Source organism: Salvia miltiorrhiza, chromosome 8, assembly GCF_028751815.1.
Source record: "Salvia miltiorrhiza cultivar Shanhuang (shh) chromosome 8, IMPLAD_Smil_shh, whole genome shotgun sequence".
NCBI lineage: Eukaryota > Viridiplantae > Streptophyta > Magnoliopsida > Lamiales > Lamiaceae > Salvia > Salvia miltiorrhiza.
This window is the reverse complement of record NC_080394.1, coordinates 11,066,291-11,138,211: the sequence shown is the minus strand read 5'-3', so window position 1 is coordinate 11,138,211 and position 71,921 is coordinate 11,066,291. Positions and strand designations below refer to the sequence as shown.

The window sequence follows — 71,921 nt, the reverse complement described above, 5'->3', positions numbered from 1 at the left end:
ATTGATCCCATCATATTCAATTCATAAGCAATTTTATCCATCTAAAATTTAGATATAGGGTAAGGTTAGAGTGAGATTGCTATTTTTTGTGAGAATTGAAAATAATGAATAAATTAATATATAGTGACAATATATAGTGTTGAATAACAATATTAATTAAAAAAACTAATAAATTTTGGTTTCCTCCATGATTCAAACCCAGGTAAAAATTTTCACCCTCCAGGTAAATATTAGTCACACGATACATTAAATCAACACATAAATATCAACCTAAGATCTCATCATAGATGAAAGGGATCTCATTGAAACCATTATCTATGTATATATTATGTATGTATCTGTTATATTTCACCATAGAAAATCAATTCTACGATATCCAATCTTCCTTGCAAGCATATAACTGTGAGTTAGTACACACACATATATATGAAAATGCAAATAAGTCAATAATTTTTATGAATTGACATTTTGGTATGAGTTCTAGCATTGAAGGAGACGAGATTTTCACCATTTTAATTGGATATGTCTATTTATAAGTTTTATATTATATATATAGTATGTGAAGAGCTTCCGTGAAAACACTTCTTAAAATAAAAATAAAAATATTTTTTAATGTACGAATTTTATGTAGAACGTGTATAAATTCATCCAACAGGGTCACGAATTGTGAAAAATAAATTTTTGCTACTTTTGGGATTCGAACTCAGGACCACGAATTCATCTAATAGGATTACGAATCAACCGTAGATCTTGATGATCTAAGGGCTGAAAATTGTTTATATTTTATATTTTAAGAAGTGTTTTTATATATATATATAGATATATATATAGGGTGTGGTTCTAGAGAGAACTACATTATTTGTAAGAACGAGAGAACCATCAAATCTAATGCATTCACTGTAAAAATTAATGCATTCGCTGTTAAAATTAATGCACTCAAAAAAATAAATAAAAATGCTCCCTTCAGGATTCGAACCCAGGATCTGCGCGCATTCATCCAACAAGATGATACATCCACCATAGATCTTGATAATCGAATGACTGAAAATGGTTCTCCGTTCTTTTTTTATTTATGGTTCTTTCTTGAACCTCTCCATATATATATATATATATATATATATGGAGAGGTTCAAGAAAGAACCATAAATAAAAAAAGAACGGAGAACCATTTTCAGTCATTCGATTATCAAGATCTATGGTGGATGTATCATCTTGTTGGATGAATGCAGATCCTGGGTTCGAATCCTGAAGGGAGCAATTTTTTTTATTTTTTTGAGTGCATTAATTTTAACAACGAATGCATTAATTTTTACAATGAATGCATAAGATTTGATGGTTCTCACGTTCTCACAAATAATGTAGTTCTCTCTAGAACTACACCCTATATATATATATATATATATATATATATATATATATATATATATATATATATATATATATAAAGATCATTTATTTCTGCCAATGACGCCTAATTCAAGTGGCAAAGTTGAAGCACCCAAAGACTCTCATTTTTGAGAGATCTTGGGTTCAATCATGTTTACGTGCGATGTAGTTTTCTCACCTATGTGTGGTGTAGAGGGCTCGTCTGCGTGCGAGTAGCTTATTTGATTATATAATAGATGTTTCTTATAATTCTAAAAAAAAATTGAAATTCATTTCTCTCATCAATATATATATAGATCTTAAAAAATTCTGTTTCTACTCAAAAAGTGATGAATCCAAACTATGAAAACATAGGTTTAAAACAATTTTAATAACCACTACCAAACTCAAACCCTTACATATGTTACACAAATTTAATTTATTGGCATACGACACCTAATTACCTTCCATACCAAACGGCAGCTTGATCTGTTTTTCAGTATGAGCATGCTCACGGTGGTGATATATTATAACATTAGGCTTTACATCGAAATCCCTAACAAAACGATCCATTTTCATATTCGAGTTGGAGCTCGAGCCCTCGTCGATAAGATCTTTGATTGCGTTAGGCATAGTCTCTTCATCCATTACAGCCTTCCACACCTCTCCTGGATCTTTCCTTGCATCACAAACATAGGAAAACTGAAAAAACACATGAAATTTTGTTAACTTATTGAAGAACAATATGAAATTAGAGACGTGGGCTAGAGAGAGAAACATGATTAATTACCAGAAGAAGAGAGAGAAGGAATGAAGCTGAGAAAGCTCTGCTCTTTGCCATCTTCGGACAAGGTGATACTTCTATGCTCACTGCTGTCAACTGTACAACCTCTGACTTCGTATTTATAGATAAACTTAACGCAATAAAAATAAAAATAAAAAATTCGGACAAACGAGATAATCATCATAAGTCAACACTCCACGTTAAGGGATTGTGAAATTATTGATTAAGAATTGACAAAAAATAGGTTAGTGGTAGCTATTGTTTGCATATGCATTACTATTCATTGCGACTGGTGGTATATATATAATATCTATCTTACCTGCCACCTGCAAAACATAATGTTTTGTCAAAACATATCCCAATCTAATTGACTAATAAGTTACTTAAAATCAGAATTTGAACAAAATTTCATCGTTTCACAAGTTTTTGTTAGGTGTGAGTAGGCACACAATTAGAAAATTATGTTTCATCTCATTTTCCCTTCCCAATAATAAATTTTGTAAAATGAAGAACTTACACTATCCATAATTGGAAAAAAAAAATTATAATCTCAACAATAAAAAGTAAATTATGAAGTGAATTGGCCTTCTTTTTCTTTTAATTATTTTGTGACATTTAATTTTATTAGCCGACAGAATTAGAGAAACTAATCGTCGTTATGGGAAGCCAGAATATATATTGCACATGGTCAGCCCTAGCAGTTTACAGTTAGAACTAGCTTAATTGTGTCTTCTTTTTAGAGATCGGTTGTCATTTTTAATAATATGCAACGTATCTAGATGTAAAGTCGTCACCCCAACGCCACCCAAACTTTATGAAATTATAATTAATTGCTATAGCAATCTATACATTTAAAATTGCAACCAACTATTGATACAAAAAAATAATGAGGGTTTTGGGGTTTTGTTTATTAAGTTGGAAAATGATTTGAAAAAGAAGTCAACTTTTGGAAGTGTGTAGAATCACAAATTACTACGGTATCCATATCTTATCGATATATGCTTCTTTGCTTTTGTCGTTTCTTTTCTCATTGAGAAGATTACAAATCTGAATTGCAGAGAACACAAGTCAGAATATTTCAGGTTTTTTTCAAGGCATGCAAATAAAAGATACTTCTTGTAATATACATATACGAGAGTCTTCCACTAAAATTATTAAACATCACTAAATTTTCCCCTTATATATACAAAGTTACTTTGCGACATTCTTCTGTAATTAGACAGTTGATTATTAGATAAAATAAGATCGTATGTACAACTTAAAAATGTATATATCAAGATATAATTTTATAATCAATATATATGATAAAAAGATTTTGCTAGTCATGTATATATAAAGATTCTTCAACGCTAAATAAAACTTTTTTCTCTGTGCATGCAGACAGGGGCGGAGCCAGACTTTCGATTTAGGGGGGTCCAAATTTTTTTGTAAAAAAAAGTAAAAATTAAATTAAAAAATAAAAATTAAATTTAATTAAATTAAAAATAAATGATAATCAATAACACAATTGTAATATTATTTAAATTACAAAAAACACATTTTAACATATTTTCAAGCTCATATTCATGTTGCAATGTATTTTGCAATAAAATTACTAAATATTGAATATTATATATAGTGCAAATACATGATACAGTTTCTTTCTAATTTGGAGAAATTTTCAATTGAAATGGTACGAAAAGATGTCGTTTAGGCCTCACAAAAACGTCGTCGTCTTTACTAATCCACGTATGCTCTAATTCAACACTCTAGCAATTGAAAAATATTGGGGGTGAAATTGCAAAACTTGAAAAAAAATAGTGATTTAATTTGCCACACTCAAAAGACGTTAAAATTACAAATTCTATATAGTCCGTGATTTTATTTTCCAAAATCCCATAAAACTTTGTAAGGCAAACTAACTTTTAATATCAAATTCAAAAAATAAATCTCTAGAATTAAATCCAAGCATGGTATGCATAGATTAATTATGTGTTTACTTATTCTAAACGTCTTAACTCTAAAACTTACATATCAATTACAATATAAAATAACTCAACAAGATAATGATGTAGATAAAATTATATATATTTTTTATTTTTAATATAAAATTACGAAAATACCCTAGTATTTTTTAAAATTCCAGGGGGGCCCAGTGACCCCCCTGCCCCACCCCTAGCTCCGCCCCTGCATGCAGATGGGATCCTCTGTACCCAAATATAGTGTGTACCACCGTGTACCACTCTTAATTTCTTTATTTTATAATTATTTTTTATAAAAATAAAAATTATTATTATATTATGAACTCTAATATTATTAAAAAATTGGAATTTAAAAAATTAATTAAAAATTAATTTGAACCATTAGTTTTTGTATAGTTTGAATATGTACTACATATATTAAAGTGTTAATAGGCAAAAATACCCTTTTTTTATAAACACTTGTAAAAATACCCTTTTTCATAAGTGAAAAAGGGCATTTTTACAAGTGTTTATAAGAAAATGTTTGGAATGAGATCGAAGTTCATAATTGCTGCGCTGGAAAAATTGAGATATTGTGGAGTTGACTAAATGTAAAGCATTATTCTCGAATAATATTGCTCCAAAAATGTGAGGTAGATAAGTACAAAGTACGTGTTATAATGCTCTTTGTACTCTTCTCTAACCACTCAATATTTTATCTTCATACCACCATTGTCAACTCTCTCCAATCCCCACATTAATTCACATGCACTCATCATTGCCTTTTGTTTGCCATAGTTAGGTTATTCTGCACTATAGATTTCAATTAGGAAAGTCCAAATTTTAAAGATTAATAATGTTAGGCATCAGTTGAGTTTGTCGAAATTCAAGATATATATTTGACCAAAATTAGTATATAGACTCATTTTGAATGAGTAATTTACAGTGAAACAAAATAACCTCTTGAATGTGCTTTATCATGCGAAAGAGGAAGAAGCAACATGTTTTGAGTTTATCCTAGGATTTTGTCATATCCAAATATTTGAGGATCCGGATATACATAGGAAAATAGATCATATAGTACCATGCTAGTACTCCCTACGTCCCATTAAAGTTGGCTATATTTCCATTTTGGGTGTCCCATTAAAGTTGGCTACTTTCTAAAAATGGTAAAAATTTAACTTAATTAAGACCATTAATTAAGTTACTAATTAAACCCTAAATCTTGTTTAAAATAAACACACACACCCAATTCACACACAAACACTCCACAGCAGCCGTCTCCTTCCTATCTTCTTCTCCGGCGGGATGTCACCACCATGGCCGTCACCGCTTCTCGCCCCTCCGGCAGCCGCCGCCTCTCGCCCCTCGAAGCAGCGATGGGTCCCCTCGTCGTCCTCCCTCTCTCCCTCTGTTCTCTCTCAGATCTAACCGTCACCGTCGCCCCTTGCTCTCTCAAGCAGCCATGTCGACGCCCTCTTCCCCTAACCCTAGATTTGAAATCGCCGTCTTCTATTCGCCTCGTTTGAATCGAGGCGGAGGGATGATAGTGAAGAAGAGTTTGAATCGCCTGGTTTTGTTGAGTGATTTGGGAGTTTTTGAATTGAATCACACACAAACACACTCGTCTGCACTCTCATGTACTCTCCCAGCAGGGTCGTTTGATTTCAGGTACAAGATCTGGTTTTCTAATGTCACACCCCAATTCTTGAAGGAATAAATATAATCGAGGTGCAACTAATTCATAGAAATAAACAAGGAACAACCTTGTTAAAACCCGAATAATAAGATAACGAGTCGGGCTAAGCCCCTTTGGATCACAAGTTTTGTTTCATGCTTCTGACAACCAACATTCATTGGCATAAATTTAGTAGTGAAGAGTCTAAGCTCGGTCAGGTATATCATTTAAAATTTAACATGAAGATCTTAAGTTGGGAAAACAAAAGACTGATATGAGTAATTGCTACAGCGGAAGTCTAACATAGAAATTTATCTCTAGCCTCAGCTCAGTCCCGTCAGCACCGGCCAGCCAACCTGAAAACATTTGAAAGTATTTTTGGGCTAAGTACTAATGTACTCAGTGGGCAAGCATTTTCATAAACATTTCATATTTTCGTAAAGACAGTTTATCCAATCATAATTTACATAACTTAGAAGGTTTTAAAAGGAAATAACTTCTAAGCATGTTAAAATATTTTCTTTCATTTGTGCGCACATGTCACACTCCCTTTCCGTTACTCGCTGTGATCCCGGACCTTTTAGCCACCGACGGATCCATTTCTCCTTCTTACTTGAACTGAGGGCGTAACCCAGTCAAGTTCCCATTTGGGACCCAATGCTCCGGAACACATCCCGTCGAGCACCCTTATAACGCCTCATACATACATGATTAGTGCCCGAATGGAGATCAACCCACCGAGTCAGCTAATAGGTGTACACAATTCTCAAATAACGTGTTAGGTCAAGAGAGAACCTCGATCGATTCATTGTTGCGAGCCTTAAACAGAGCAGAGTGCACAAAATATTTTATTGGATAAACAGTTTTCATTTCATTAAATAAACAATTTGCATTTCATTGAAAACATTTAGAGCTTAATAACTCAATCATACTTTGTACATTTGGAAAGTAAGCCCACCTGGATAGGCAAAGCCTGAAGATCATACACATAAAAACCTGTCTTGGGAAAGCAGCGCTAATCCCCCTGGTCACAAAGCCTACAAGAAATTCTATTCTTAATAGGTCTCGTGAAGCTAACTTAAAGTCTTAGTGGATGTACTAAACATACTTGATTCATCACGCTGGGTTTCCAAAATTTATTAAATAAATAATTGAAAACTAAATTCTTGAGTTAAGGGCACCAACAATATCCTTATTCGATTTTCATAAATAATTGGAATTATAAATAAAACCAATTAAATCATAAATACGTTTTATTTCATGATGCAAATGCAATGTCATGTCATGCTTAGCATATGATAAGTAATTACTTAAAATATGCACATAATAATAATAATATTATTATGCTAATTATCTTTAAAATAATTAATCAAACTAATTAAGTTTAATTAATAAACATTTGTACAGTCCAAAAATCATTTGAAATTGGCCCAATTGTTTTAATTAAATAAAGGGCCCAGCTGGATTTAAAATAAGAATTTCAGCCCAATTTCGAACAGCCCAAACCCCATGGAGAAAATCCAGCCCAACTCTCCCTTTGGCCAAATCTCCTAGCCCTGATTTCCTTTCTTCCTCCCCCTTCAAACACACGCACACACACAAAACACATGAAATCTGCTCTCTCTCTCTCTCTCTCTTACCGACACCCGAAATTCGCCCCTTCTCCCTCGAAATTCCGCCGCCGCTGAAGCTTGCCGGAGCAACAACGACAGCCGCTGACGACGCTCGGACCTCCCTCCTCAGGTCGACGGCACCAAGGCCGCCGGCCATCACCCCTCTTCTCACTCAAACCCACACAAGCAGACGCACCTTGCGCCGCTCACGGCCCCGGCGAGGAGCGGTGCCTTGAAATACGGCAGCCAAAGCCCCAATCCACGACCACCGCCCTCGAGTTTCAGTTTCTACTCCAGCGGACGACGACGGCAAAGCCGCCGCGACGCCTCTCACCTTGACAACGGCGAAAAGTATCGCCGCCGCCTCCCTTCTGGAACTCCGGCGAACGACAGCTATAAGCCGCGCTGCCCTCACCTCCGGCAACCGCAGCGATGCCACGGCCGCCGCCTTCTTCCCCTGCCTAATTCAGCCACCACCGCCCTCTCTACCACTTCTCACCAAACTCGACACTTACAGCAGCACAACCCACAAAACATAGCTCAAGATTCAAGTTCAATACATGCTTATTTTATATATCATTGCTTGAATTCTCAATGTAAAATCAGTTCATACAATTCATGCTCAATGTATAAATAAGGTAAAGTTCATATCTTTAAGTCTCTTTTTTTCTTTTCTCTGAAAATGCATATCTATATGTGGACACGTTTATGAATGAGTGAGTCGTCTATTGCTTTTGAAATCAAAGTGAGAAAATTAGATAAGAAAGTTTGAGGTGGAACCTTGAGTTTGAATATATGGCTGACAGTTGGGGTTTGATTTTCTGCTGTGTTGCTGAATCTCAGTGGATTGAGAGCTCTTGCATTTTGAGTTGCTTGCTAGCTATAGTTATTAGTGTGTGATGGAAGGAGGACTTTGGCTGATGAGATAAAGAGTGAACCTTCTACTTCTTGTGAGAATGGGGTGAGTGAAATTGTGGGAGAGGTGGTGAATAATGCAATGTTGCTGCAAGCTCAATTTATAGGCAAACTTAGCCGTAATAGTTGAAGACAATGGCAGTAATAGTTGAAAACAATGCATCAACTTTTGACAATGAGATTATTTGCCGTAAATGCATGGAAATTGGCAAGAGCTGTGAATAGTAGCCTATGTGCTAGCCCATTTGACCAACAGCAAGAATAGATTTGCTGTCGTGTAGTTCAGTTTGGAGGGGAGTTGGTGGCTGCCAATTGCCAAGTGTGGCTAAAAGTTGAAAAAACTAAATGTAGGAGCATGGCTCTTGATGGGAGTCTAAGTGAGGTGAGTGATGATTTGACAATTAAAACTGTCTCATAAAAGAATTGTATCTGTAAAAATCTTTCAGGATAAAATTGTCGAAACTGTAATAATTCTTCAGGATTTGCTAATTAAAAGCTCGTGAAAATACTTGAATGTTAAATTAAATAAATATGCAATGCATATAAATTTAATAACTAAATTTACCAAAGCTTTTGTAAATTATTTTTGTTGGAATTAAAATAAATTCTTTTTCTCAATCCGGCGTGAATCTTCTTAAATCTAAGTTAAAAAATACTCTAAATATAGCTACGAGGAAACGGGGTGTTACATTTCTCCCTCCTTATAAAAATTCCGTCCTCGGAATTGCATATTTGGTATTCTAGTTTGGGATACTAGACTTTCATTATCAGTGCGGCTACATAGCTTGATGCTTATCACATTTTCTAATCGTGAAAATGCTACGTCTCATGTCTCGAGAACTGTTGACAAACGAACTCATTCTAATCATACTATGCTTATCGTAATCAAAGAAGATCTTATTGGGACAACTATATAGTACGAGTTTATACATTGGGATGACTAAATTGACAATCACCGAGATCATAGTCATGTGGGCTGGCCAGACCCAGCACGGCGAGTCACTCAGTCAAATGGGAGCTTCGCTCCCAATCATGTCAACTTCTTATTTCTTATAAAGCTCTAAGTCAACTTCTAACTTAAAGCACTTACTTCTAAGTACTTCAATCATAATCATTGGTACCATATAGGTCCATTCTATGTCGTTCTAGCGGTGCTATCACGACTAACATTCTTAAGACATTCTTGGGTGGTTCTCAAACAGTTTGTAAAAGAATTCATCATTCTAATCATATAGGCAGTGAACCTAAAATGATAACATAAAGCTTTCTCATCATTCATTCATACATACATACATACATATATTTGCTTTCTTTGAAATTTTGAGTCATATAGATATTAAATGTCCCCTTCATGAAAAACTTTGCTTATGCCGGAAAGATTCAAGGAATCTAACTCGACCATACATACATACATACATTGATTCGTTGAGGGCTCGGGTTGTCCCAAACACGAAATACATTCATTAAGTCGTTATGGGTTCGGGTAGTCCCAAACACGACAAAAAGCATTCACATAGCATCGTAAACATAAGGTGCACATTTTCTTGAAAACTTTCATAACATCTAAAATACATATATGTATTTTTTTTTTTGAAACTATTATCGTACCTTTGTTGCGGCAGTGTGACGGCGAGCTGAGGGCTACTAACATTCTTAGAAGTCTAGAGATACTATTCTAGACTCGACATCAAAAAGCTTATGGTTATCAGAGACATGAAAGAAAACTTATGCTCTGATACCATTCTGTCACACCCCAATTCTTGAAAGAATAAATATAATCGAGGTGCAACTAATTCATAGAAATAAACAAGGAACAACCTTGTTAAAACCCTAATAATAAGATAACGAGTCGGGCTAAGCCCCTTTGGATCACAAGTTTTGTTTCATGCTTCTGACAACCAACATTCATTGGCATAAATTTAGTAGTGAAGAGTCTAAGCTCGGTCAGGTATATCATTTGAAATTTAACATGAAGATCTTAAGTTGGGAAAACAAAAGACTGATATGAGTAATTGCTACAGCGGAAGTCTAACATAGAAATTTATCTCTAGCCTCAGCTCAGTCCCGTCAGCACCGGCCAGCCAACCTGAAAACATTTGAAAGTATTTTTGGGCTAAGTACTAATGTACTCAGTGGGCAAGCATTTTCATAAACATTTCATATTTTCGTAAAGACAGTTTATCCAATCATAATTTACATAACTTAGAAGGTTTTAAAATGAAATAACTTCTAAGCATGTTAAAATATTTTCTTTCATTTGTGCGCACATGTCACACTCCCTTTCCGTTACTCGCTGTGATCCCGGACCTTTTAGCCACCGACGGATCCATTTCTCCTTCTTACTTGAACTGAGGGCGTAACCCAGTCAAGTTCCCATTTGGGACCCAATGCTCCGGAACACATCCCGTCGAGCACCCTTATAACGCCTCATACATACATGATTAGTGCCCGAATGGAGATCAACCCACCGAGTCAGCTAATAGGTGTACACAATTCTCAAATAACGTGTTAGGTCAAGAGAGAACCTCGATCGATTCATTGTTGCGAGCCTTAAACAGAGCAGAGTGCACAAAATATTTTATTGGATAAACAGTTTTCATTTCATTAAATAAACAATTTGCATTTCATTGAAAACATTTAGAGCTTAATAACTCAATCATACTTTGTACATTTGGAAAGTAAGCCCACCTGGATAGGCAAAGCCTGAAGATCATACACATAAAAACCTGTCTTGGGAAAGCAGCGCTAATCCCCCTGGTCACAAAGCCTACAAGAAATTCTATTCTTAATAGGTCTCGTGAAGCTAACTTAAAGTCTTAGTGGATGTACTAAACATACTTGATTCATCACGCTGGGTTTCCAAAATTTAGTAAATAAATAATTGAAAACTAAATTCTTGAGTTAAGGACACCAACAATATCCTTATTCGATTTTCATAAATAATTGGAATTATAAATAAAACCAATTAAATCATAAATACGTTTTATTTCATGATGCAAATGCAATGTCATGTCATGCTTAGCATATGATAAGTAATTACTTAAAATATGCACATAATAATAATAATATTATTATGCTAATTATCTTTAAAATAATTAATCAAACTAATTAAATTTAATTAATAAACATTTGTACAGTCCAAAAATCATTTGAAATTGGCCCAATTGTTTTAATTAAATAAAGGGCCCAGCTGGATTTAAAATAAGAATTTCAGCCCAATTTCGAACAGCCCAAACCCCATGGAGAAAATCCAGCCCAACTCTCCATTTGGCCAAATCTCCTAGCCCTGATTTCCTTTCTTCCTCCCCCTTCAAACACACGCACACACACAAAACACATGAAATCTGCTCTCTCTCTCTCTCTCTCTTACCGACACCCGAAATTCGCCCCCTTCTCCCTCGAAATTCCGCCGCCGCTGAAGCTTGCCGGAGCAACAACGACAGCCGCTGACGACGCTCGGACCTCCCTCCTCAGGTCGACGGCACCAAGGCCGCCGGCCATCACCCCTCTTCTCACTCAAACCCACACAAGCAGACGCACCTTGCGCCGCTCACGGCCCCGGCGAGGAGCGGTGCCTTGAAATACGGCAGCCAAAGCCCCAATCCACGACCACCGCCCTCGAGTTTCAGTTTCTACTCCAGCGGACGACGACGGCAAAGCCGCCGCGACGCCTCTCACCTTGACAACGGCGAAAAGTATCGCCGCCGCCTCCCTTCTGGAACTCCGGCGAACGACAGCTATAAGCCGCGCTGCCCTCACCTCCGGCAACCGCAGCGATGCCACGGCCGCCGCCTTCTTCCCCTGCCTAATTCAGCCACCACCGCCCTCTCTACCACTTCTCACCAAACTCGACACTTACAGCAGCACAACCCACAAAACATAGCTCAAGATTCAAGTTCAATACATGCTTATTTTATATATCATTGCTTGAATTCTCAATGTAAAATCAGTTCATACAATTCATGCTCAATGTATAAATAAGGTAAAGTTCATATCTTTAAGTCTCTTTTTTTCTTTTCTCTGAAAATGCATATCTATATGTGGACACGTTTATGAATGAGTGAGTCGTCTATTGCTTTTGAAATCAAAGTGAGAAAATTAGATAAGAAAGTTTGAGGTGGAACCTTGAGTTTGAATATATGGCTGACAGTTGGGGTTTGATTTTCTGCTGTGTTGCTGAATCTCAGTGGATTGAGAGCTCTTGCATTTTGAGTTGCTTGCTAGCTATAGTTATTAGTGTGTGATGGAAGGAGGACTTTGGCTGATGAGATAAAGAGTGAACCTTCTACTTCTTGTGAGAATGGGGTGAGTGAAATTGTGGGAGAGGTGGTGAATAATGCAATGTTGCTGCAAGCTCAATTTATAGGCAAACTTAGCCGTAATAGTTGAAGACAATGGCAGTAATAGTTGAAAACAATGCATCAACTTTTGACAATGAGATTATTTGCCGTAAATGCATGGAAATTGGCAAGAGCTGTGAATAGTAGCCTATGTGCTAGCCCATTTGACCAACAGCAAGAATAGATTTGCTGTCGTGTAGTTCAGTTTGGAGGGGAGTTGGTGGCTGCCAATTGCCAAGTGTGGCTAAAAGTTGAAAAAACTAAATGTAGGAGCATGGCTCTTGATGGGAGTCTAAGTGAGGTGAGTGATGATTTGACAATTAAAACTGTCTCATAAAAGAATTGTATCTGTAAAAATCTTTCAGGATAAAATTGTCGAAACTGTAATAATTCTTCAGGATTTGCTAATTAAAAGCTCGTGAAAATACTTGAATGTTAAATTAAATAAATATGCAATGCATATAAATTTAATAACTAAATTTACCAAAGCTTTTGTAAATTATTTTTGTTGGAATTAAAATAAATTCTTTTTCTCAATCCGGCGTGAATCTTCTTAAATCTAAGTTAAAAAATACTCTAAATATAGCTACGAGGAAACGGGGTGTTACATCTAAAGATCTCGCCTTCACAGTGTTTGGGGGCAAGATCTGGTTTTTGATTTCTGGTTTTTGAGTGGATTTTGAAGGGTTCTGGTTGGCGGCGGTGGTGTTGTTGGCAGATTTGAGGGTGGTCGGTGCCGGAAAAAAAGAAGAGGAGGAAGAAAATACTAATGGTGGTCGGTGGTGGTGGTGCTCCGGTCGCCGGTCGCCGGTCGCCGGCGACTTCCTCGTTGCTGCCAGATTTGAATTGTTTCTTGGATTGGAGGGAGACGAATGGGACAGAGGGAGACGAGGGTGGCGGCGACTTCGCTGGAGGAGGGGGTGGCTGATGCCGGCGACTTCGCCGGAGGAGGGGGTGGCTGATGCCGGCGACTTCGCTGGAGGTGGCTGGCAGTGGATGAAGAAGAAAGTGAATGGAGGAAGAAATTATTTTAATTAACTCAATAATTTTGATGGGCCTCACTCAATTAAAACATAACACTTCATTTCTTAATCTCCGTGCCGAAACAAATGTAGCCAACTTTAGCGGGACGGAGGGAGTATGTAATACCAATTCTAGATCACACATTTTATCAATATAGCACACCGAAAATGTGATACATGGCAAAGGCCTTCTAAGGCAAAATATATACGAAGGGGTAAAATAGAAATAAAAATTTTGAATATTAAAAAAAAATGCATATAATTGAACACAAAAATTCATATATATAAACACAAATATACATGAAATTGAACTAGGCGACCGGTCAAGTACCTCTCGCCACTGACCCCCGATCTGAATGATGTATATAATTGAATACAAATATGCATAACTTCACATAGATTAGAGCATATATATAAAACACAAATATGTATAACTTTGCATACAAATAATATATATATATATATATAGGCAAAGGTTCAATGAAGAAGGCCTAAATGTAAGAAAGAAGAGAGAAGAAATCTTGGCCCTTCATCTTACTTAATCTGATGGTCTATATTTGTCATTAATTCGGCAGCCTCTAATGAATTAGAGGATATGATAGTAAATTACACATAATCTATATAAGTTAATTGCCATAATCAGGAGTGAGAAAATCGTGCTAATCTTTATTTATATGTCAAAAGATTCAGTTAATGTGGCCTATTTTTTTATATTTAATATATTTTCCTTTTTTTCATGAATACAATTACACGAAATCCCTTTCGTTAGTGCGGCCGTGGGTTGTTTCATTATATTCAACAAATCTTTTAACTAATTAAAATACTAATAACAAGGCAAGCAATGATTACTATGAATAATAAAATTATACTATTACAAATTCAGAAAAAGGAAACTAAAAAAAATAGTTACATAATCAAACGAACACATCAATTGCAATATTAAACTAAATAAAGAAAATAGTTATATCCTTTAAACTTTAATGAACAAATCTCATTTTTTAGATGAACATAACTCAAATTTTTCAATGAGTAGTGTAGTAACGATAATGAACATATTTTATTAATTTGATGAACATATATTTACTAATTTGAACATAATTTGTTGAACAAATAGTTATATCATTTTAACTTTGCTAGATTTTTTCCCGGATTGATAAAATTATATTTTCGTTTAGTATAATGAATTTTTAGTACGTTTTGTATGAACAAATAGTTATATCCTTTGAACTTTAATAAACAAATCTCATTTTCTAAATGAACATACCTCGATTTTTTCAATGAATAATTTATTAATTAAGATGAACATATTTTATTGATTTGATGAACATATTTTACTAATTTGAACGTAATTTGTCGAACAAATAGTTATATTATTTTAATTTTGCTAGATTTTTCCCGGAATGATGAAATTATATTTTCGTTTAGTATAATGAATTTTTAATACGTTTTGTATGAACAAATAGTTATATCCTTTTAACTTTAATGAACAAATCTCATTTTCTAAATGAACATAACTCGATTTTTTCAATGAATAGTTTATTAATTACGATGAACATTTTTACTGATTCGATGAACATATTTTACTAATTTGAACGTAATTTGTTGAACAAATAGTTATATTATTTTAACTTTGCTATATTTTTCCCGGATTGATGAAATTATATTTTCGTTTAGTATAAGGAATTTTTAATACGTTTTGTATGAACAAATAGTTATATCCTTTTAACTTTAATGAACAAATCTTTAGTTCTAAATGAACATAACTCGATTTTTTCAATGAATAGTTTATTAATTACGATGAACATTTTTACTGATTCGATGAACATATTTTACTAATTTGAACGTAATTTGTTGAACAAATAGTTATATTATTTTAACTTTGCTATATTTTTCCCGGATTGATGAAATTATATTTTCGTTTAGTATAATGAATTTTTAATATGTTTTGTATGAACAAATTGTTATATCCTTTGAACTTTAATGAACAAATCTCATTTTCTAAATGAACATAACCAATGAATAGTTTATTAATTACGATGAACATAATTTAGTGATTCGATGAACATATTTTACTAATTTGAACGTAATTTGTTGAACAAATAGTTATATCATTTGAACTTTGCAAGAGTTTCCCGAATTGATGAAATTATAATAATTTTTGATGTGTTACCTAAAAGATATAGTTCAATTATAAAACGTTCGAACATAAATCACTCTTCAAAAACAAAAACAAAAAACCAACAGAACGAGTTCAGATTGGAAGAATCGTAGCACAACATTTTACTGCAAAGTAATTACTTTTTAATACTATATTTATCTGTACGAGCAAAAATACGTGAAAAGGAAGGTTCTTATTACCCATGTGATCAGTTTTCATGTACTTGTTGAAAAAACATTTTCAGCAGAAAAGTGTGCACCTAAAGACTAAAGCTGAAGCCATATTTTGATAACAAGAGATTAAGCCATGAAATGTCAAAGATATTTACCAAGAGAAATTAAGTAAAGGTATGACGAGGGGATTTATAAGGGGGAAAGTAATGAGGGGCTGTCGTCGTCGACGAGCAGATCGGTGGGAACCAAGGGGGTCGGGGAGAAGCAACAGCGGTGGGGGAGGGGGTGGCAGCGGCATCGTCACCACCACAGCCATAAAACCGGCGCACCAAGGCCAGCAGCCACCGCGTGAAATCAAAGAAGATGAAATGGGATTTGAGTTGGTGGAGCAGATGCTATAATCTTAAAACTCCAAACTGATCCAACCAAAAGTCAAACACCATTTCACCACCCAAACTATTAAGCGCAAACCAAATCATCAAAGCAAAGAAAACACAAAAAATAAAAAAATATTGACCAAACAAGGGAGGGGGTCCGGGGGCGGCGGTCGGCGACTGTGGGCGAAGAGTAGAGGAGACAGAGAGAGATCCATGATTGTATTCGTCCGAACAGGGGATGACGATGAAAAGCCAGATGATTGAAAAAATAAATCTGAACAAAGGAATGATACAAATTCGTTGAAAACCCCATACCATTGGGATCAAGAAGGGAGATGAGAAAATCAAGGGATTTGATTTGATTTTCCATAAATCCGACGAACTACAATTGACAAATATAACCCTAACGAATTTACAACTAATTTTCAGCACTTATATTAATTACTTAAATGATTTTGATTAGAAAAGCTGAACCGTTAGATTCAATGAAATTGAGGGACCAGATTAGTTCCTTATTCTTAATCTAAGAGTCCTTTTCTATAGAGTGGAACCCTATATATATATATATATATATATATATATATATATATATGCATGATGTTGCCACAATGCATTTAATGTGAAAGTTATGCATATTAATAAAAATTGAAAAAAAATATTAAATTTGTTATTTTTAATATTTAAAAATTGTATTCATATTTTACCCATATATGTATTTTTGTTTGGAAGCCCTCGACCATGTACGGTGTTCTTAATATCACACACAAAATATGTGATCTAAATTTAATAGCAGTGGAGTACTACATATTTTTTTTAAGGACACGGTACTATTAAAATTCAGTCCTATACATATATATTCCATACCTGGTTTAATTAGACTATATATATATGGGCGATGAAAAATAATTTGGAGGATTTTTGAAACGTCAAAATTATCCTGAAATATGTGACAGGTCGTTGAGTTTCAAATTATATTCAGCATGAACATGAAACACAATCTGCAGTGCGCTGCATAATGCATTCAAATCTAATCTAAAATTTAGTGGAGTGATCTCATGATTGCATGTGTTTTATAGGTTTTTACTCCGCCTGGGTCTATCCAAATTGTCTTTATTTATAAGTTGGAATTATACTAACCACACGGTGTTGACTTTGGTAGAAGGTTCCAGGAGATATAATGTTATTATATTGTCATCATCCGAGTGCATTTCACCACGCTTTCGTATAGGCTAAGCATATGGTTTACTGTGTTTAGTCATTCTCTTTTTAAATAACACGACTCTTTGGAGATGGGTTTTACTTGGGATATTAATCGGGTCAATTTATTTAATTTTAAATTAAATTTATTAATTAATATATTTTTATAATATATATATAAATAAGTGACATATCAACATTAGCTTCTACTCCCTCCATTCACGAAAGAACTTCCTATCTTTTCTTTTTGGGACGTCCACAAAAAAACTTCCTACCTATTTTTGGACTATACCCCACCACTTATAATTCTCTTACTTTTCACTTTTCACAACTCTCAATATTAATTATAACACATTTTCATTACTACCAATACATTCAACCACCTTTTATCCACTTTCAATACACTCAACAATATTTTTTCTTAAAACCCGTGTCACTCTCTGCTAGGAAGTTCTTTCATGCACGGAGGGAGTATAATATTTATTAATATGCAACTCTTTATTCTTAAAGAGATATGAATGCACACATTCTTCTTAAATAATTATTATTTTTTAATTTTTATATTTAAACGTTTTATGTTAAATATATATATATATATATATATATATTTTTTTTTGAGAGCATGTTAAGTATTATATTAACACACATCGAAGTGAAACAATGAGTATCATTTTTGAATATTGAATCAAAATATATTTTATAAATCTTTGTAAAAAAAATCTTATTATATTAACTTTCATGAGAAAAGTAATGGAGTTGAAAAATCAAATAACATGAAAATTTCATATAATTAGGCCAAAATATTTATTTTTGAGCCAACCCTATCGAGTTGTCGAGTTACTTGATTACAACCTATTCAGATTGAATTTTTATCAAATTAAATTTTTTTAATCGTAATCCTCTCAAATTCTTGATATATTCAAATTAATCTACAAATTTCGGATTGGAATAATATCTCTACAAGGTTTGCCGATCCACGAATAACACATCCGCCACACACACACTTGGAAAATAAAATTCAATTGGTATTTGCATGCGGACTCCCTCACAGGATGCGGCCGGGTTGCCCTGACTCGCGTCCGACCTGGCCCGTGCACTCTGACCCGGAACCTTGACCCGTATTACATTTACTTATTATAATTGTTATTTTTAATAAGTATAAAATATACATTTGTTAACATAAATGCATATTTATGTAAAATATAAATATTTAACTTAATTCAATATAAAGTATTATATTTTCTAAACCTAAATCCTGTAAATGAAACCCTAACCCCTGAACACTAAATCTTGAACCCTAACATAAATATTTACTTTTAATAAGCATAACATATACATTTGATCGCACAAATGTATACTTATGTTAATATAAGTATTTACCTTCGCAATATTAATGTTAGTTACTTATATTAACTTAAATATATATTTGTGATGTATACCTTATGCTTATTAAAAGTAACAATTATTATAAATAAATGTAATAATTTGAGGTGCGGATCAAACCCACACGAATCAAAATTTCGGATCAGTCAACCCACCCGCACCATTTGCGGACGTCCGCACTCAATAATATGCGAATAAAATTTGTTGGAAACAGTCAATTTATATATATCTCTGTAGTTTCTATGATCGCATAAATAACTTTCGCACCTTTTAGTTTTTCGTTTTACTTAAATCTTATCATCTGACTGTATATGTGGCCATGTGCACAATAATCTTTATATTTTGACTAACAAAATTGTATGTCATTAATGCCAGAGGTGATTTGAAATCCGTAGTGAAACATGAGTGGAAATAGCAAAAACTCATCCTTCACTGAGAAAGGGAGCGGAGTCACCTCCGGATTCAATTAAATGATTTGGGAGCTCATACCCGGAGAGACTAAGACCTTTCATATTGGAAAAAAAGATTTCATGTGACAAGACCTACAACTTTGAAATCGGGATAGCTTGAAGAACGACGGGAGAAAGGACCTTCTTTTGACTCGCCTGGAACTGACTTCTGAACTAGCATAATCGTGGGACATCAAAAGTGGGAAGTTGACGAGACGAATGTCGAAGGCGATGTCGGTTTGCGCAGCTCCAGCTCGCAACCACAGGGGCCTGCCCTGAAGTTGATCGAGGTGGTAGGCCCTTCATTCCTGAGGATGAGAATGGCAAACCAAGTTGGACAACTGGAAGCGTGAGCGAGTAGCCTCCTCAGATTCTGGATCCCTCTCTCAGGTTCGTCGATTGACTTCCAAAAATCTGGATTAGTTAAATGACATAAGCAATTAAAAATTGTTACCCACAAAATGCATCTGGCATTTAGTATGAGATTGGCTGCATCTTCAAATTAAATAAGGGGGGATAGATCATAGAAGAAGTAAACGCCTCTTCTGTTTATGAAGAATTATTGGTTTCTCCTGCTCGGCGAAAGTAACCCAAGTTGTGTGCCTGTATTTATTTAATTAGTGATAATTTATTTAATATTTAATATTTAAATTTAAATTTAAATTTATCCTCATATAATTTTTAAAATTATTATTTGTTTTCATAGGAACACGAAGTATTATAAGAAATATCCACTTATTCCACGCATACATGTATAAGTGTTTGAGATACAAATTCATACAAATATATAATTATAAGGTTAAGGTCTAGCGCCATTGTTATTTTTTCATAAAAGTGAGAATAATGAAAAGTCATTAAATTCTTTTAAAATTGTTATTTATCATTATATATTGACCTATTCAGCATTATATACTCTCGCCCATTTATGGATTGTTGTCTTTCCTTTTTTTTGTAAATTGCCCCTTATATTTTAAACTCAATTCACACTCAATATTTATAAAATACTCAATCATTTAATATATCAACTTTGATGAGTTCTTTTTTCTTTAATGAATGTTGGTGGGTTTGCTTTTACACTTTATACATATCTTTTAACTATTTATCAAAATTCGTGCTCTTCAAACCATGCTACATTTTTTTAACAGATAGAATATATATAGTAATAGTTTTATATTATAATAACACTTTCTTTGTATATATGGAAATTGGGTCAAGTAGAAAAATTTCCTTATATATATTAGGAACTCTATCTTTTCAAGTTTGTAAGTTGTATATAGGAAATATTATACTCCATTTTTCTCAATTCAATAGGCGACATTTCTTTGTTTGAACATTTTTTTAGAGGGATATCTCATTTTAGTAAGTCACTTTTTAAAATAGAAATATCGATATATACAATACTCCCACATAACTCATTATTTACACTAAATGTTATTGTGATCCATAAATAATTTTATCATTTTCACTTAAAATTGTCTTTTTTCTTTCTCTTACTTTCTTTAAAAATACTCTCGTCCATCAAAAATGTCCTAAAAGAGGACGATACGAATTTTAATAAAAATTGTTGAAAGTATTGTGAGTAGAGAAAGGGTTTCACTTAAAAGGTAGTGGTAATAATGATAATATATTGATTGTATTGTGAGTGAAGATGTTCACCATGTAGTATAAAAAGTAAATAAGTAGATGTATTCATGATAATAAGTTGTCGGATATTGTCCAAAACTGCAAAGAGAATAATTGTTGTAGATGTTCCAAAATGATAAAAATAGACTATGTTTTGTGGATAAATGGAGTATATCCTAAAAAAGTTTACTTTAATTTCCCTCTCATATTTTATTATAAACTATTCTTTTTTGAATATTTGTATCTAGGTTTTGTGGCCTATTGAATTGAGAATGAGAGAATATAACCTTTAGTAATTTCTAATGCAGTACACCCTCCGTCCACAAAATTTGTAGCATGACTTAAGGGGCTCTGGTTTTTAATAAATTGTTGGTAGATGACAGAGAAAGAAACCCACCAAAATTGAGTGGAGAAATGAACCCACTAAAAATAATGTGCTAAATGATTGAGGTTTTTTTTTTTTTTTTTTTTTTTTTAAATAAATATTAAGCGAAAATGAGGTTTGAAATTTAAGGGGTAATTTCCAAAAAAAGAAAAGACTATAATTTTCATGGATGGATGAAAGTAGTAATAAGACAACAATTTTCGTAGATGGAGATAGTTGGTTGTGTATTGTATTCAAATTATTGGCGGACAGCAACCTTCTACATGTGTGGCCTCGGGGAGGAGTGATATGCCTCTTGATCAGGTTCGCCCGGCCTCATCAACAGTCGAGCTCACTGAAGCTCCTTCGGGCAAGCGAGGTAGAGGGCGTCCTAAGGGCGCTACCAAGCAATTCGGGAAAGGGGGGGTTTCTGATACCTCTTTAAAGCACCGGTTACGACATCCTGCTATTCCAGGCTCCAATATTAGTAGACCTTCGGATATTCCCGGGGATGCAGCGGCTCTTGCGATGACGGGAGTCTCTTATCAACGTTGGGGGGACATCATGGATTCTGATATTCATACGGTCTCTAATCAACGTTGGGGAGACATCATGGATTCTGATATTCATACGGTCTCTAATCAACGTTGGGGGGACATCATAGATTCTTATAATCATCCGGAGGATGATGCTCTTGATTTTTGATTGTCATGGGGTTCCTGCTATGTAGCTCCTGCACATTTCTTGACTCTTTTTTCCTCTCACGATGTTTTTCCCTCTGGGTCTTCGCCGTTATAGTTTCGTAGCCCGTTAGTTTGCGTCTGTTGTGCCTTCAACGGGTTTTCTTTGTTTTTTTCGCTTTTCTTTTTCTCAATAAAATTCCAATTCAGCAGTATTCAAATTATTGGAATAGTTTATTATTGAGATAATTTTCAAATTTAATCAACCCATAGATAATTTGATTTAATTAAATTTATTTGAAATATTCTATTAATTGATTTAATTTGCTTTTAAAATTATCCCAATAAGTAAAAAGCTAATAATAAAAAATACTATCTCATTTATTGTTGTCTCACTTACAATTTTATTATCTTATCTTATTTCCATAAAAGGTGCTCCGTCCCCAAAAAGTTTACCTCAATTTCCTTTTTGGTGTGTACTCAAAAAGTTTATCCCAAACTACTTACTTTTTATTTGTGTACTTGGTCACTAATTACAACCATTTAAACATTATTTTTTGTACATGATCTCACCATAAAATAATTTTTTTTTTTTATCAATTTTTATTAATACCCGTGCTGTTTCCCTTAAAACAAACTCTTGAGGGATAGAGAGAGTAATAATAAATCTTTCAAAATGTGTTAATCATACAACTTTTAATCAATTTACACATTCTTCTCGATTCTCGTATTCAAAAGTTTTGGGACAACAATAATATGATGGAGGGGGTACTCATTTTAAAATTAAAAATAATATAATATTTCTTAAAATTACAATTTACATGGTTAAAAAAATAGAGTGCGTATTGATAATTAAGTGGAGATGGGAAGATCTATTTGGTATGATCATAATAATAATTTTGATATAATGTTAATTAATAATTTGAATAATTTATTTGATAGTATTAAAAGTCCAGGTTATTTAACAAACTAGTTTAATATTTAATTCAATAATCATCCTATTAAGTATTAGGAGGCGTTTGGGGTGGGGGTAACCAAAAAAATGATTATCTACTCATTTGCCCTCTTTCAATTTGGTGAATACATCATCATGAGTCATGACAACACATAAATAAAAAGTAGTGATTTGAGAAGCAGAGGAGCATTGAGAGTTTGAAGAAGGTTGAAGAAAAGAATATGAAGATGAGTCCTCCAATCTTGCTGGTGTATTCAGTGTTTCTTCTTCAGGTAAAACATGATGATGACAAAATTATTATTGTGAGGTGATAGATGATCTGATGGAATTTGCAGTGTCTCGAAGCAACAGAAGGGCAGCTCCATCTCCGATCAAGAAGCGAAGATTCGGGAATGAAAAGGCATGATGAGATAGAAGCCGAGCTGAAGGTGTTCTTCCATTACAAGGACCTGAAAGCCGGCAATAAAATGGCAATCTACTTCCCCAGAAAACAGGCTTCCCATCTCCTCTCTCGAGACGAATCCGACGCCATCCCTTTCTCCTCGTCTCGCCTGCCTTCCATCCTCCAGCTCCTCTCCTTCTCCGAGGGATCCAAACAGGCCAACGCCATGAGAGACACGCTCCACCACTGCGAGTTCCCTCCAATCAAAGGCGAGGCCAAATTCTGCGCCACGTCTCTCGAGTCTATGCTGGATTCCCTCCATCAGATCTTGGGTTCCAGCTCCAAACTCAGAGTCCTCACCACCACTTACCTTTCCAACCCAATACGGCTTCTCCAGAACTACACTGTATCTGAAGCTCCAATGGAGATATCAGCTCCGAAGATTGTGGGGTGCCACACTCTGCCTTATCCGTATGCAGTTTTCTACTGTCACGGCCAAGAAAGCGATAACAAGCTGTACAAGGTTATGCTGGAAGGGGACGATGGAGGGAGGGTGGACGCAGCTGCTATGTGCCACATGGATACCTCACAATGGGATCCTACTCACAACGCCTTCCGTGCTCTCAGAAGCCTCCCCGGTGCTTCGCCTGTCTGCCATTTCTTCCCCGCCGACAACCTTGTTTGGATTCCGCTTACCTAGCTGCAATAATCATCTCTTTTGTAAGAGTGTGTTAAGTCCTACTATACCAGATAATTCAGTATGGATGCTATACCAACAGATAATTCCTATTTCTCTGTCCAACAATATACTACTACTTGTTTTCTGATCCACTAATGTTTTACACTATCAGCAGGTGTTTTCAATATTTCCTATTTGGTTAAGTAGAGGATAATGAAATATCTTGTGATATCAGAAATATTCACAATGTTTTGTAAAGAGTAGCAAATAAACTAAGGAAGTATAGTTTTTGTCCCTCGAGTTTGTTGAAGCATAGCAATCTGTTTAAAATTATTGACTCCTGTTGCAGGTGCTCAACGAATTGTAAAATGAGCAGAAATTCTCAATCTGGTTCTGACCCTCAATTAACGAAAAGCAGAGGAGATACGTGTAGAGCTATTTTGTCAGCACAAAAATATTTCAAGTAATCAAACATATTGGAACTTGCAGACCTATTGCTCCAAGAGCAGCAGTCATTAGTAGGGATGGCAGTGGATCTTGGACTCGGTCCAGATCCGTTTTTACGAATCTGGATCTTAATTTTTTGGACCCGACGGATCTGAATCTGGATCTCAGTTTTGAAAACGGATTTGGATCTGGATCTAGAAATTTTAGATCCGGGTCCGGCCCATATCCGACCCGTGGATTCGTTTTATTTTATATATTTTATATTTAGTTTACTAATAATATTAACCAAATTAAAAATAATAAATAAATTATATTCAAAAGAATAAAAACTAAAAGTAATTAGATAAAAGTATTTTGTTTTATATTTTTTTTGATGGAAATTAGATGTTGATGATTTTGTTAAATTTTTTTAATTTAATTTAAAAATAGTAGATCCATGGATCTGGACCCGTGGACCCGCGGATCTGACGGATCTGGATCTGGATCCAAAATTTTCAGATCTGGATCTGAATCTGGTATATAAAAACGGATCTGGATCTGGTATTGGCCAGACCCGGTCCAGATCCGGCCCGTTGCCATCCCTAGTCATTTTTTTTTTTTTGAGGGGATCATCCCTAGTCATTAGTTTCCTGCAAAATGATGTAATTGATTCAGCATTTAGATACATAGAGGTGCCAGGGGCGCGGGGGCTCAACCTCACAGCACCTCCAAAAATATGTAGGCAGGGGCCTATCTAGAATTTGTTGTTAGAATTTTGTTCAACTATGTATTTGCATGAGTTTCGGGGGTTGGACCCTCTCAGCTAATATATTTTTTTAGCATTCCGTCTTCTCAAAAATTAAATTAATTTTCATTATTATTTTTTTGGATAATTTTTTTATTATTAATAATTCATAATTTTACTTTAATTGAGGATTGACTCAAATTCAATATTGAAAATTAACTAAGAAAGGGAAATGAGACAAAAATAACATAAATTCAACAAACTAATATAACAAATCGCTGTTAAATTTTAAGTAATTAACGTGGATACTATGATTACTAAAACAATGTATTATATGTCTAAAATTTTAACAACACAACAACAACAACAACAACACTAAAACAACAATCAAATCCCAATTCAGTTTAATGTTTCAAGTTTATACTGAAATTTTCTGTACAGATCTCAATTCTCACTCTTCGTCTCTTATGAAAATTGAAGTATGTTCACCGCTGCGAATTTCGGGCTAGCCAAGCAAATTAAGGGCGCTGATTTGGTCTGTGAATTGAAGGGCACCCCTTCTAACATGTCACCTGAGATGGTTGTCGGCAGCGATCAGGGGCCGCTGATGTATATCTGGGCTGTCGGTTGCGTGAGGTTTGAGGAGAATGATTTGTTTACTTGTTGTTTCTAGATGAGTTGTAATAAGATTAGTTTTCATTTTGTTTTATTCGGTCCAAAAAAGTCATGTAAGGTAGGATTTTCGTCGATCCACGTCATGGTTTCGATGCCATGAATTTTTTTTGGGATATAAATAAGAAAAAATTAATATATTGGGTACTTTTATGCACTTATCCGAACTATAGGACATATTCGTTAAAACGCTAATACGTTGGGACAGAAAGTGATATTTACCTAAATTAGAAAATAATAATCATTTAAGAAAAATGTGTGCATCCCTATCTATTTAAGAGTTGCATATTAATCACTCCCCACTGTCCACGAAACAAGTACTCATTTGCTTCTAAATTTTTGTCCACAAAACAAGTACCTACTCTATTTTTTGGACATATTTATCCTCCCTTACTTTCAAAATTACTACACTTTCCCAATTGGACCCACCACACTTTACCATTAATTATCTAATTAATCAAAGTGTGCTTTTAATTAAATGGTCCAATTATATTCTGGTAAAATAAGTTGAATCACGCAACACATTTTATTCATTACCATTTTGGGCCCATATTAATTAAATTAGGGTTTTTTCACATTTCATTCCCTAAATAGGGAATGTGAGTTCAATCGACTGAAACCCTAGCCTCTTTCATCCCTTCCGCCGATTCTTCTTCTTTGTCTCACCTATGTCACGACTTACTTACTCTATGGATTGAGAGGTCGAATCGGTTCAAATCGATGGTGGATCCGATCTCCCCTCCATGGAAATACCACTGCCACTTTATTTATAATTTTCAGTTTATTCCTACTGCCACTTTTTCGAAACTTTGTGAAAAGGATTACCATAAAATAAAGTGGTTAAGAAAGAAAAGAAATAAATTAAATAGAGAAATACTAAAATTAAATTAAAAATAAGCTAAATAAAGTGGTTAAGAAAGAAAAGAAACAAAGTAAATAGAGGAATACTAAAATTAAAATTAAAAATAAGCTAAAGTGAAGTCAAAATAACACTACTACAAAAGTTTACATACATAACAGTGCATAGATAACGGTTTTTTTCAAAAACCGTTATGTATGAGCGCACTTTTAGGAATAGATAACGGTTTTGAAAAAATCCGTTATCTATGTACTGTTGTCTATATCCATAGATAACGGTTTTTGAAAAACCGTTATGTTTTTGCGTTATCTATTAGTTGCATACATAACGGTTTACAAAACCGTTATGCCACCGTTATCTATGACCATCTTTTATAACGGTTTATTCATAACGTTAAAGAACCGTTATGTATAAGAGTCATTTACAACGGTTTTGGAACCGTTATCTTTGAGCGTATCTAAAAACTGTTGTGTATAATTTTTTTTTATTAATTTTTTTAAAATTATATTATATTATATTAAAAAATAACATATAAATTGTTTATCCTAAAATCTGAATTTATTCCTAGATATAGACTTTGAAAAATAAAAAAATCATAACATTTTTTTGTTCTGTTAAAAGTGAAAAAAAAAGAAAAAGGAAAAAGAAATAGATTTTGCCTTAGGTTATTTCACCTAAACATTTTCGCGCCTAACACCTTCGATCCCGCGCTGAATTTTTCGTTCCTTTGCAATTTTCATTCGTCTGCAAGTTTGGTTCCTCAAAATTTTCGTTCGTCTGCAAGTTTGGTTCCTCAAAATTTTCGTTCGTCTGCAAACGGAGGACCGTCGTTCGCCCTTCCTCTGCCTGTTGCGCCGCCACCCCTGCTCGCCGAGGCGCCGCCCTTCATCTGCTCTCAACATCTGGTCGCCGTCGTTCAGGAAATAGAGAAGCTGACGTCCGCAAAAGGGGGAAGCTGACTTCTGCAAAAGGAGGACGGCCGTTCGCCCTTCCTCTGCCTGTTGCGCCGCCACCCCTGCTCGCCGAGGCGCCGCCTTTCATCTGCTCTCAACATCTGGTCGCTGTCGCCCGCCCTTTCGCTTTTCGTTGCGCCGCCGCCCATTCTCTTTTCGCCACGGCGAGCCCCTGCTTTGCTTTCTGCAGCGCCAGCGATTCCAGGTTCAATTGAACTAGGGCTTTTTAATTGTGAAATTAATAAGTCTCGATTGAACTAGGGCTTTATTTGTATGTTTACATTCTTTATTTTTGCTCCAAAGATGATTTGATTTATGATATCCTCTAGTATCCTTTTCTATTGATGACAAAGTGCATATTCCAATTACAACGGAGATGCATATTGTTGTTTCTGCAATCTGCAAATTCCTTTTCTTAAGCACTTCATCATCATATGTATAATTCTCAGCATTGTCAACATAAACCTAGGAAAAGGGGCAAAAGTAGCATTGACCAGTGATGTAAGACTTCTAAGCTAACATCCCTTCAGCCTAAATGAAACTCTTCGATGATTAATATCAACCAGAGTGCCCATATTAAAAAATAGATTGGCAAGATTGCCCCTTCTAATCCTACTTAGGCAGGCCCAGGTCCTTGTTGGCCATCAATTAGCCATTTGGTCCTTATGTGCAGCTCACTGAGTGCATATGACATTATACATACACGACCTGAAAATAACTCATATAAGTGATAATTTCCAAGTTCAGACACAATAATGTTACCCACATATTCTGAGAGGTGCTCTGCAGTTTATCTAAGAATAAGAAAATAACTACATGATTTTCAATTAAACTAACTAAATTTTCAATTTGTGTGTGTTTGTTGACGTTTCATGTGAAGCCCAACAGAACTTTCGCATCTTCAAGAAATCATTATGTGTGATAATTAAACTTCCTAAAAATGGAGAATCCTTAAAATTTTTGAACAACTTTCCTTTTGATCTTGTGATAGGTTTATCATTTACATTTATGTTGTTTTAGGTTTGAAAGCACACGGTGATAGAGAGATTGACAAAGAGATAAGCTTGAAGGTGAGTTTTATATCCTCTTGCTTTTAGTTTTGCACCATGGCTCAACTGGCAGCCATGGTTATGTAAATACCCTATATAGATTTTAGAAGGAATCTAGGTGCTCTTAGTTTTGCACCATGGCTCAACTGGCAGCCATGGTTATGCATGAATATCATAGATAAGCATGTATCTAGGTAGTCGATATGGAGAGTAGGTTGGGGAATGGCTCGTTCCATTCCATTTGTTGCTGTGGTGATGGCTTGGAGCCGATTATATGTGCTATGTGTGTTTGTGCTGTGTGTTTTGATGCTTACACTTTAGTTTAGTTTGAACATTTATCATGAACATGCTATAGATTGTAAAATATGGTGTTGTGGGCTAGCAGATATAAGGAGAAAAATAGCAAAATATATAATTTGAAACGAGAGAGGAAACACATGGATTGTGATTATTAACAGAACCAAATCAAATCTTAGTACTTAATAGTATTAGTATCTCTCAACTACCAGTTTTGTACTGCACAGCAAATATCTGTGCAATATTTATAACTGGACTAATTACACTTCCATCACAAATCTGAGTCACAATACTAGAAAGTTAGAAACAGTAACTTTCCCGTTGATAGGAGTATTATTTTTCTGTTAAGACTTAAAATCATATTAGCATTAGATACGAACAATTAGCATTAGACTTAAAATCATATTAACAGGAATCGATGCTTATAGATTGTGAACATCCTTTCTATGTCGAGTTTAGCTATGAACAATTGCCTTTCTTTTGCTCGAATTGCCGCATCACTGGACATCAGGTGGAAAAGTGTACAAAGCTTAAGCGAAAGGACAGCCAGGACAGTAAAGAAGCTCTGATCGAGTCTGCTACTGATAATGAAAACACGAGCAAGAAGGTTAAGCCTAAAGCTCACATGGCTGCTAAACCTGCTGCGACTTGGTCAAAGGTTACCGAACAGGCGGTAAAAAAACAGATTGTTGTTCAGGTTCTTGAGAAAGAGGCTGTTGAGACGCGGAACGCATTTCAGGCTCTTGACTTGGAGAATAATGCGGAGACTGTTTTGGATATGGGCGTTGATCCTATTTCTGGAACGTCTTTCGGGGTTCATTTATCTGGCCCGGATTTGTTGGAAAAAATCCTGGTTCCGGTTCAGGGGGTTAAAGATGTGATTATTAAAGATAGTGACTTGGTCATTAACGATGAGGACTCGGATGTGGAGGAAACAATGGAGATGGAGGCTCCGGATGGCGCGGGTTTGAACAGCCCGATTATTGACGACACAGTTGTTGATCTCGAAAGTGACCCAACTTTGGACAAAAGAGGGGGTGTTTCGCATGAAGGTAACAAGGATTTGTCCGCTCTTGGCCCGGACAATATTGCTAGTCGCATTAGTCGGTTAGAAGAGCAGGTTAATCAGGGGATGCAAATGCTCTCGGACAAGACGACCAAGCGGGGACGTGGCCGCCCAAAGGGCACGGGAAAGGGCATGGGAAGGGAGCCGATGCAAGCGGTTCCGGAAGGTAGCATAAAAGGTCGTCTCAGGAATGCGGGAGAAATGGGCTACAAGCCGAGGGACTTTGTAGTTGATTGTAGCAATAGTGATAGCATGAGGGCAATGAATAATATAGTAAATAGACGTTGGTCAGATGAGATGGACGATTATCCTGAGTTATGGGATTGCTAGTGTCTTCAGGATTCTTAGCTTAACGATCTCTTTTCGAGTTTCGTGCCCTTAGTCTGCGTTCTGTGCTCTCAAGGGATTTTTTTCATTTTCTTTTATAATAAACCTCAATTTAATAAATATTAGCATTAGATACCAATTAAATTAGTTGACTGATGGCCAATTAAATCCGAGACAGATTCTAGATATAAATCCAATTAACTAAATATGATATTTGAAGTACAACTGGAGAATCTTAAATAAAATAATTTAACAGTTACTAATTATTACATACACTACTGTATAGGTTTATTATGTGGTTACTAATTAATTATTTGATAAACTGCCACTATTTAGGTACATTACGTGGTTACTTACGGAATTGATAAAAATGAATAAATTATGGATGTCAAAGAATAGATTATCACAATAGTATGAGGACGGAGTTGAAGCTTTTTTGAATTTTGCAGTCCAAAGTGGTTGTGATGCTAACTTAATCTCTTGTCCTTGTGCAAAGTGTGCTAACACTAGGAAGTATAAACGTATTGTCGTAAAGGGTCATATAATAATGAATGGTATGGACATGACATATAAGAAGTGGGTATGGCATGGTGAAGGGCAGACATCATCTATATCAACACATGATACTAATCGGGTTGGACAAGGGGATACGAGATGTAGTGTTGAGGAACCAATAGATATGATTCACGATGCGTATGATGTCTATGAAAATAACCCAACCCATTTTCAGACGTTGCTTGAAGACGCTGAAAAACCTCTATATCCTGGTTGTAGTCAATTTACCAAGCTATCTGCCACTATTAAATTGTACAATTTGAAGGCGAAACATGGTTGGAGTGATAGTAGTTTCAATGATCTATTGAAATTGGTAAAAGAAATGCTCCCTGAAAGCAATTCCATGCCTTTTTCTTTGTACGATGCAAAGAAAACCTTAAGCACCCTAGGGTTAGATTATGATAAGATTCATGCCTGCCCCAACGATTGTATTTTATATCGGAAGGAGTATTTAGATTCAAGTGATTGCCCTACATGTGGGATGTCAAGATGGAAGGTGAATAAGAAAGGTAAGGCTATGCCTGGAGTGCCGTCAAAAGTTCTGTGGTATTTTCCTCCAATACCAAGATTTCGAAGAATGTTTCGTACTCGGGAAATTGCGAAAGAGCTAGTTTGGCATGCAGATGAAAGAAAGCGTGACGGTAAGTTGCGTCATCCAGCTGATGCACCGGCTTGGAGATTAGTAGACAACAAATGGCCCGATTTCGGCAACGAACCCAGAAATCTTAGATTAGCTTTAGCTACAGATGGTATGAATCCACACAATATGATGAATTCTAACTATAGTTGTTGGCCTGTTGTACTTGTCACGTACAACCTTCCTCCGTGGTTATGCATGAAGAGAAGATTTATGATGCTAACTCTATTGATTTCTGGTCCCAAGCTGTCACAGCCCAAAACCGTTTACTACCTTTGCAAATTTTATTTGAAAATTTTTATATTTTCGAGATATTAAAAATATAAATCTATGAGTCGAGTTTGTGGAGAATTATCTAGTCGCGCCCCTAGCTAGATGTATGACTCTAAATTCTAGGTTATACCTATAGAAATAAAGTTTTATATTCCAAAAATATTTTTATATAAATTTGGGCCTAAATAAATTTATTTACTTAAATATATTTATCATGGACATTATATTAATTTTGGATTAAGAATAAAATATTTTCATAAATTTTGTTAGTGTTGGGCTTATTGTTATTAATGTGTCCAAATTCTTTTGCAATGATCCTAAAACAATTATTCAAGTTTCAACATTTATAGTTTATTAATGATTTCAAGGATTTGGATACCTTATTTTCGTATCTGCAAATTAACAATTTCTACTCTATTTATTTACATTTGTTTAAAGAAGTCTCCAAGCCAGCCATTCCTATTTTTATTCTTATCAGATATCTAACCGCCCTAATTAGATAAATGACTTTGAACTATAGATTATATTTATAAAAAGATACAAATTTATATTATCAAATATTTTTAATAAATATGTTGGGCCATAGTTTTTATTCTTTTTCTATGATAATTGGGTTAAAATTTTATTATTTGAAAGCCCATTTATCATCTTTAAAGCCCAATTATTATTATAAGTCCATATGTCTTTCTTTAATTAAAATGAGATGTTACGTGGTTCAGTTTTTTTTTTCCTTAGCCTCATATTCGGATTTAATCACCTTCAGTCACCTAATTTTATTCAGCCACGTATCACTCACTGCTATCACATTTAAAATTCACCCAAATAACTTGCTAGGTTTCATTTCATCAAAATTTTCCAGAGCACAAATTTCATTCAAGTTAACAGACTTCTCATTTCTGATATTTCCTTCACAAAACTTCAACTGGTAATTTTATTGTTTCTGTGAGATTTCATGTTTTAATTCATCACAGCAAATTACTACGTTTTTCTTTCATTCTCATTTATTTTGTGAAACAACAAGCCCATTTATTTATCATACATTACAAGCCCATATATATATATTATTAACGTGTAAATAAATTTTTACGAAAATGACTTCAGCTACATATCCACATTTACTCAGCTTCAGCCATATATCACTGTAGTACCTTTCCGTCAGATTTGATCAAAACTACAGCAAAACTTTGATTTCAAAACTTTGATTTCAAAAGCAGCATGCAGCAGCAAAACTTTGATTTCTTTCTTTCACACATTTATGTTCAAACAAGTAAATTCAATCTATTTAAACCTCATTGTATCATCCTCAAAATTCACAAATCCAACAAAAATTCAACTTTTATAATTCAATCTGTAAAACCCAGCAGCAACCGACTTACTTGTTCCCTTCACAGTTCACCACAAAAAAAAAAAAAAAAACTCAATCTGCTCTTTTCACTGCAGAATTCCATTGGTAATTTTAATAATTTCTGCAAAGTTATTTTATTTCAGCATCTCAATTGTTTCTTCATTCTCTGCTCAAAACCAAGATTTCCAAATTCATATATGCATACATCATCAAATCTATCATTTATATTTAATATGAAATCAAATAGAATTCATATCCATAGTTTACAGAGAAAGAAATTTTGAAAATCTAGACTGATAAAAGGGAGTTGGACTGAACTTTGGGGGAGGAGTTGGTGCAGAGGCGGTGGCGGGGAGAAGTAGGGGCGGCGTACGGCGAGAGGAAACAGGGGCAGCGGCACCGTGGTCTCTGCCGCTGCTGTGTATTACCGGTCAGGGCGGAGGGAGAAGCGTTTGGGCTGTGCTGCTGTCCGTCGCGGTGGCGGTGGCGGTGGCGGCGCGGTCTCGGCTCTGCTGTGCTGTTCCGGTCGAAGGAGGAGGTGGCTGGGACGGCGAGGACAGGGGCAGGGGAGGATGAAGGGAGATAGGAAGATAGGGAAGGAGAGTGAGGAGGTAGGAGCCGCCGGCCTCCGGCGGTGGCGGCCGTCCGGTGGCGCGGTGGTAGGAGGCCGAGAGGGAGATAGAGGGGTGCAGGGGCGGAGCCAGGGGGGCTAGGGGGGGCTAGAGCCCCCCCAAATTTTGATTTTTTTTTTATTTTTATAATATGTCTAAAAATGTTGTTATTATTATTATTATATTTGTATTTTAGTAAAAAAATGTCTAAAATGTACTGAATGCCCCCAAATTTTTTTTAGTAAATGTTGAACTATATTATCTATGAAAATGTTGTTATTATTATTATTATTATTATATTTGTATTTTAGTAAAAACTGTCTAAATGTATTGAATGCCCCCCAAAAAAAATTTAGCTAATGTTTTGAACTATATTATCTATGAAAATGTTGTTATTATTATTATTATTATTATTATATTTGTATTTTAGTAAAAAATGTCTAAAATGTATTGAATGCCCAAAAAAAAAAAATTTACTAAATGTTTTGAACTATATTATCTATAAAAATGTTGTTATTATTATGATTATATTTGTATTTTAGTAAAAAAATGTCTAAAATGTATTGAATGCCCCCAAAAAAATTTTTAGTAAATGTTTTGAACTATATTATCTATGAAAATGTTGTTATTATTATTATTATTATTATTATTATTATTATTATTATTATTATATTTGTATTTTAGTAAAAAATGTCTAAAATGTATTGAATGCTCCAAAAAAAAATTTAGTAAATGTTTTGAACTATATTATCTATAAAAATGTTGTTATTATTATGATTATATTTGTATTTTAGTAAAAAATGTCTAAAATGTATTGAATGCCCCCAAAAAAAAATCCTGGCTCCGCCCCTGGAGGGGTGGAGAGAAGAGAGAGAGCGGCTGAGAGGGAAGAGGCGTGAGTTGTGAATTTTAGTGAATCTGCTATGTGTTTGTGTCGTGGGAGTGTTGGGGTGTGTGTAAGTTTAATTAGGGATTGTTAGATGGGCTTAGGAATGGGCTTTATTTTGGGTCTTAATTTTATTAATTGAATTGGGCTTCTAATTTAGTTAATTCTTTTAAGTAGTGAGCATAATTTATTTAAGCCCATAGTTACTCTTTTAATTATTATTCCCATTTCAGATTTTCTAAAAAAAAACTTATATAAATAATTTTCTCAAGTTTAATTATATTTAAAATATTTTAATTAAGTCCTTATATTTTATTATTTGAATTTATCTGACTAGGTGCGGCGCGACTAGGACATAACTGTTGATCTGAAATTATTCAAGTTATCTATCAAATCCATATTTTCAGGTGTGGGATTTATTTCAGTACATGCACGTGGTTAATATTTGTCCATTTTAATATTATGTGTTTACCGTATGTGTTGTAAAAATATTTATCGCTAGGGGCCAGCATAATTGGTCCAGGACTTCACCGTCCTTGGTATGCCACAAAGCGATTTCATGTTACAGGGTTGCAACCATTATATTGTCGCCAGGGGCCCACATATAGGGTCCGGGACATTAAAGTCCTTGGATTGCCACAGTGCGTATGGAAGTTATGTTACGTTATGATAATATGTGTTACCATTTTATTAACATGGACAATTATTGCATGTTCCCACACTGAGTGTACCCTGTATGCTCATCCCATATTCAACAGTTTCAGGTGATTGATATCGGAGGCGCGTGGAGAGTCGAATGGGCGCGTCGAATCTATTTAAAGATAAATGTTTCCTAAAACATATTATGTTATTTCATGTGATATCTCTTGATTATGTAAACTCTGAAATTCTATACTATTTGAGATTTGTGTGTGATTTGTTTAAATAAATGTTATTATATTATTTTAAATGTCATGACTTGTTTAATTTATATTTAAATTCATTTCAAATATTTATTTAAGAATTTATATCTTTACGAAAATATATACATGGATACATACATAATTTTTAATCATATAAAGATTTTATTTTGTTATATTTTCCGCTGCTAAAAAGATATTATTTTATACTTAGAGTTTTTCCTTAGTAAAAGTTTTATTAATTAGTTAATTATTTTTCTGACATCTTCATGTCGTGCTTTGAAAATAAAGTTGTTTAAATTTATGAATTCAAAATCAAGTTTTATATTTGAATACATTATTGAAAATTTTGATATCTTATAAATCGTTTTAAAAGTGCTTTAAAAACCAATTTTATTTAAAGATTTCTTTTTCTTAAAATTATTTTCGAAAATATTTATTTTAAAAGTGAGTTTTAAATTATTTTAAGACTTCCGCATTAAATATTTATTTAAATTTTATATTTAACTTCTTAATTAGATTAGGGTGTTACAGCATGGTATCAGAGCAGGTCTACTTTCCTGTAGACTCTGCAAAATATTTTACATAAAATTCTAAAATGTCATGTGTGAGAAAATCCATTCGACCTCTACGTGCTCCGACTTCAAGGTAAATGTATTTTAAAAGTATTTCAAAATATTTTTATAGGGATGAGTATAAATTGTTTACGTTGAAAGTATGTTGAAATTTGCTGCAATAATTGAAGTTATTATCAGAAAGTTCAAGTTCATTATGCAAGTTATTATGAGAAAGTTCAGTATTCAAATTATATGTTGAAGATTATTGCAGCTATGAGTAAAGATATTTCAAATATTTTTCAAGAGGATGAGTATAAATTATTTACGTTGAAAGTATAGTGAATTTGCTGCAATGATTGAAGTTATTATGAGAAAATGTTCAAGTTCAGTATTCAAGTTATTATGTTGAAGATTATTGCAACTATGAATTGTCAAATTTCGAGGACGAAATTCTTTTAAGTGGGTAGGTTTGTCACAGCCCAAAACCGTTTACTACCTTTGCAAATTTTATTTGAAAATTTTTATATTTTCGAGATATTAAAAATATAAATCTATGAGTCGAGTTTGTGGAGAATTATCTAGTCGCGCCCCTAGCTAGATGTATGACTCTAAATTCTAGGTTATACCTATAGAAATAAAGTTTTATATTCCAAAAATATTTTTATATAAATTTGGGCCTAAATAAATTTATTTACTTAAATATATTTATCATGGACATTATATTAAAAAATTAATGTATTTTCTAGTCAAATTAGATTGATTTCTAATATATTAAAAAAGTTAAAAGCATGACGTTCTCTCCAAAAACCCTAACCCTAACTGTCCTTGTCCGCCGCTGATTTCCGTTCGTTTTCCGATCATGTCGACTGATCTGCCGCCCCCCTCGGTGGACAGAAGCGCCCTCAACCTCCCTCCGGTGTCAACTAACTTTCATCATAACTCGGTTCCTCCTGTTGTGAATCAGGATGGACGCAAATCTACTGAAGCTCCTGCCTTGGATAACAAGCAATCTTCGATGGCTGCTACTACGACTGCTGGTCCCTCTGGTACTAAGACTGTTGTGCCCTCGGCTCCTGCTGTTTCCTACGCGAATGTGACCGCGCCGCAACGTGCCAAGAAGGCGGACCTTCCGGCACACAAATTTCAGGCTCTTCGGCCGTTTCGTCAGGGTGAGATGGGGATCCTCAAAGTCCCAAAGGAGATTCAAAACTTTCAAGCCTCTAAATTCCAGTTCGCCCTCATAGGCAGGCTCATGATGAACAAAGGCGAGAAGCCTCGAACTACTCGAGAGCTGAAAACGGAACTCCAGTCTATCTGGGCGATCAAGAATGCATGGCATTTAATGCCAATGGGAAAGGGATATTACACTTTGAAATTTCATTGTAAGGAGGATAAGGCGATTGCCAAAGCTCATCTCATTTGGGACCTCTCTGCGGGATCTTTGCGGCTCCGTGACTGGGTTAGGTTCTTCAATCCCTATAAGGAATCATCCTCTTTGGCTCAAGTTTGGGTAAGAATCTATTATCTACCTGTGGAATTCTGGCATCCAGAAGTTCTTTCTGGCATAGGTCGTTGGCTTGGACAACCGCTGAAAATCGATGGAAACTCTATTGATGATGATGTTGCGCACTTTGCCCGCATTTTGGTGGAAATCGATTTGGCTCAACCGCTTCCGGAGAAGATGTCGATTGATGGTGGGGATTATGTTTTTAATATTGAATTTAGCTATGAATATTTCCCTCTTTTTTGTACGAGATGCAGGATTATTGGGCACTCGGTGGACAAATGCCGGAAGGGAAAAAAGGAGCCAAAACAACCTGTGGAGGTAGCGAAACCAAAGGAACCGGAATGGCAAGTGGTTGGAACCGTGAATAATCTTTCGCTGGATAAATGTTTGAATGAAATGGAGAATACCATCATGCTGTCGGATGGTGAGATAGAGGATCAGCAACAACAGCCTTCAGGGCCGGACATGATGAAAACCTCGAATCCGAGTATACCGAATGCAAACAGATTCAATGTTTTGGATAGTATGGAGTTGACTGATTTCGAAGTGGCCCCAGGCAAAGTACATCAGGGATTGGTGGAGGATACGAGCAATAGCACACCAATGGTAAACCTGGCGGACCGGAGGGAAAAGGAATTAAGATCCCCAGCGGATGGCAGTTTTGGGCCCTCTATTACTTTTCACAGAGAGCAACAGAACAAGACTCATGAGCTGCAGCAATCTCTTGATCAGGAGGCTGCTCAGGCGAGCCTTTTGAAGACAGGAAGCTTGGAGTGCACTGATAAGATGGGACGCAGAAAGTTGTCGATGGAGGATTTTGATGACAACAGAAATCAATCTATTCTTAATGAGAGCAACAAAAATCACGCAATTCCTAATGAGAGCGTGAACTTGTCGATGGATCAAAGTACTACTGAGGTGGAGACTGAAACAGACATAGCTTTGGAGAAAGAGATGAAAATTCAGCACCTCAAGCAAAGTATTAGCGAGGGCCAAGACCTTCCGAAATGTGGCCGGGGCAGGCCCTCTAAGCAAGATCAGGCAGCGAGGAATCATAACAAGGCTCTTATGATGCAGCAAGAAAGTATTAAAAATCGGCTCAGGAAGTCGGTTGAAGCAGGCCACAATCCGCGCGACTATATTGTTGATTATAGCAAGGATGATTGTTTACAAACAATGGATAACGTGGTGAATAAACGTTGGGGCAAGGAAGCGGAGCTGGGAGACTCCCAGCCCAGATTGAAATTCTAGCTTTATGAATTTTCTCGTTTGGAACGTCCGTGGCTTGACGGACGAGTCTAAAAGTCTTCTTAAGGAACATTGCCGTTCATTTTCACCGATCATTTTGGGTTTGATCGAACCTAAAACTAGATTTCACAAAGTTCGAACACATTTTTGGAGATCTATTAATATGACTCCTCGTCACCAGAATTGTAGAGGTCCTCGTCGCTCGAACATCTGGTTGCTGGCTCACCCTACTGTTCAGACAAGCATCATTCACTCCTCGGATCAGGTGGTTATTGCTAATTGTTGTTGGTGCTCGAAGAATTTCCGTGTGGCGATTGTTCACGGTGCTAACGATCAGATCACTCGGCGATCTTTGTGGATGGATCTTCTTTCTTTTGTTGATGGTAACACGGTGTTCATCGGTGATTTTAATGCTGTCAAGGGTGCTCATGAGCGTTTAAGTTCGGTGATGCCTTCGAGGAGCTCTTGTAAGGAGTTTTGTGACTTTATCGAAGCTTCTGGCTTCATTGAATCGCCTACCTCTGGTATTCGGTTCACGTGGTCTGGCAGGCGGCTCCTCCCTAGGCATGTGGAGTCTCAGCTGGATAGGGCTCTTTTTTCTGACAGTTTTGCTGGCTTGTGGTCCAACGTCAATACTCATGCACTTCCGAGGCTGACTTCTGATCACTCTCCTCTTATCTTTCAGTGTGCTTCTGGTTCGCCCAACACTCGACGTTCTTTTAAGTTTTTGAACATGTGGATTTCTCACCCTGATTTTCAGGAAAAGGTTAATTCTTCCTGGTCGGCTGCTGTGGATGCTCGATGCCCCATCTTCACGGTGATGGCTAAGCTTAAGAGGCTGAGAGGTGACCTGCGTATCTGGAATAAGACCGTTTTTGGTCATGTGGACGAACTTCTTCAGTCGGGACAGCAAAACCTGTTAGAGATCCAGAATAACATTTCGCTTTTGGGATATACCGATCAGTTGTTTGAGGATGAAGTGGCTGCTCAAGCTAATCTCAACGTTATTCTGGAACGTAAGAATAGTCTGTTGCAGCAGAAAAGTCGTGCGAATTGGTTACAGGATGGTGATCGAAACTCGTCTTTTTTTCACCGTATGATTCGCTCTAGAAAGCATGGCTTGAGGATTGAGCATCTTAAGATTGGCGACTCCTTTTCTTACGTTCGGGATGACATACAACAGCACATTGTGGATTTTTTTTCCAATTTGTTTAAGGATGATGGTGGCAGCAGAGTGGAGAGGATTATGCTTGAGGCTATTGTCGATCATTTTGTTACTGATGCGCAGAATGACAATCTCATTGGTATTCCGGACGATGATGAGATTACTGCTTCGGTCTTCGGCCTTGATCCCAATAGTTCGCCAGGGCCTGATGGGTTTTCTGGTCGTTTCTTTCAGAATTGTTGGTCCATTATCCGTGTTGATGTCGTGGCGGCGGTTCAGGCTTTCTTTCGGTTTTCTTATTTGCCTGCGGGTTGTAACTCTAGTACGTTAATTCTGATTCCTAAAAAAGATAACGTTGAGACTGTGGCTGATCTTCGTCTGATTGTTCTATCGAACTTCTTCTTTAAGATCATTTCGAAGATCTTGGCCACTAGATTAGGTGGGGTAGCTGCGGCTGGGGTCACTCCGAACCAATTTGGTTTTATTGAAGGAAGATCGATACACGACTGTATTATGCTTGGCTCGGAGGGGTTTAATTGCTTGAATCGTACGGGGAAGCGATCGAATATGGCTTGCAAGATTGATATTCGCAAAGCTTTTGATACGATGAGTTGGGAGTTTATTTTACAAGTTCTTCGGGTGAACGGTTTTCATGAGAACTTTATACGTTGGATTTCTATCATTTTCAGATCGGCTAGGTTATCCATCCTCTTTAATGGGCAGCTGAGCGGTTATTTTGCTTGTTCCAGAGGGGTCCGGCAGGGTGATCCTCTTTCGCCGATCCTCTTTGGACTCGCTGAAGATGTGTTGAGTCATCTTTTCTTGAATTGTGTTCGTTCTCGACATCTCATCCCCATGGATTTTAGTAGATCTGTTCACTTTCCCACTCATCTTCTCTACGCTGATGATATTTTAATTTTTTGCAAAGCGTCTGTCAGGAATGCGCGGAAAATTAAAGAAATCTTGGATCTCTACGGGGAACTTTCTGGTCAGATTTGTAACCCGGAGAAATCTCACGTTTTCTTTGGGTCGGGTGTCTCTCCTGTGATGAAAACTAGTGTGGTTCGAAATTTGGGCTTTGCCGTGGGTTCTTTACCGGTTAATTACCTGGGAGTTCCAATCTTTCAGGGTCGTATTCGGGCGTCTTTTTTTATGGGTATCCATGACAGGATTGTCAACAAATTCTCGAATTGGAAAGGTTTGCAGCTCTCTATGGCTGGTAGAATTTGCTTGGTCAGATCGGTTATTCAAAGCTCTGTCACTCATTCTATGATGGTTTATCGCTGGCCAAAGTCTCTGATTTACAGCTTGGACAAGAAGTGTCGGAACTTCATTTGGACGGGTAATGTGGGTAAAAAGCCTTCTTGCCCGGTCAACTGGTCCCGTGTCTGTGCTCCGCGTGCAGTTGGTGGCTTGGGGATTAGATCGTTCTCTACGATGAATAAGAGTTTCTTAATGAAGATTGCTTGGAGAATTATTCAGGGCAAGGAGTTTGCTCCTGCGATTCTTAGCACGCGTTATTTGACCTCCTTTAGCTATGCTAAACTTTACTTGGCTTCCTCTCCTGTCTGGACTGGTATTCGGGGCCTTGTGAATATTCTGGTTGATGATTCTTACTCTTATGTTGGCACGGGTGAACATACTTATTTCTAGGCGGGACGATTGGCTGGGATATAAGTTGATGGATAAGCTTCATATTCCGAGCTTTATGATGGACTTCCTCGACCAAGCGGTTAGTGATTACTTTTATGAGGGAATTTGGCACTTCACTGCGGATTTTATTATCAATTATCCGGACATTGTTGTGGATATCTTGTTACTTCCGATTGGGGATGAGAAGGACGTTCGTTTCTGGAAACCTTCGATTTGTGGGAACGTGACTGCTTCTCTTGCTTATGAGTCTCAAAATCGTAATTTTCCGAAGGTTGTGTGGGGAAATTGGATTTGGGAAAAGTTTATCCCGGAACGTCGTTCGTTGACCTGTTGGCGTATTATACATAAGAAATTGCCCACGTTGGATACTCTTATGAGACGCGGTATTTTTGGACCAAACCGTTGCATCTTGTGCGGTTTAGATACAGAGACCATGGATCACTTGTTTTGGAGTTGCAGTGCTCTGCGTTCGGTTTGGTCGATTTTCTTGGCTTGGTTTGGCAAAGAGGAGCTCTCTCTCTGCGTTGATATTCATAGTGTCCTGGTTGCTGCTTGGAATGTGGATTTCAGCCCCCAAATTCGTTCTTTCTGGAAAGCGGGGATTATTACTTTGTTGTGGAAAGTCTGGGATTGCCGTAATCAAATGACTTTCAATGATGTCTCTTTCCATCCTAAAACTATTCATAGTTTTTTGCAGGTGATGTTTAAAGAAATGGATGCTAACTTTCATAAGCTGGGCTGCTCGAACAACTCTTGGTCGGATTATATTGTGCTTCGCAGAATTGGGGTTTCTACGAGGGCGGCGCCGCCCCCCACTATGATTGAAGTTCATTGGTGGCCGCCGGCAGGCCAATGGATGAAAGTTAACACGGACGGTTCAGCTTTGGGAGCCCCGGGAAGCATTGCTGCTGGTGGTGTCTTCCGGGACAACTGGGGATGGGTGCGTGGGTGTTTTCACTTTAAAGGGGGTACTGGTTTTGCTTTCGAGGCTGAGCTGCTTGCGGTGATTCATGCGGTGAATATTGCTCATTCCAGAGGGTGGCGTTGGCTTTGGATTGAGGCGGACTCTATTTACGTTGTTAATCTTCTTAATTCCCGCTCCCAGGACGTTCCGTGGCGCTTCAAGGCTATTTGGAAACGCACGCTCCGTCTTCTCCTTGACTTTCGTTTGCAGATATCTCATATCTATAGAGAAGGGAACAGCGCGGCGGATTCTATGGCCAATCATGATAGAGATGAGGGATGGTGGCCTTTTGCTATTGATGCCATCAAGAAAGCCGTTGCTTTAGATATGTCGACGCATAGTCGAGTCCGGATAAAGTTTTGATGTTGTTTGGGTCTGATGTTTCTTCGAACACCTGGTGGGCAGTTCGTTTTCTGGGTTTGACGAGCTGCTTATTTGGGTGCAGGGGGGGTTTTTGTGTTCTGCGAGCTTTGGGCTTGTTTCCTGAATGGTTGGAAGGTGCTGGATTCCTGGACTTGCTGTCGTTGGTTGCATGGTTGGAAGAATGTCTGCGGCGGGTTCCTCTTCTTTCGGTTATCGCTTCTTGGGGTTTTAATTGTTTGTTTTCGACGGCTGGATGGGGCTGCCTGCTCTTCCCTTCGCAGTGGAGTGATTATGCTTCGGTGGTGTCATGTGCGTAATCTGCGGTTAGTTAGCTTTGTGCGGGATGGTTTGTTCATTTCTCAGCGACGGAGTCCTACCGGACGTGCTGTCTCTCTTTCTCTGCTCGCGGCGACGGCGTCTTACCGGCCGTGTTGCTTTTATTTTCTCTTAGAGTTGTTTAGGATCTTGTTTAGTTTTGGCGACGGCGTCTCACCGGCCAAAAATACTAGTGTTTGGTTGCTCTGGAGTTTCCTTCTGTTTGGGGTGCTAACGGCGACGGCGTATAACCGGCCGTTAGTTATCTCTAGGATTGATGTGCGGGGTGTCTTAGTTGACTCACGGCGACGGCGTCTTACCGGCCGTGTTGTCTCTCTTTGTCTGCTCGTGGCGACGGCGTCTAACCGGCCGTGTTGTTTTTCTTATCTCTTTTTCTTCTTGTATTTGAGTCTTTTTGTTCCTGGTTTTACTGTTGGCGACGGCGTCTCACCGGCCTTCGGTTTTGCTTTGTTGTTTGGTGGGGTTAGAGCCGAGATTGTTTGGGGACGATGGTTAGGCCGGAGTTCCCGAAACTCTCTCTTCCGCTCTTCTCCTTTTGTTTCGTTTTTGTCTGTTAGACGGGTACTCTTTTTCCCTTTTACGGTTTTTCCCACTGGGTTTTCCGTAAAAGGGTTTTAATGAGGCTCGGCCCTTAGTCTGCTTTTCTTGTGCTTTCAAGGGTTTCTTAGGTTCTTTTTCCTTTTCTTCTTTTTAATAAATGCATTTTAATAATAACATGGACATTATATTAATTTTGGATTAAGAATAAAATATTTTCATAAATTTTGTTAGTGTTGGGCTTATTGTTATTAATGTGCCAAATTCTTTTGCAATGATCCTAAAACAATTATTCAAGTTTCAACATTTATAGTTTATTAATGATTTCAAGGATTTGGATACCTTATTTTCGTATCTGCAAATTAACAATTTCTACTCTATTTATTTACATTTGTTTAAAGAAGTCTCCAAGCCAGCCATTCCTATTTTTATTCTTATCAGATATCTAACCGCCCTAATTAGATAAATGACTTTGAACTATAGATTATATTTATAAAAAGATACAAATTTATATTATCAAATATTTTTAATAAATATGTTGGGCCATAGTTTTTATTCTTTTTCTATGATAATTGGGTTAAAATTTTATTATTTGAAAGCCCATTTATCATCTTTAAAGCCCAATTATTATTATAAGTCCATATGTCTTTCTTTAATTAAAATGAGATGTTACGTGGTTCAGTTTTTTTTTCCTTAGCCACATATTCGGATTTAATCACCTTCAGTCACCTAATTTTATTCAGCCACGTATCACTCACTGCTATCACATTTAAAATTCACCCAAATAACTTGCTAGGTTTCATTTCATCAAAATTTTCCAGAGCACAAATTTCATTCAAGTTAACAGACTTCTCATTTCTGATATTTCCTTCACAAAACTTCAACTGGTAATTTTATTGTTTCTGTGAGATTTCATGTTTTAATTCATCACAACAAATTACTACGTTTTTCTTTCATTCTCATTTATTTTGTGAAACAACAAGCCCATTTATTTATCATACATTACAAGCCCATATATATATATATATTATTAACGTGTAAATAAATTTTTACGAAAATGACTTCAGCTACATATCCACATTTACTCAGCTTCAGCCATATATCACTGTAGTACCTTTCCGTCAGATTTGATCAAAACTACAGCAAAACTTTGATTTCAAAACTTTGATTTCAAAAGCAGCATGCAGCAGCAAAACTTTGATTTCTTTCTTTCACACATTTATGTTCAAACAAGTAAATTCAATCTATTTAAACCTCATTGTATCATCCTCAAAATTCACAAATCCAACAAAAACTCAACTTTTATAATTCAATCTGTAAAACCCAGCAGCAACCGACTTACTTGTTCCCTTCACAGTTCACCACAAAAAAAAAAAAAAACTCAATCTGCTCTTTTCACTGCAGAATTCCATTGGTAATTTTAATAATTTCTGCAAAGTTATTTTATTTCAGCATCTCAATTGTTTCTTCATTCTCTGCTCAAAACCAAGATTTCCAAATTCATATATGCATACATCATCAAATCTATCATTTATATTTAATATGAAATCAAATAGAATTCATATCCATAGTTTACAGAGAAAGAAATTTTGAAAATCTAGACTGATAAAAGGGAATTGGACTGAACTTTGGGGGAGGAGTTGGTGCAGAGGCGGTGGCGGGGAGAAGTAGGGGCGGCGTACGGCGAGAGGAAACAGGGGCAGCGGCACCGTGGTCTCTGCCGCTGCTGTGTATTACCGGTCAGGGCGGAGGGAGAAGCGTTTGGGCTGTGCTGCTGTCCGTCGCGGTGGCGGTGGCGGTGGCGGCGCGGTCTCGGCTCTGCTGTGCTGTTCCGGTCGAAGGAGGAGGTGGCTGGGACGGCGAGGACAGGGGCAGGGGAGGATGAAGGGAGATAGGAAGATAGGGAAGGAGAGTGAGGAGGTAGGAGCCGCCGGCCTCCGGCGGTGGCGGCCGTCCGGTGGCGCGGTGGTAGGAGGCCGAGAGGGAGATAGAGGGGTGCAGGGGCGGAGCCAGGGGGGCTAGGGGGGGCTAGAGCCCCCCCAAATTTTGATTTTTTTTTTTCTTTTTTTTTTTTTTTTTTTTATAATATGTCTAAAAATGTTGTTATTATTATTATTATATTTGTATTTTAGTAAAAAAATGTCTAAAATGTACTGAATGCCCCCAAATTTTTTTTAGTAAATGTTGAACTATATTATCTATGAAAATGTTGTTATTATTATTATTATTATTATATTTGTATTTTAGTAAAAACTGTCTAAATGTATTGAATGCCCCCCAAAAAAAATTTAGCTAATGTTTTGAACTATATTATCTATGAAAATGTTGTTATTATTATTATTATTATATTTGTATTTTAGTAAAAAATGTCTAAAATGTATTGAATGCCCCAAAAAAAAAATTTACTAAATGTTTTGAACTATATTATCTATAAAAATGTTGTTATTATTATGATTATATTTGTATTTTAGTAAAAAAATGTCTAAAATGTATTGAATGCCCCCAAAAAAATTTTTAGTAAATGTTTTGAACTATATTATCTATGAAAATGTTGTTATTATTATTATTATTATTATTATTATATTTGTATTTTAGTAAAAAATGTCTAAAATGTATTGAATGCTCCAAAAAAAAATTTAGTAAATGTTTTGAACTATATTATCTATAAAAATGTTGTTATTATTATGATTATATTTGTATTTTAGTAAAAAATGTCTAAAATGTATTGAATGCCCCCAAAAAAAAATTCCGGGGGCTACCGCCCCCGAACCCACGTAACAGTTCAACCCCCCCCCCCCCCAAAAAAAATCCTGGCTCCGCCCCTGGAGGGGTGGAGAGAAGAGAGAGGAGCGGCTGAGAGGGAAGAGGCGTGAGTTGTGAATTTTAGTGAATCTGCTATGTGTTTGTGTCGTGGGAGTGTTGGGGTGTGTGTAAGTTTAATTAGGGATTGTTAGATGGGCTTAGGAATGGGCTTTATTTTGGGTCTTAATTTTATTAATTGAATTGGGCTTCTAATTTAGTTAATTCTTTTAAGTAGTGAGCATAATTTATTTAAGCCCATAGTTACTCTTTTAATTATTATTCCCATTTCAGATTTTCTAAAAAAAAACTTATATAAATAATTTTCTCAAGTTTAATTATATTTAAAATATTTTAATTAAGTCCTTATATTTTATTATTTGAATTTATCTGACTAGGTGCGGCGCGACTAGGACATAACTGTTGATCTGAAATTATTCAAGTTATCTATCAAATCCATATTTTCAGGTGTGGGATTTATTTCAGTACATGCACGTGGTTAATATTTGTCCATTTTAATATTATGTGTTTACCGTATGTGTTGTAAAAATATTTATCGCTAGGGGCCAGCATAATTGGTCCAGGACTTCACCGTCCTTGGTATGCCACAAAGCGATTTCATGTTACAGGGTTGCAACCATTATATTGTCGCCAGGGGCCCACATATAGGGTCCGGGACATTAAAGTCCTTGGATTGCCACAGTGCGTATGGAAGTTATGTTACGTTATGATAATATGTGTTACCATTTTATTAACATGGACAATTATTGCATGTTCCCACACTGAGTGTACCCTGTATGCTCATCCCATATTCAACAGTTTCAGGTGATTGATATCGGAGGCGCGTGGAGAGTCGAATGGGCGCGTCGAATCTATTTAAAGATAAATGTTTCCTAAAACATATTATGTTATTTCATGTGATATCTCTTGATTATGTAAACTCTGAAATTCTATACTATTTGAGATTTGTGTGTGATTTGTTTAAATAAATGTTATTATATTATTTTAAATGTCATGACTTGTTTAATTTATATTTAAATTCATTTCAAATATTTATTTAAGAATTTATATCTTTACGAAAATATATACATGGATACATACATAATTTTTAATCATATAAAGATTTTATTTTGTTATATTTTCCGCTGCTAAAAAGATATTATTTTATACTTAGAGTTTTTCCTTAGTAAAAGTTTTATTAATTAGTTAATTATTTTTCTGACATCTTCATGTCGTGCTTTGAAAATAAAGTTGTTTAAATTTATGAATTCAAAATCAAGTTTTATATTTGAATACATTATTGAAAATTTTGATATCTTATAAATCGTTTTAAAAGTGCTTTAAAAACCAATTTTATTTAAAGATTTCTTTTTCTTAAAATTATTTTCGAAAATATTTATTTTAAAAGTGAGTTTTAAATTATTTTAAGACTTCCGCATTAAATATTTATTTAAATTTTATATTTAACTTCTTAATTAGATTAGGGTGTTACAGCATGGTATCAGAGCAGGTCTACTTTCCTGTAGACTCTGCAAAATATTTTACATAAAATTCTAAAATGTCATGTGTGAGAAAATCCATTCGACCTCTACGTGCTCCGACTTCAAGGTAAATGTATTTTAAAAGTATTTCAAAATATTTTTATAGGGATGAGTATAAATTGTTTACGTTGAAAGTATGTTGAAATTTGCTGCAATAATTGAAGTTATTATCAGAAAGTTCAAGTTCATTATGCAAGTTATTATGAGAAAGTTCAGTATTCAAATTATATGTTGAAGATTATTGCAGCTATGAGTAAAGATATTTCAAATATTTTTCAAGAGGATGAGTATAAATTATTTACGTTGAAAGTATAGTGAATTTGCTGCAATGATTGAAGTTATTATGAGAAAATGTTCAAGTTCAGTATTCAAGTTATTATGTTGAAGATTATTGCAACTATGAATTGTCAAATTTCGAGGACGAAATTCTTTTAAGTGGGTAGGTTTGTCACAGCCCAAAACCGTTTACTACCTTTGCAAATTTTATTTGAAAATTTTTATATTTTCGAGATATTAAAAATATAAATCTATGAGTCGAGTTTGTGGAGAATTATCTAGTCGCGCCCCTAGCTAGATGTATGACTCTAAATTCTAGGTTATACCTATAGAAATAAAGTTTTATATTCCAAAAATATTTTTATATAAATTTGGGCCTAAATAAATTTATTTACTTAAATATATTTATCATGGACATTATATTAAAAAATTAATGTATTTTCTAGTCAAATTAGATTGATTTCTAATATATTAAAAAAGTTAAAAGCATGACGTTCTCTCCAAAAACCCTAACCCTAACTGTCCTTGTCCGCCGCTGATTTCCGTTCGTTTTCCGATCATGTCGACTGATCTGCCGCCCCCCTCGGTGGACAGAAGCGCCCTCAACCTCCCTCCGGTGTCAACTAACTTTCATCATAACTCGGTTCCTCCTGTTGTGAATCAGGATGGACGCAAATCTACTGAAGCTCCTGCCTTGGATAACAAGCAATCTTCGATGGCTGCTACTACGACTGCTGGTCCCTCTGGTACTAAGACTGTTGTGCCCTCGGCTCCTGCTGTTTCCTACGCGAATGTGACCGCGCCGCAACGTGCCAAGAAGGCGGACCTTCCGGCACACAAATTTCAGGCTCTTCGGCCGTTTCGTCAGGGTGAGATGGGGATCCTCAAAGTCCCAAAGGAGATTCAAAACTTTCAAACCTCTAAATTCCAGTTCGCCCTCATAGGCAGGCTCATGATGAACAAAGGCGAGAAGCCTCGAACTACTCGAGAGCTGAAAACGGAACTCCAGTCTATCTGGGCGATCAAGAATGCATGGCATTTAATGCCAATGGGAAAGGGATATTACACTTTGAAATTTCATTGTAAGGAGGATAAGGCGATTGCCAAAGCTCATCTCATTTGGGACCTCTCTGCGGGATCTTTGCGGCTCCGTGACTGGGTTAGGTTCTTCAATCCCTATAAGGAATCATCCTCTTTGGCTCAAGTTTGGGTAAGAATCTATTATCTACCTGTGGAATTCTGGCATCCAGAAGTTCTTTCTGGCATAGGTCGTTGGCTTGGACAACCGCTGAAAATCGATGGAAACTCTATTGATGATGATGTTGCGCACTTTGCCCGCATTTTGGTGGAAATCGATTTGGCTCAACCGCTTCCGGAGAAGATGTCGATTGATGGTGGGGATTATGTTTTTAATATTGAATTTAGCTATGAATATTTCCCTCTTTTTTGTACGAGATGCAGGATTATTGGGCACTCGGTGGACAAATGCCGGAAGGGAAAAAAGGAGCCAAAACAACCTGTGGAGGTAGCGAAACCAAAGGAACCGGAATGGCAAGTGGTTGGAACCGTGAATAATCTTTCGCTGGATAAATGTTTGAATGAAATGGAGAATACCATCATGCTGTCGGATGGTGAGATAGAGGATCAGCAACAGCAGCCTTCAGGGCCGGACATGATGAAAACCTCGAATCCGAGTATACCGAATGCAAACAGATTCAATGTTTTGGATAGTATGGAGTTGACTGATTTCGAAGTGGCCCCAGGCAAAGTACATCAGGGATTGGTGGAGGATACGAGCAATAGCACACCAATGGTAAACCTGGCGGACCGGAGGGAAAAGGAATTAAGATCCCCAGCGGATGGCAGTTTTGGGCCCTCTATTACTTTTCACAGAGAGCAACAGAACAAGACTCATGAGCTGCAGCAATCTCTTGATCAGGAGGCTGCTCAGGCGAGCCTTTTGAAGACAGGAAGCTTGGAGTGCACTGATAAGATGGGACGCAGAAAGTTGTCGATGGAGGATTTTGATGACAACAGAAATCAATCTATTCTTAATGAGAGCAACAAAAATCACGCAATTCCTAATGAGAGCGTGAACTTGTCGATGGATCAAAGTACTACTGAGGTGGAGACTGAAACAGACATAGCTTTGGAGAAAGAGATGAAAATTCAGCACCTCAAGCAAAGTATTAGCGAGGGCCAAGACCTTCCGAAATGTGGCCGGGGCAGGCCCTCTAAGCAAGATCAGGCAGCGAGGAATCATAACAAGGCTCTTATGATGCAGCAAGAAAGTATTAAAAATCGGCTCAGGAAGTCGGTTGAAGCAGGCCACAATCCGCGCGACTATATTGTTGATTATAGCAAGGATGATTGTTTACAAACAATGGATAACGTGGTGAATAAACGTTGGGGCAAGGAAGCGGAGCTGGGAGACTCCCAGCCCAGATTGAAATTCTAGCTTTATGAATTTTCTCGTTTGGAACGTCCGTGGCTTGACGGACGAGTCTAAAAGTCTTCTTAAGGAACATTGCCGTTCATTTTCACCGATCATTTTGGGTTTGATCGAACCTAAAACTAGATTTCACAAAGTTCGAACACATTTTTGGAGATCTATTAATATGACTCCTCGTCACCAGAATTGTAGAGGTCCTCGTCGCTCGAACATCTGGTTGCTGGCTCACCCTACTGTTCAGACAAGCATCATTCACTCCTCGGATCAGGTGGTTATTGCTAATTGTTGTTGGTGCTCGAAGAATTTCCGTGTGGCGATTGTTCACGGTGCTAACGATCAGATCACTCGGCGATCTTTGTGGATGGATCTTCTTTCTTTTGTTGATGGTAACACGGTGTTCATCGGTGATTTTAATGCTGTCAAGGGTGCTCATGAGCGTTTAAGTTCGGTGATGCCTTCGAGGAGCTCTTGTAAGGAGTTTTGTGACTTTATCGAAGCTTCTGGCTTCATTGAATCGCCTACCTCTGGTATTCGGTTCACGTGGTCTGGCAGGCGGCTCCTCCCTAGGCATGTGGAGTCTCAGCTGGATAGGGCTCTTTTTTCTGACAGTTTTGCTGGCTTGTGGTCCAACGTCAATACTCATGCACTTCCGAGGCTGACTTCTGATCACTCTCCTCTTATCTTTCAGTGTGCTTCTGGTTCGCCCAACACTCGACGTTCTTTTAAGTTTTTGAACATGTGGATTTCTCACCCTGATTTTCAGGAAAAGGTTAATTCTTCCTGGTCGGCTGCTGTGGATGCTCGATGCCCCATCTTCACGGTGATGGCTAAGCTTAAGAGGCTGAGAGGTGACCTGCGTATCTGGAATAAGACCGTTTTTGGTCATGTGGACGAACTTCTTCAGTCGGGATAGCAAAACCTGTTAGAGATCCAGAATAACATTTCGCTTTTGGGATATACCGATCAGTTGTTTGAGGATGAAGTGGCTGCTCAAGCTAATCTCAACGTTATTCTGGAACGTAAGAATAGTCTGTTGCAGCAGAAAAGTCGTGCGAATTGGTTACAGGATGGTGATCGAAACTCGTCTTTTTTTCACCGTATGATTCGCTCTAGAAAGCATGGCTTGAGGATTGAGCATCTTAAGATTGGCGACTACTTTTCTTACGTTCGGGATGACATACAACAGCACATTGTGGATTTTTTTTCCAATTTGTTTAAGGATGATGGTGGCAGCAGAGTGGAGAGGATTATGCTTGAGGCTATTGTCGATCATTTTGTTACTGATGCGCAGAATGACAATCTCATTGGTATTCCGGACGATGATGAGATTACTGCTTCGGTCTTCGGCCTTGATCCCAATAGTTCGCCAGGGCCTGATGGGTTTTCTGGTCGTTTCTTTCAGAATTGTTGGTCCATTATCCGTGTTGATGTCGTGGCGGCGGTTCAGGCTTTCTTTCGGTTTTCTTATTTGCCTGCGGGTTGTAACTCTAGTACGTTAATTCTGATTCCTAAAAAAGATAACGTTGAGACTGTGGCTGATCTTCGTCCGATTGTTCTATCGAACTTCTTCTTTAAGATCATTTCGAAGATCTTGGCCACTAGATTAAGTGGGGTGGCTGCGGCTGGGGTCACTCCGAACCAATTTGGTTTTATTAAAGGAAGATCGATACACGACTGTATTATGCTTGGCTCGGAGGGGTTTAATTGCTTGAATCGTACGGGGAAGCGATCGAATATGGCTTGCAAGATTGATATTCGCAAAGCTTTTGATACGATGAGTTGGGAGTTTATTTTACAAGTTCTTCGGGTGAACGGTTTTCATGAGAACTTTATACGTTGGATTTCTATCATTTTCAGATCGGCTAGGTTATCCATCCTCTTTAATGGACAGCTGAGCGGTTATTTTGCTTGTTCCAGAGGGGTCCGGCAGGGTGATCCTCTTTCGTCGATCCTCTTTGGACTCGCTGAAGATGTGTTGAGTCATCTTTTCTTGAATTGTGTTCGTTCTCGACATCTCATCCCCATGGATTTTAGTAGATCTGTTCACTTTCCCACTCATCTTCTCTACGCTGATGATATTTTAATTTTTTGCAAAGCGTCTGTCAGGAATGCGCGGAAAATTAAAGAAATCTTGGATCTCTACGGGGAACTTTCTGGTCAGATTTGTAACCCGGAGAAATCTCACGTTTTCTTTGGGTCGGGTGTCTCTCCTGTGATGAAAACTGGTGTGGTTCGAAATTTGGGCTTTGCCGTGGGTTCTTTACCGGTTAATTACCTGGGAGTTCCAATCTTTCAGGGTCGTATTCGGGCGTCTTTTTTTATGGGTATCCATGACAGGATTGTCAACAAATTCTCGAATTGGAAAGGTTTGCAGCTCTCTATGGCTGGTAGAATTTGCTTGGTCAGATCGGTTATTCAAAGCTCTGTCACTCATTCTATGATGGTTTATCGCTGGCCAAAGTCTCTGATTTACAGCTTGGACAAGAAGTGTCGGAACTTCATTTGGACGGGTAATGTGGGTAAAAAGCCTTCTTGCCCGGTCAGCTGGTCCCGTGTCTGTGCTCCGCGTGCAGTTGGTGGCTTGGGGATTAGATCGTTCTCTACGATGAATAAGAGTTTCTTAATGAAGATTGCTTGGAGAATTATTCAGGGCAAGGAGTTTGCTCCTGCGATTCTTAGCACGCGTTATTTGACCTCCTTTAGCTATGCTAAACTTTACTTGGCTTCCTCTCCTGTCTGGACTGGTATTCGGGGCCTTGTGAATATTCTGGTTGATGATTCTTACTCTTATGTTGGCACGGGTGAACATACTTATTTCTGGCGGGACGATTGGCTGGGATATAAGTTGATGGATAAGCTTCATATTCCGAGCTTTATGATGGACTTCCTCGACCAAGCGGTTAGTGATTACTTTTATGAGGGAATTTGGCACTTCACTGCGGATTTTATTATCAATTATCCGGACATTGTTGTGGATATCTTGTTACTTCCGATTGGGGATGAGAAGGACGTTCGTTTCTGGAAACCTTCGATTTGTGGGAACGTGACTGCTTCTCTTGCTTATGAGTCTCAAAATCGTAATTTTCCGAAGGTTGTGTGGGGAAATTGGATTTGGGAAAAGTTTATCCCGGAACGTCGTTCGTTGACCTGTTGGCGTATTATACATAAGAAATTGCCCACGTTGGATACTCTTATGAGACGCGGTATTTTTGGACCAAACCGTTGCATCTTGTGCGGTTTAGATACAGAGACCATGGATCACTTGTTTTGGAGTTGCAGTGCTCTGCGTTCGGTTTGGTCGGTTTTCTTGGCTTGGTTTGGCAAAGAGGAGCTCTCTCTCTCTGCGTTGATATTCATAGTGTCCTGGTTGCTGCTTGGAATGTGGATTTCAGCCCCCAAATTCGTTCTTTCTGGAAAGCGGGGATTATTACTTTGTTGTGGAAAGTCTGGGATTGCCGTAATCAAATGACTTTCAATGATGTCTCTTTCCATCCTAAAACTATTCATAGTTTTTTGCAGGTGATGTTTAAAGAAATGGATGCTAACTTTCATAAGCTGGGCTGCTCGAACAACTCTTGGTCGGATTATATTGTGCTTCGCAGAATTGGGGTTTCTACGAGGGCGGCGCCGCCCCCCACTATGATTGAAGTTCATTGGTGGCCGCCGGCAGGCCAATGGATGAAAGTTAACACGGACGGTTCAGCTTTGGGAGCCCCGGGAAGCATTGCTGCTGGTGGTGTCTTCCGGGACAACTGGGGATGGGTGCGTGGGTGTTTTCACTTTAAAGGGGGTACTGGTTTTGCTTTCGAGGCTGAGCTGCTTGCGGTGATTCATGCGGTGAATATTGCTCATTCCAGAGGGTGGCGTTGGCTTTGGATTGAGGCGGACTCTATTTACGTTGTTAATCTTCTTAATTCCCGCTCCCAGGACGTTCCGTGGCGCTTCAAGGCTATTTGGAAACGCACGCTCCGTCTTCTCCTTGACTTTCGTTTGCAGATATCTCATATCTATAGAGAAGGGAACAGCGCGGCGGATTCTATGGCCAATCATGATAGAGATGAGGGATGGTGGCCTTTTGCTATTGATGCCATCAAGAAAGCCGTTGCTTTAGATATGTCGACGCATAGTCGAGTCCGGATAAAGTTTTGATGTTGTTTGGGTCTGATGTTTCTTCGAACACCTGGTGGGCAGTTCGTTTTCTGGGTTTGACGAGCTGCTTATTTGGGTGCAGGGGGGTTTTTGTGTTCTGCGAGCTTTGGGCTTGTTTCCTGAATGGTTGGAAGGTGCTGGATTCCTGGACTTGCTGTCGTTGGTTGCATGGTTGGAAGAATGTCTGCGGCGGGTTCCTCTTCTTTCGGTTATCGCTTCTTGGGGTTTTAATTGTTTGTTTTCGACGGCTGGATGGGGCTGCCTGCTCTTCCCTTCGCAGTGGAGTGATTATGCTTCGGTGGTGTCATGTGCGTAATCTGCGGTTAGTTAGCTTTGTGCGGGATGGTTTGTTCGTTTCTCAGCGACGGAGTCCTACCGGACGTGCTGTCTCTCTTTCTCTGCTCGCGGCGACGGCGTCTTACCGGCCGTGTTGCTTTTATTTTCTCTTAGAGTTGTTTAGGATCTTGTTTAGTTTTGGCGACGGCGTCTCACCGGCCAAAAATACTAGTGTTTGGTTGCTCTGGAGTTTCCTTCTGTTTGGGGTGCTAACGGCGACGGCGTATAACCGGCCGTTAGTTATCTCTAGGATTGATGTGCGGGGTGTCTTAGTTGACTCACGGCGACGGCGTCTTACCGGCCGTGTTGTCTCTCTTTGTCTGCTCGTGGCGACGGCGTCTAACCGGCCGTGTTGTTTTTCTTATCTCTTTTTCTTCTTCTATTTGAGTCTTTTTGTTCCTGGTTTTACTGTTGGCGACGGCGTCTCACCGGCCTTCGGTTTTGCTTTGTTGTTTGGTGGGGTTAGAGCCGAGATTGTTTGGGGACGATGGTTAGGCCGGAGTTCCCGAAACTCTCTCTTCCGCTCTTCTCCTTTTGTTTCGTTTTTGTCTGTTAGACGGGTACTCTTTTTCCCTTTTACGGTTTTTCCCACTGGGTTTTCCGTAAAAGGGTTTTAATGAGGCTCGACCCTTAGTCTGCTTTTCTTGTGCTTTCAAGGGTTTCTTAGGTTCTTTTTCCTTTTCTTCTTTTTAATAAATGCATTTTAATAATAACATGGACATTATATTAATTTTGGATTAAGAATAAAATATTTTCATAAATTTTGTTAGTGTTGGGCTTATTGTTATTAATGTGCCAAATTCTTTTGCAATGATCCTAAAACAATTATTCAAGTTTCAACATTTATAGTTTATTAATGATTTCAGGGATTTGGATACCTTATTTTCGTATCTGCAAATTAACAATTTCTACTCTATTTATTTACATTTGTTTAAAGAAGTCTCCAAGCCAGCCATTCCTATTTTTATTCTTATCAGATATCTAACCGCCCTAATTAAATAAATGACTTTGAACTATAGATTATATTTATAAAAAGATACAAATTTATATTATCAAATATTTTTAATAAATATGTTGGGCCATAGTTTTTATTCTTTTTCTATGATAATTGGGTTAAAATTTTATTATTTGAAAGCCCATTTATCATCTTTAAAGCCCAATTATTATTATAAGTCCATATGTCTTTCTTTAATTAAAATGAGATGTTACGTGGTTCAGTTTTTTTTTCCTTAGCCACATATTCGGATTTAATCACCTTCAGTCACCTAATTTTATTCAGCCACGTATCACTCACTGCTATCACATTTAAAATTCACCCAAATAACTTGCTAGGTTTCATTTCATCAAAATTTTCCAGAGCACAAATTTCATTCAAGTTAACAGACTTCTCATTTCTGATATTTCCTTCACAAAACTTCAACTGGTAATTTTATTGTTTCTGTGAGATTTCATGTTTTAATTCATCACAGCAAATTACTACGTTTTTCTTTCATTCTCATTTATTTTGTGAAACAACAAGCCCATTTATTTATCATACATTACAAGCCCATATATATATATATTATTAACGTGTAAATAAATTTTTACGAAAATGACTTCAGCTACATATCCACATTTACTCAGCTTCAGCCATATATCACTGTAGTACCTTTCCGTCAGATTTGATCAAAACTACAGCAAAACTTTGATTTCAAAACTTTGATTTCCAAAGCAGCATGCAGCAGCAAAACTTTGATCAAACTTTGATTTCTTTCTTTCACACATTTATGTTCAAACAAGTAAATTCAATCTATTTAAACCTCATTGTATCATCCTCAAAATTCACAAATCCAACAAAAACTCAACTTTTATAATTCAATCTGTAAAACCTAGCAGCAACCGACTTACTTGTTCCCTTCACAGTTCACCACAAAAAAAAAAAAAAAAACTCAATCTGCTCTTTTCACTGCAGAATTCCATTGGTAATTTTAATAATTTCTGCAAAGTTATTTTATTTCAGCATCTCAATTGTTTCTTCATTCTCTGCTCAAAACCAAGATTTCCAAATTCATATATGCATACATCATCAAATCTATCATTTATATTTAATATGAAATCAAATAGAATTCATATCCATAGTTTACAGAGAAAGAAATTTTGAAAATCTAGACTGATAAAAGGGAGTTGGACTGAACTTTGGGGGAGGAGTTGGTGCAGAGGCGGTGGCGGGGAGAAGTAGGGGCGGCGTACGGCGAGAGGAAACAGGGGCAGCGGCACCGTGGTCTCTGCAGCTGCTGTGTATTACCGGTCAGGGTGGAGGGAGAAGCGTTTGGGCTGTGCTGCTGTCCGTCGCGGTGGCGGTGGCGGTGGCGGCGCGGTCTCGGCTCTGCTGTGCTGTTCCGGTCGAAGGAGGAGGTGGCTGGGACGGCGAGGACAGGGGCAGGGGAGGATGAAGGGAGATAGGAAGATAGGGAAGGAGAGTGAGGAGGTAGGAGCCGCCGGCCTCCGGCGGTGGCGGCCGTCCGGTGGCGCGGTGGTAGGAGGCCGAGAGGGAGATAGAGGGGTGGAGAGAAGAGAGAGAGCGGCTGAGAGGGAAGAGGCGTGAGTTGTGAATTTTAGTGAATCTGCTATGTGTTTGTGTCGTGGGAGTGTTGGGGTGTGTGTAAGTTTAATTAGGGATTGTTAGATGGGCTTAGGAATGGGCTTTATTTTGGGTCTTAATTTTATTAATTGAATTGGGCTTCTAATTTAGTTAATTCTTTTAAGTAGTGAGCATAATTTATTTAAGCCCATAGTTACTCTTTTAATTATTATTCCCATTTCAGATTTTCTAAAAAAAAACTTATATAAATAATTTTCTCAAGTTTAATTATATTTAAAATATTTTAATTAAGTCCTTATATTTTATTATTTGAATTTATCTGACTAGGTGCGGCGCGACTAGGACATAACTGTTGATCTGAAATTATTCAAGTTATCTATCAAATCCATATTTTCAGGTGTGGGATTTATTTCAGTACATGCACGTGGTTAATATTTGTCCATTTTAATATTATGTGTTTACCGTATGTGTTGTAAAAATATTTATCGCTAGGGGCCAGCATAATTGGTCCAGGACTTCACCGTCCTTGGTATGCCACAAAGCGATTTCATGTTACAGGGTTGCAACCATTATATTGTCGCCAGGGGCCCACATATAGGGTCCGGGACATTAAAGTCCTTGGATTGCCACAGTGCGTATGGAAGTTATGTTACGTTATGATAATATGTGTTACCATTTTATTAACATGGACAATTATTGCATGTTCCCACACTGAGTGTACCCTGTATGCTCATCCCATATTCAACAGTTTCAGGTGATTGATATCGGAGGCGCGTGGAGAGTCGAATGGGCGCGTCGAATCTATTTAAAGATAAATGTTTCCTAAAACATATTATGTTATTTCATGTGATATCTCTTGATTATGTAAACTCTGAAATTCTATACTATTTGAGATTTGTGTGTGATTTGTTTAAATAAATGTTATTATATTATTTTAAATGCCATGACTTGTTTAATTTATATTTAAATTCATTTCAAATATTTATTTAAGAATTTATATCTTTACGAAAATATATACATGGATACATACATAATTTTTAATCATATAAAGATTTTATTTTGTTATATTTTCCGCTGCTAAAAAGATATTATTTTATACTTAGAGTTTTTCCTTAGTAAAAGTTTTATTAATTAGTTAATTATTTTTCTGACATCTTCATGTCGTGCTTTGAAAATAAAGTTGTTTAAATTTATGAATTCAAAATCAAGTTTTATATTTGAATACATTATTGAAAATTTTGATATCTTATAAATCGTTTTAAAAGTGCTTTAAAAACCAATTTTATTTAAAGATTTCTTTTTCTTAAAATTATTTTCGAAAATATTTATTTTAAAAGTGAGTTTTAAATTATTTTAAGACTTCCGCATTAAATATTTATTTAAATTTTATATTTAACTTCTTAATTAGATTAGGGTGTTACACAAGCAACCCGGGAATGATATTGATGTATACTTGGCACCCCTAATTGATGACTTGAAAGAGTTATGGGAGATAGGCATCCAAGCATATGACGCACATCGTTCTCAAAGCTTCACACTTAGATCTGTTCTATTATGGACAATCAATGATTTTCCTGCCTATGGAAACTTGTCTGGGTGTTCTGTTAAAGGGTATAAAGCATGCCCGATTTGTGCAGATCAAACTCATTCTAAATGGCTACCGTACAGTAGAAAAGTATCTTATACAGGACACCGACAATTTTTACCTGAATCCCATCCATACCGAAGGCAGAAGAAAGCGTTTGACAGCGTACAAGAGTTGCGGGCTGCCCCAAAACCTCTAAGTGGCACAGAAGTTTTTGAAAGAATGCAAGCATGCAATTGTGTGTGGGGAAAAACAAAGGGCAGAAAAATATCAGATGAAGTGAATTCTAAGAAGAGAAAGAAAAAGGATAAAAAAGAGCAAAATGAGACAAAAGAGTCAGTTGGTCCTTCCGTAGGCAACTCATGTTTCAAGAAAAAGTCAATTTTCTATGAGTTAGAGTATTGTCAATATTTACATGTTCGTCACATACTCGATGTGATGCACATCGAAAAAAATGTTCTAGAAAGTCTAATCGGTACATTGCTGGATATTCCTGGGAAAACCAAGGATGGAGTTGCTGCGAGAATGGATTTGGTACACATGGGTGTGCGAAATGAGTTAGCACCAACTGTGGTTGGGAAGAAGACATGTTTGCCGCCTGCATGTTATACACTTACTAAAGAGGAGAAGCGCAAAGTCTGTACTTCATTTCTTGGAATGAAGTTTCCCGATGGATATTCTTCAAACATTAGTAAGCTCGTATCCATGAAGGATCTGAAACTTAGTGGATTAAAATCACATGATTGCCATGTATTGATGCAGCAATTGCTTCCAATAGCTATTTGTGGTGTTTTGCCTAAGCATGTGAGGATTGCCATTACTAGGTTGTGTCACTTTTTTAATGATATATGCAATAAAGAGATAGATGTGCCTAGGTTGGAAGTAATTCAAAAAGACATAGTGACAACTTTGTGCCTGCTTGAGAAATACTTCACACCTTCATTTTTTGACATCATGGTACATTTAACTGTACATCTTGTGCGTGAAGTTAAATTGTGTGGTCCGGTGTGGTATAGATGGATGTATCCTTTTGAGAGATACATGAAAATTTTGAAGGGGTATGTACGCAATCGTCATCGACCAGAAGGGTGTATTGCCGAGTCATATATTGTAGAAGAGGCTGTTGAATATTGCTCGGAATACTTAGCCAATACATACACTATAGGGATCCCATCTTCTAATCTTAAGGACAACCTGACAGAGTCTTCATCAAGAGCTACAGTAAAAGTAATCAGTGATGAAGAATGGGAGCAAGCTCATCGTTATGTGCTAACAAACGATGCCGATATTGATCCCTATATTGAGTAAGCTTGAACTATTAATTTCATTTTTCAACTTAGTGAACAAAGGTCAGATCACTCTAAATCCAATAACTTCTATAGGGCTCACATGGCACATTTGACAACAATGTTTCCTAAGAAAGCTAAGATGAAGAAATGGCTTCAAGAGGAACACAATAGGCTTTTTATTACTTGGATGCGTGAGCAAGTAAGTACTCTATTGGAAATTATTACTGTTTATGTTATAAAAAATTAACTTATATTATTCTTTAACTTGTTTGTAGGTTGCAAATACAGCTATCGACTCTAGATTGAGATTTCTTTCTTTTGGGCCTAGCAAACGTGTAACACAATATGCTAGTTACACTATTGATGGTTTTGTTTTTAATACAAAAAACCGTGATGATTTTAGAGTGGCTCAAAATTCTGGAGTTAGCATACATGCAAGTGTTATGCAAGTTGCTAGTTCAAAAGATAAGAATCCAATTGTTTGTGACATGTTATTTTATGGAAGAATTGAGGAAATATGGGAGCTTGATTACACTGCATTCCGTGTTGTAGTATTTAAGTGTAGTTGGGTGGACAACAAAAGTGGCGTAAGAGTGGATGATTCTGGCTTTACCTTAGTGAATTTGAATAAATTAGGGTACAAGACAGATTCATTTATATTAGGTAATCAAGCTAAACAAGTGTTCTACATTCAAGATCCTGATGATGAAGCATGGTCTGTAGTTCTTGCTAGTCCCAACAAACGATACACTGAAGAAGTCAATCGTGATAATATGGGAGACATTTCTGTCCAACTCCAAGGTTTTTCAAGAACAGTGCCTGTAGTTGATTCAAACAATGCATCAGATGAAAATGAACCACCATGTGTGCGTGAAGACTGTGATGTTATTTGGGTTGACAATGCTAATATGTAGTTTGGTATGAGTTTTGCAATATTTATTTATTTTTTTGCACCTAATGATTATATAGTTATTTTTACATGTTTGTTAAAATAATTGTTGTTGCTAATGATATACATTACTGACCTTGTCCAGGGAGTGCTCATTTAGGAAGCACAATTGTCGATTCTAAAATATCATTTTGATTACATACACTATAATAAAACTAATATCTGTCGGTTATCACTATATTTCTGGAGTTCCATTATTTATGGCTAGGAATCTAGACTTATAGTGGATCTGTGTGTTTGGTAAACTGATTGATTTTCTTTGCTGTTATAAACTGATTGACATTAGGTGCTAATATTACAATTACACTCATTTGCTTATTTATCACAACAGTTGTCTTATGTTATAGTTTCTAGTGAATCTATACTTAGTGGTTTTAATCGATACAATGGTTCTTTTTTTTATAGGGATTTGATCGAGAAGGAAAGTTGAGATCTAGCTGCTAGACTCAGGGAGAAGCTCCAAACTGTAGAACAGGACTAGGATTTCAATGGATAATGATCCGCCTGCCCCGGCACCTTCTACAAATACAACTTCAACAAGTAGAGCCAAAAGGGGGAAAGTATGTCTGACGAAAGTTGCTCAGCGGAGGGCAAAAGGGGTCATCCAACATGTTGATTTTAACGCACGTGGACAGCCAGTGGGTGAGGCAGCAGCTGAAATGCAAAGTTACATTGGCCTCCTTACACGTGATCACGTGAAGATAAACATTAAGAAGTGGAAAGCTGTCCCGCAAGATGTTAAAGACCTGATATGGGACACGGTTAAAGTAAATCTCCAGAAAATATGTTATTTTTGTGTTTTTAATTTCATATGTTTGTATAATTTTATTGATTTCATGCTCTTGTAGTCTTCCTACGATGTTCCCGAGCAGTGGAAGGCTGGATGTATGGAATCTGCAAATGCCAAGTGGCGAAGCTGGAAATGTAGAATGTACAATGAATTCATTGTACCATGTCAAGATGACCCCTCGAAGTTGCAAGAACCACCACCGGGAAGTGGCATTCTGCCATTAGAATGGAATCAGTTTGTAGTCACTCGACTGTCGACTGAATTTAAGGTGTTTGATTTTTAAAGATTTTTTAGTTGCTTGAAGCTCTGTCTCTTACATCACTACTTTAATATTGCAGAATTTCAGTGCGCAACAAAAGAAGAGACGGAGTAAGAACATATACCCCCATCGACTTTCCCGCAAAGGATATGCTAAATTTGCCGAAGAGTTGAAGGTTGTAAATTCCTTTTTTGCTAAGAGATTATTGAATAGTCGAAACATAGTATGCGGACTCTTTAAGAACCATGCATGAGCAGGTGATGTTGTGTTAGTAGGATGCGTATAACAGTTGAGAAAGGGAAATGGGAATGCTTGCATACACTCTGTAGTTGCTGGGAATGCATCGAATAGTGAACTGACAGTCTTGAATATAGCCTGATTACTTATTCCCTACTGTTAATAGGATGTTGATTTTCATTGATTCTCGAATTACTTATTCCCTGCTGTGATTTGAGCCAATTGGGCTAATGTAACAGTACTCTAAAAATCACTAGACTCTGCTTAAAATATCAAATGCATTTAGGAATCTTGTTCAGGTAGAGACCGTCATGGACAAAAGATAGATTTTATTACCAGTGCTACAAAACCTAGTTTGATAGGCGATTCAATGAGAACTTGAGCTTTCCTGCAGGTGTTTATGAAAGATTAAAGAATGTTATTATTTTCTCTTACATTAATTATAAAAGCAAATGGTGAAGAATTGACCAAAGATCCTTCTCTCATACTTGATACTTGTTTGTCATCGTTTTCTGATAGTGAGAAATAACTGCATCATCTGGTGAAAGGAACCTGTATCTTTTTCCAATCTGCAGTCAAATTGAAGTTTTCCCTCTTACTTTAATGTCCCCAACAAATGTTTGCTATTTAATGAACATTTTGCAGTAACTATACTCTCTAAATTCATATTATTTGTTTTGTAGACGTCTGATTTACACGGTGATGAAGATATAGACAGAGCTGTGATGTGGAAGAAAGCAAGACTGACCAAGGACGGAGAAGTTCAGAATGATAACTTGAAGAATGCTTTCGAGAAAATAGTATGAAATTGCATTATGTTATTTTAATTTAAATTATTCATTAAATTGGACAAATGTTTTAACCATTTAATTGCTTAAAAATAACAGGATGACTGCATAAGGGAAAAGGAGGAAGGCCGAGTTGATTCTTCATCTTGTTCAAGCGATTTGCTATCACGTGCCCTGGAGAAACCTGAACATAGTGGCCGTGTGCGAGGTTTAGGGGCAGGGGTGAAACCCAAATCATTCTTTGAAACACCTAGAGTTAAGAAACAAGAAATTGATGAGAAAGCGCAAACTGAGCTGGAAGAAGCAAAGAAGCAAATAAAAGAACAAGATGGACGCATACTTGTTCTAGATAAAGTGATCTACGAGTTAGTAAGCAGAATTGGAAAACTGGAATCGAAGGTGGGTGATAAGGACGATAAGTCTGAAGGATTAGGCAGCTGTTCTGTGATAAAGCCTCAAAAGATGCAGATTGAAAACGATGAAGACATGAAGGTGGTTGAAAACGCTGAAGACATCAAGGTGGTTGAAAAATCAGTTGGGTAATTTTTAATTCTTTCTAGCAGCCTATTAATATTAATTAATACTTCTAACATATATTGTGTTGTGTATTTAGAGACCTGATAAGAAGACACGTGAAAAAAAGATTGAAAACGATGAAGACATGAAGGTGGTTGAAAACGCTGAAGACATCAAGGTGGTTGAAAAATCAGTTGGGTAATTTTTAATTCTTTCTAGCAGCCTATTAATATTAATTAATACTTCTAACATATATTGTGTTGTGTATTTAGAGACCTGATAAGAAGACACGTGGAAAAAAGATTGAAAACGATGAAGACATGAAGGTGGTTGAAAACGATGAAGACATTGAGGTGGTTGAAAAATCAGTTGGGTTGGAGGTATTATGTGAATACTTTTGAAAAATATTTTTGGTCTTTTCTTCCTTTCATCTATTTTTGGTCTTTTCTTCCTTTCTAATTGATGTAGGGGAAGGTGGTTAAATTACTTGAAGACGGATCCAAAAAACTTGTAGCTTACGGAACGGTCATGGTTGCTGGAGATGTCCTTCACGGATCTCCCTTTCCTAAAGACTGCTTACGTGTGGCGATTGATGAGGTTGTTGATGATAATGCACGATTACCCAAACCTATTTCAGATGACATGGTTACAGTGGGAAATGCATTAGGAACCCATGTAGCATGGCCTACTCATTTGGTGGTGGAGAAATCAATTGAGGTAATTTTAATTCTTTCTAGCAGCCTTTTAGTATTAATTAATACCTAACATATAATGTGTTGTGTATTTAGAAACCTGATAAGAAGACACGTGGAAAAAAGATTTTGAAAGAGTCCGCGGTGAAGAATTTGTCATCATTGCCTTCATCATTAGTAGCACTATATTGTATGATGGAGAAGTCATTCGCGGGTGAAGGAATACGTCTTCCAATAGACTTTGAAATGTTTGGGCAAGATCTAAAAATTTGGATTCTCTTGAAGGATGATGTGATTCCCTTTTGTAATCTGGAACCAATTACAGGGAACAACATTATCGCATACATTTGGTAAATATCTTATTAAGCTACTATCATTTATAATCGGGATTTCTTATCTAAGTCTGAAATGATTTGTTGACAGCCATTCTTATGGAAAGATGAAGACAGAGGGAAGTCTTGGGAGGTTTATGTTTGTGAATCCATTTACTGTATCTCAAAATCGACAAGACTCAACCGAGACAAGAGCCCGCAAACTAGCAGACAGGTTACTTCAGGCTTTATCAAATCAGCTGGTACTCGTTCCTTGCAACGTGGGGTAAGTGAAAATGTTAAGTTAGTAGTTAGTGTGGTATATGTTTTCGCCTACTAATCCAATTTTTTTTATAAAATAGTGGGCATTGGATTCTGACAATCATTGATCTTGAGAAAGATCGTGTCTCTTTGATGGATCCAATTTCTCATCGGAATAAAGATACCCCATGGAAACTCGTCGTTGACACGTAAGTCTTACACACTTTAACTAATCATTTATGTTATTGATTTTTATAGCTAATATGAAATTTCTGGTTGCCTTTGATTTCAAGTGCGATGAATATTGTGAATGCACGCAAGGGAAAAAAATTCAAGAAAACAGCAAGTTGGGAAGTGGTTAAGGTAGGTATAATTTTCTATTTATGGCTATTACAACTTAATTATGTTTGTTATTGCCAAGTTCCCTAGCTAATATGTGAACTGTAAACTGCCACTTATTGGCTGCTCTTGTTGGCTGAAAATCATGCATATGAAGGGGTAAACTGCCACTTATTGACTGCTCTTTTTCGGATTCTTGAATCTTGATAGGGTCCTATCCAGCCTGATGCATCTCAATGTGGATTTTATGTCATGAAGTTCATGAAAGAGATCATAACACGCTATGAACTTAATGCCTACACGTCTCTATCATCGATGGTAACTATATATATTATACTCTTCATCATTTAACTTTCTAATAGAACTTTTGTAATTATTCGTAAAATATATTTATGTACGTATTTCTTTTTACAGTTTAAGAATGTTAAGACATACACCGAAGCTGAAATCGATGATATTCGTGAGGAATGGGCAACTTTTGTGATAAAGCATGTGTTTGCTTGAACTTTAGGTATGATAGCGATATGTTAATGTAAATTTTCTTAGGTGCAAGCTATGGATAATTGAAAGCTGTTGCATTTACATTCATGAAATCCTTTAACTTAATGTTTTATTTGCATAAAAATTTCACATTTTGACTGCATGAAGTTGGTATTATGCAGGAATGGAGCAGATGATAGGAAAGATAGAAGTTCCCGGGAACTACAATCCTTATTTACAACAAGAAGACTACAACATGGATGGATAACCGTATAGATCTCTTGACTTGTGGTATATGTGCTTTATGAACTGAAAATATTAGTTTCTTCTACTCGAACTCGGAGAATGCTGACCTTGTCGTCTTGAACTGCATTTTGTCTGGCCTCGTTGCTTTAAATTACTCATGTATATATTGGACTGCATTTTGCCCTGTAGATTAACAGATCTTACTTTTGAATCTTTGATGATTGTTTTTGCAACTTCTGAATGTTAATATTATGTTCTCAATGTTATTTTATTATTTGAATTTTTTTCTTTTGAGTTTTAGATATAAATAAAAAGCAAAATTGAGAATATATAAAAAATATGCAGAAAATTGTCATCTATTACATGCAAAACTGTTATCTATAATAAAATAGACAACAAAAATTAAAGGTCATACATAACGGTTAGTAACCGTTATGTATGATAACAATAACGAAAATAATCCGTTATGTATGTGGAGACAAACCGTTATGAATGAAAGTCATAGATAACGGATGTAAGTGTTATGTATCACAATATAAAACCGTTATCTATATCTTACAAAGATAACGGTTTAAACCGTTATAAAAAGTATAAAAAACTGTTAACTATGTTATGAGAAAAAATAAATATTATATAATAGATAACGGATTAATTCTAATACATAACAGTCGAAAACCGTTATCTTTTTCTTACAAAGATAACGGTTTAAACCGTTATAAAAAGTATAAAAAACTGTTAACTATAATATGAAAAAATTTATATTATGGAATAGATAACGGATAAATTATAATACATAACAGTCGAAAACCGTTATGTATAATGAATATAGATAACGGTTTTATAACCGTTATGTATGTGTGGTTATACTGTTATCTATTCCCTTCATAGATAACGGTTTTATAACCGTTATGTATGTGTGGTTGTACTGTTATCTTTTCTCTTCATAGATAACGGTTTTTAAACCGTTGTGTATGACACCTATAATAGATAACACCACTATACACAACGCTTTTTTTGCTCATAGATAACGGATAAAATCCGTTATGTATGAGCGTTTTTCTAGTAGTGGTGAGTAAATGAATAAAACTAATGTAAAATGCTTTTATGCTAATGAAAAATTAGTAAAAGTAAGTAAAATTCATTACCACTACCCTTTTAGTCTTTTACAATACATTTTTCAGCTTTCTTAGTTTTCGTGTCGAGCACTAGTAGGTACTTGTTTCGTGGACGGAGGGAGTATTATGTAAGTCAATGTTATCATTTATTTATACATGTATTTGTTTATTACATTTATTGGTGGACGTCGTATACCACCAAATAATTCCTGCAATTCTACCAGAAATTAGTATAGTATAGTAACAAGCAGAGTCGAACCACAAAAAATGGGTAAAAACATTCAATTTCCTAGAGATCTAAATTTGTGTAGCCACCACGCCTTAAATTGGGAGAAAATAATTATCAACTAAGAAAACAAATAAATCAACTAAAATAACTCTAGAAAATAATCAATGAAAGGTAACTCGGCTCGAATAAATCCACACTAATCAATTCTCTGATCATCGACGCAAAGATAAATTAATACCTATTAACCAACCAGTTATAGGATACCATGAACGCAACGGACGTACCCCAATTCCTACTTACTGTGTCGATAGACAGCTGGAGACGCCAGACCAGCCTATTTCCCTTATTAAAATATAACCTAGCTGTGGACACCAAACCTAGATTTAATATTCTAATAGCATTAAGATGAAGGAGCCCGATTTAGACAAATTACCCAAGAACGCAAGTAATAATTCGTCTACCAATTTATTCCTACTACGAACATGGTAGTTTTATCACTAATCAGCCATATTCCAACAATTACGGATTGGAGGAACCAATTGACTTTAATCCAATTAAGTCTAAGTTAATCAGATTTAAATAAAATCAGAATTGACTTTGAACACAAGGAATAAATCGAAATCAATAGAAATCAATTTTATGAACAATTAGGTCTAACAAATATTAAATCAATATTTCATTATTCTCGCCGAGTTAAAAAATTAGCTACTCATACTATCAAAATAAAACATAAATGAATAATAAAAAGATAAAATAATCAATAATCTATCGAATAAACTAATTTAACAAGGAGAGGGCCAAAAATGAAGCTTCTCTCCTCCCTGCGTGCGAAACCCTAGCTCGCCGTTTCTGTCTTCATGGCTACCGATCAACTGGACAGGTCTGCCCTCAACCTTCCGGTGATCTCTAATAACTTTTCTCGCAATTCTCCACCTAGGAACTTCATCCCGGGGAACCCTAGTTCCATAACTCCGATGCCTACCCCTTCGAGGTCGGAGGCCGGTACTTCTACTGTTGTGGCTTCCGCTGCTACCAGAACTTCTGCGTCGATGGATTCAAGGCACTAGGGTTATCGCTAACCCTAATCCTAGTGTTGTGACTGGCCGCGAGAACGGAGATGGAAACCCTAAACCTGCGTACGCAGAAGTTGCTGCTCCAAAAGGCAGGAAGCCGGATGTCCCTGCGCACCGCTTTCAAGCCTTCTCACACAAGAAGGAAGGAGATATTGTGACCATCTCCATTCCACAAGAGTTTTACCAGAAACAAGTTGCTTCCTTTCAATATGCTCTCATTGGACGTATGATTCTGCGGAAAGGAGATAAGCCGAAGCCCATTGCGGAAATCAAAAAAGAGTTGCAACTTATTTGGAAACTTTCTGATTGGCAGTGCATTCCTATGGGGAAAGGATTTTTTACGATGAAATTTAAGTGCATGGAGGATAAGAAGATAGCGAAATCAAACTCGGTGATTGAGCTGTCCTCTGGCTATGTTAGACTCAGAGAATGGACAAAATTCTTTGATCCTTACAAGGAGTCGTCTTCGCTGGCACAAATTTGGGTTCGGATCTACAATCTGCCTTTGGAGTTTTGGCATCCGGAAGTCATTGCTGTGGTTGGGCGTGCGGTCGGACATCCTATACGTATGGATAGTTGCTCGGCTTCAGCGGAAGTTGGGCATTTTGCGCGTATTCTGATCGAAGTTGATCTTGCCTTGCCCCTTCTTGATGGGGTCTATTTGGATGAAGGAACTTCATCCTGTTTTGTTGAGTTCAGCTATGAATCTATATCAGTCGTTTTGTTCTCGTTGCAGAATCACTGGGCACACGGCGGATAAGTGCAAAAGGAAACTGAAGGCTCGTCCAGATATGGGGGAGGGTCAAAAGCGGACGGATAAGGTTTCGATACCTTCATGGCATCCGAAGGAGATGACAGAGGAGGCCGTGGATGTCAATGAGGAAACGAATAAAGAAAACAATGATGTTGACACCAATATTCCTTTGTACATAGGAAGGGATGATGCGGAGCAAAACCCTCCTGTGGTTAATACTCATTTGAACAAAGACAAGGAGGATGCGGGGACGTTTGCTAGTCCCCAATCGAATCGGTTCAATGCTCTAACTAATCTTCAAGATGAGGCGAAGGAGCAGGGAGTTTGTGCGAGTGAAGGGACAGAACGGATGGAAAGTACTATGTCTGGCCCGAATCTGCTGGCTTTGGTTACCATACCAGCGGACACCTCGCAGCCTTCTCAAACTGAAGAACCTACAGACAATGTTGCTGATCTGAGCGCTGGTTCAGAGAAGCAGGTGACAAGCGATGAGGATTTGAAAGCTATAGCAGCTGAGCAGGCATTGAAAATTCAAAGACTGGAGAATTACATTAATGATCGAGAGGCTAGAGAGGCGGAGGAGGAAATGATAGGGCATGTCAAAAAAGGACGGGGGAGACCCCCGGGTACAGGAAGGGGGAGAGGAGCTCGTCCTTCACTTTCTCAGGTTACGGAAGAAAGTATAAAACATCGGTTGAGGCAGAAGGCCGAACTAGGGTTAACACCATCGAGTTTTGTGGTGGATGACTCCGGCTCAGCTCCTATAAAGACCATGCACAACGTGACGGCGAAATCGTGGGCAGCTGAAGTTGAAGCGGGCGAGCACCCGTTCTCACCAAGTTTTTAATGAACGTCATGGTTTGGAACATCCGCGGGCTTACGGATGATTCTAAGCTCCTTCTTAAAGAGCATTGCTGCTCTTTTAAGCCTCTTATTTTGGGTTTGCTGGAACCCAAAACTGATTTTACTAAGGTCCCTCGTTCGTTCTAGAGGTCGCTTCACATGGATCCTATTCACCAAAATTACCGTCCTTCCATGCGTTCCAACATATGGATTTTTGTGCAGCCTTCTTTAGCTGCTAATGTGGTCTTTTCTTCTCCTCAAGTGGCGATTGTTGATTGTCATTGGCAGAACATGGATTTCCGTCTGGCCATTATCCATGGTTCTAACGATCCTGGTGAGCGTCGGACTCTTTGGACTATTCTTCTTCATTTTGCGCAGGGCAACACGGTTTTCATCGGCGATTTTAATGCGGTCAAAGGGTCGCATGAGCGTATTAGTGGGGTGCTTCCGCCTAGGGGGGCTTGCAGAGACTTCTGCCGGTTCATTGAAGACTCGGGTTTCATTGAATCTCCCACTTCGGGCCTTCGTTTTACTTGGTCTGGGCGCCGACTTTTGCCTCACCATGTAGAATCTCGCCTCGACAGGGCCCTTTTCTCCACTTCGTTTGCAAATCTCTGGGGAACGATTAACACGCATGCTCTTCCTCGCGCTACTTCGGATCACTCCCCCATCGTCTTACAGTGTCGTTTCGCTGCTCCTCCGACTAAAAGATCTTTTAAGTTCTTGAACATGTGGACGTCTCATCCGAATTTCCTGGATGCCGTGGCTGATTCTTGGAACATGGGTGTTGATGTGAGATGCCCTATGTTATCGGTTATGTTGAAATTAAAACGCTTAAAAGGGGTTTTACGTTGCTGGAATAAGTCGGTGTTTGGGAATGTGGACTCGGCCATTGCCCAAACTCAACATGATTTATCTGATATTCAGGCGACTATTGCGGATTTGGGTTACAATGATAGCAGATTTGATGCGGAAGTCAGTTGCGAAGCTAAGCTTAATAGATTTTTATCGCAAAAAAACAGTC

The 71,921-nt window shown here is 37.0% G+C and overlaps 5 protein-coding genes and 2 long non-coding RNA genes across 9 annotated transcripts in view; 5 read left to right on the top strand and 2 right to left on the bottom strand.

The window, feature by feature from the left end:
* Window positions 1–1,716: 1,716 nt before the first annotated feature.
* Window positions 1,717–2,305, bottom strand: LOC131000934 (uncharacterized). The gene is made up of 2 exons (XM_057927092.1): window positions 2,156–2,305; window positions 1,717–2,067 (listed from the first exon to the last, which is right to left on the bottom strand). The coding sequence occupies exons 1-2, from the start codon at window positions 2,204–2,206 to the stop codon at window positions 1,822–1,824; spliced, it is 297 nt and encodes a 98-aa protein (XP_057783075.1). The 5' UTR covers window positions 2,207–2,305; the 3' UTR covers window positions 1,717–1,821.
* Window positions 2,306–5,955: 3,650 nt separating this feature from the next.
* Window positions 5,956–6,879, bottom strand: LOC131000942 (uncharacterized). The gene is made up of 2 exons (XR_009093821.1): window positions 6,726–6,879; window positions 5,956–6,123 (listed from the first exon to the last, which is right to left on the bottom strand). It is a non-coding gene; the product is annotated as an uncharacterized LOC131000942 (long non-coding RNA).
* A 16,173-nt stretch (window positions 6,880–23,052) lies between these two features.
* LOC131000889 (BURP domain-containing protein BNM2A-like) lies at window positions 23,053–24,229 on the top strand. Its single transcript, XM_057927029.1, has 2 exons — window positions 23,053–23,288; window positions 23,352–24,229. The coding sequence occupies exons 1-2, from the start codon at window positions 23,238–23,240 to the stop codon at window positions 24,096–24,098; spliced, it is 798 nt and encodes a 265-aa protein (XP_057783012.1). The 5' UTR covers window positions 23,053–23,237; the 3' UTR covers window positions 24,099–24,229.
* Window positions 24,230–33,249: 9,020 nt separating this feature from the next.
* On the top strand, window positions 33,250–59,080 carry LOC131000940 (uncharacterized). 3 transcript variants are annotated; one of them, XR_009093818.1, is made up of 4 exons: window positions 33,250–33,967; window positions 34,748–35,185; window positions 47,205–47,274; window positions 58,469–59,080. It is a non-coding gene; the product is annotated as an uncharacterized LOC131000940 (long non-coding RNA). The 3 variants fall into 3 exon arrangements; XR_009093817.1 differs by lacking the exons at window positions 47,205–47,274; window positions 58,469–59,080 and having other exon boundaries at window positions 34,748–35,727; XR_009093819.1 differs by lacking the exons at window positions 33,250–33,967; window positions 34,748–35,185; window positions 47,205–47,274 and adding an exon at window positions 57,130–57,521.
* Window positions 59,081–60,164: 1,084 nt separating this feature from the next.
* On the top strand, window positions 60,165–61,929 carry LOC130998069 (uncharacterized). The gene is made up of 3 exons (XM_057923503.1): window positions 60,165–61,030; window positions 61,109–61,214; window positions 61,291–61,929. Exons 1-3 carry the CDS (start codon window positions 60,165–60,167, stop codon window positions 61,927–61,929), a joined length of 1,611 nt encoding a protein of 536 aa, XP_057779486.1.
* Window positions 61,930–65,678: 3,749 nt separating this feature from the next.
* On the top strand, window positions 65,679–67,036 carry LOC131000914 (uncharacterized). Its single transcript, XM_057927060.1, has 6 exons — window positions 65,679–65,843; window positions 65,920–66,027; window positions 66,112–66,181; window positions 66,368–66,475; window positions 66,572–66,668; window positions 66,820–67,036. The coding sequence occupies exons 1-5, from the start codon at window positions 65,686–65,688 to the stop codon at window positions 66,659–66,661; spliced, it is 534 nt and encodes a 177-aa protein (XP_057783043.1). The 5' UTR covers window positions 65,679–65,685; the 3' UTR covers window positions 66,662–66,668; window positions 66,820–67,036.
* Window positions 67,037–70,909: 3,873 nt separating this feature from the next.
* LOC130998068 (uncharacterized) overlaps window positions 70,910–71,921 on the top strand; it is a 4,129-nt gene continuing 3,117 nt past the window's right edge. The window contains exons 1-2 of the mRNA XM_057923502.1: window positions 70,910–71,026; window positions 71,120–71,921. The exon at window positions 71,120–71,921 is cut by the window's right edge and continues 815 nt beyond it. Coding sequence (XP_057779485.1) covers window positions 70,910–71,026; window positions 71,120–71,921 — 919 coding nt within the window. The remainder of the gene's footprint in view (window positions 71,027–71,119) is intronic.

Excerpts from the sequence above, each read along its gene's own strand:
- LOC130998069 (XM_057923503.1), top strand. The coding sequence starts at position 60,165 with ATGCACATCGAAAAAAATGTTCTAGAAAGTCTAATCGGTACATTGCTG. Across the intron at positions 61,031-61,108 it reads GATATTGATCCCTATATTGA|GGCTCACATGGCACATTTGA; the intron begins GTAAGCTTGAAC and ends TAACTTCTATAG. Across the intron at positions 61,215-61,290 it reads TTACTTGGATGCGTGAGCAA|GTTGCAAATACAGCTATCGA; the intron begins GTAAGTACTCTA and ends ACTTGTTTGTAG.
- LOC131000934 (XM_057927092.1), bottom strand. The coding sequence starts at position 2,206 with ATGGCAAAGAGCAGAGCTTTCTCAGCTTCATTCCTTCTCTCTCTTCTT. Across the intron at positions 2,068-2,155 it reads TCCTTCTCTCTCTTCTTCTG|TTTTCCTATGTTTGTGATGC; the intron begins GTAATTAATCAT and ends GTGTTTTTTCAG.
- LOC131000889 (XM_057927029.1), top strand. The coding sequence starts at position 23,238 with ATGAAGATGAGTCCTCCAATCTTGCTGGTGTATTCAGTGTTTCTTCTT. Across the intron at positions 23,289-23,351 it reads ATTCAGTGTTTCTTCTTCAG|TGTCTCGAAGCAACAGAAGG; the intron begins GTAAAACATGAT and ends TGGAATTTGCAG.
- LOC131000914 (XM_057927060.1), top strand. The coding sequence starts at position 65,686 with ATGAAGACAGAGGGAAGTCTTGGGAGGTTTATGTTTGTGAATCCATTT. Across the intron at positions 65,844-65,919 it reads CTCGTTCCTTGCAACGTGGG|TGGGCATTGGATTCTGACAA; the intron begins GTAAGTGAAAAT and ends TTTATAAAATAG. Across the intron at positions 66,028-66,111 it reads TGGAAACTCGTCGTTGACAC|TGCGATGAATATTGTGAATG; the intron begins GTAAGTCTTACA and ends TTTGATTTCAAG.